This window comes from Oncorhynchus masou, chromosome 27, assembly GCF_036934945.1.
Source record: "Oncorhynchus masou masou isolate Uvic2021 chromosome 27, UVic_Omas_1.1, whole genome shotgun sequence".
Classification (NCBI taxonomy): Eukaryota; Metazoa; Chordata; class Actinopteri; order Salmoniformes; family Salmonidae; genus Oncorhynchus; species Oncorhynchus masou.
Genome location: NC_088238.1, coordinates 22,553,385 through 22,625,473, shown reverse-complemented (window position 1 = coordinate 22,625,473; position 72,089 = coordinate 22,553,385). Strand labels below are relative to the sequence as shown.

Below are 72,089 nucleotides of genomic sequence, written 5' to 3'. Positions count from 1 at the left end.
TTTCCACTGCTCCAGAGTCCAATGGTGACGAGCTGTACACCACTCCAGTCGTCGCTTGGCATTGCGCATGGTGATCTTAGGCTTGTGTGCCGCTGGTCGGCCATGGAAATGCATTTAATGAAGCTCCCGACGAACAGTTCTTGTGCTGATGTTGCTTCCATAGGTAGTTTGGAACTCGGTATTGAGATTTGCAACTGAGGACACAGCACTCAGCGGTTCCGTTCTGTGAGCTTGTGTGGCCTACCACTTCGTGGCTGAGCTGTTGTTGCTCCTTAAATGTTTCCACTTCACAATATCAACACTTACAGTTGACCAGGGAAGCACTAACAGGGCAGGAGTGTTACGAACTGACTTGTTGTAAAGGTGGCCTCCTATGACGGTGCCACATTGAAAGTCACTGAGCTCTTCGTTAAGGCCATTCTGCTGTCAATGTTTGTCTATGGAGATTGCATGGCTGTCTGCTCGATTTTATACACCTGTCAACAAATGGTTTGGCTGAAATAGCCAAATCCACTCATTTGAAGGGGTATCCACATACTTTTGTATATATAGTGTATCATTCTGAAGACGAAGGTGCTCAGTTTATGATGTCTTATTTTAAATACATTTTATATTTTCGCCTGAATTCTAACATGTTCACCCCAAATTCTCATTATCGTAACTGTTACGAATCCCTTTTGGCCCGACAGTCTAGGGGGGATGGTAATGAGACTCGTAACATAACTCATGCAAATTATTATTGTGACAAAGGAAAAGTGAGAACGAAATAAGCACGACAACTGAAATCTACCGTCAAACTCTAGGTTTATTTATAAACACACGGTAATGGGGGGAGCAGGAAAAGGGGCTGGGCTGGACCCAAGGAAAGAAACAATAAGTATTCAAAAACACCCCTAAGCTAGACTAGCCTACTTTAACAACAGCTAACTAACTAACCAAAAATACAGTGGGTGGTCCGCCCAGTTCTAACTAGTGTATTTAACAAAGTTCACCTACTGGTAGTGTATGCCCATGGGCGACTTGTCTTGGTTTCCCCCTTTTCCACCAGCAATCAAACACAAACACCATAACCAAAAACAATACTCACAGGTGATGACAAAGTGCTATGAGGTGCTTAAACAAAAGAGAGGTTACGACACAAAGCGAGAGTGAAACACAGAGACCTACAGACATGGCATTTACAGAGAGATTGAGCTGAGCTGAGCTGAGCTCTAGAACAAACAAATGGGGTTTTTAAACCATGGGGAAGGAACTGTGATAGGTCAGGAAATTGGAGGAGGTGTGTCTTCTGATTGATGATTGGTTGTTGACTGATTGGGGAGTGATGATTTTCACCTGTGAGGGGAGAAGGAGAGAAAAGAAACACACACACAGGATACACACACACAGGATAACTGTATCCGTAACACTCCCACCCTTAAAAGAGCAACCCTAGGGGTTGCGACTACAGTATTTCAATGAATAATACTCCCAACAAAGCAACAACCTTGCAAAACATGCAGAAATCATTTTCACACACGAGACAAAGCATCTGCCAACACATTATCAGAACCCTTTTTGTGGCGGATCTCCAAATTATAATTTTGTACAATCAGCGCCCAACGCATAAGGCGCTGGTTCTGGTTGTACATTCGGTGGAGAAAAACTAAGGGGTTATGGTCAGTATATACAATCACGGGTAGGGCACTGGAACCAATATATACTTCAAAGTATTGCAGAGCCAACAACAAAGCAAGAGCTTCTTGTTCTATTGTCGCATAGTTTGTTTGACATTTATTAAATTTACGTGAAAAATAACAAACGGGATGATCCACTCCACTCTTGTCCTGCTGCAGTAGAACAGCACCAGCACCTCTGGCACTAGCATCTACCTCAAGTTTGAACGGTTGTTCAAAATCAGGAGCAGCAAGTACAGGTGTACTACATAAGAGTGCTTTCGCTGATTCAAAAGCTCTCTTACAATCAGGGGACCACTCAAATGATCTAGCCGGACTAAGCAAATCGGTCAATGGAGCAACTACCGCAGAGAAATTTTTACAGAAGCTACGGTAGTAGCCAACCATCCCTAAAAAGCGGCGTAGCTCTCGTCTGGTGGTAGGTTCAGGGAATGCAGTTATAGCCAAGACCTTGGCATTAACAGGGCGCACCTGTCCATGCTTCTCAGAGGTATCACACAATCCATCCTCTTGATCAACTTCTTTGAACAGAACAGTGTTCGACAAATCTCTCTCATCACCCTCTTGTCGTGCCTGAGCATGAGTGACAGCACAAGCGGGGAACACATGTGGATAATTCTGTGCCAGCTCATTCGAGAGAGAGTGGTCACTTTTATCCAATACTTCCAATACGGGTACCACCTTTCCTCCGGCAATATCGTTACCCATTATGAAGGTCACACCTTTCACTGGCAACATAGGGCGTACCCCCACTCTGAATATTCCACTGATTAACTCAGAGTGTACTTTCACAAAGTGCAATGGCACTGGGACAAAACCCATTTCAATACCCTGCACTAACACACTGGAACCACAGTATGTATCATCAGATAAGGGCAACACATCAGACAATATAAACGACTGCGCCGCACCAGTATCTCTAAGGATTTTAACCGGACGCTGAGACGCTTCGTCATTCGTTAGGGACACAAACCCCTCGAAAATGAATGGTTCATAACTGCGGTCGGGGACTGAGACTTTCAAACTACAGTTACCCTGAGGCACCTGTTTTGTTGCAGACCTCACAACCGTACGAATTAGAGCAACACCTGTTGGTGGCTTGACACGAAGAGGCATCCCTTGTTTGCGTTTAAGCAGGAAGCAATCATTAATCATATGTCCTACTTTATGACAATAGAAACATGGACGCTCATTCTTCTGGCGTGCTTGACATACTACTGCTGGACGACTAGGACTAAAGGTAGGAAACTCAGTGGCTCTACTCTCAGTTTGAGCCGAAAACACACTCTTGTGCGTCAACACAAACTCGTCTGCCAACACAGACGCTTCTGCCAGGGTGGATACTTTCTGTTCGTTTAGGTAAACTACAATGCGTTCGGGTAAGCAATTTTTAAACTCTTCCAACAAGATTAACTCCCGGAGAGAGTTGAAATCAGTTACCTTACTAGCAGCATGCCATTTATCAAACAGATTTCCCTTGTCTCTAGCAAATTCCACATAAGTCTTACTAGAAGACTTTCTATGAGACCTAAATCTCTGTCGGTATGCCTCAGGCACAAGCTCATAGGCACGAAGAACAGTAGCTTTGACCACTTCATAATTCAAACTGTCCTCCAGAGGTAGCGCTGACAAAACCTCTTGGGCTTTACCAGTTAATTTACACTGAAGTAATAGGCACCAAACCTCTTCAGGCCATTTCAATGCTACGGCTATACGCTCAAATACACAAAAATAGGAGTCAACCTCTGACTCTCTGAACAAAGGTACTAAGGCAATCTGCCTACTAATGTCAAACGTGTTTGAGGACACAGCAGGTGAGGACGGCTCACAAACAGGCACAGTAGGACCGGAGGCTAGCCTCGCTGTCTCTGCCTCAAGTTCCATCTGGCGCATTTTGAACTCCAACTTCCTTTGTTATCTGTCTGCCTCAATTTTACACATCTCTAAATGCCGTTGTTCTCGTTCTTTTTCTGCCTCTATTTTACACATCTCCAACTGGAGAGTCTCTCGCCTAATTTGGGCTCTCTCTTCCACCTCCAGTTGGAACTGTGCTAAACAGACATCCCTCCTGGCATCACCATTTGACAGTGGGGAGAGTGGATCAAAATGGGACAATGTGGCTGGTGTTTTAGCCTCTCCCTCATTATCAGACACCAATGGTCTTACAGGAGCAGCAACATCCGCTACAGGGGTAGTAGGCTCAGGCAGCGGTAACACAAGCACCTGCTCTTCCAACAATACATTTAATACTATCCGTTTCACCTCCGCCTTAACTAAACTCTGCGGAATCGATACTGAATAATGGTCAGCCAAGGTCATTAAATCAACTCTACGACATTTGTCAAAAACCTCCCACGAAGGGTTATCCAAAAAGGATTTCAAATCAAAAGTAGTCATTTTTACACTACTTCACAAGTGCCAAAGGAAATAGCAAACACTAATGCTACTTCAGCTATGACGCTCAACACTGAACTATACCACTACAACAATCTACATGAGCGGCATGGGTGTCAGTTATGACATATCCCGGATGAGCCCCCACTTATGTTACGAATCCCTTTTGGCCCGACAGTCTAGGGGGGATGGTAATGAGACTCGTAACATAACTCATGCAAATTATTATTGTGACAAAGGAAAAGTGAGAACGAAATAAGCACGACAACTGAAATCTACCGTCAAACTCTAGGTTTATTTATAAACACACGGTAATGGGGGGAGCAGGAAAAGGGGCTGGGCTGGACCCAAGGAAAGAAACAATAAGTATTCAAAAACACCCCTAAGCTAGACTAGCCTACTTTAACAACAGCTAACTAACTAACCAAAAATACAGTGGGTGGTCCGCCCAGTTCTAACTAGTGTATTTAACAAAGTTCACCTACGGGTAGTGTATGCCCATGGGCGACTTGTCTTGGTTTCCCCCTTTTCCACCAGCAATCAAACACAAACACCATAACCAAAAACAATACTCACAGGTGATGACAAAGTGCTATGAGGTGCTTAAACAAAAGAGAGGTTACGACACAAAGCGAGAGTGAAACACAGAGACCTACAGACATGGCATTTACAGAGAGATTGAGCTGAGCTGAGCTGAGCTCTAGAACAAACAAATGGGGTTTTTAAACCATGGGGAAGGAACTGTGATAGGTCAGGAAATTGGAGGAGGTGTGTCTTCTGATTGATGATTGGTTGTTGACTGATTGGGGAGTGATGATTTTCACCTGTGAGGGGAGAAGGAGAGAAAAGAAACACACACACAGGATACACACACACACACACAGGATAACTGTATCCGTAACAGTAACGCATCCGGATTAAAAATTCTCTGGTCATTTTATACAATTTTACTTTAGAAAAACCAAACTTATTTGAATAAAACTCCAAATGTGTTGCTGTAGTTTTTCCATAAATACTAGTTGAAGTTTACATTCAACTGTAATATTTATGACCTAAAATCACAGTGTCTGTGGACTTGTTTCTCATTACCGTAAAACTTTTAAAATGCGTACCTGTTTTAGCACTTACCTATACATTTGTTTGATATCCCAAGCCAGTTTTTGGTCCTTAGCCCACATTTAGATACTTTATAGGCATATCGTGTTCTGCCATTTGCCAATACGATCCCAAATTACATAATTTGATGATGACCAAATAGAATAGAGCTCAGTACAGTTTCTCAATGTAATGGCAAACTGCAACACTCATTACCGAAATATTCATTGTTATCTCCAGAAGCTGCTTATCATTAAAGTAATGCACCAATATTTAGGAAATATTAGGAAAAATTAAACGTATTCTTTAGCAATTATGGCTTATTCTGATGCCTTCTGTTCTTTATCCAAATATGTGTACATAAAAATGACATGTATACACAAATAATTCAGAATTTCAGAAAAGGTTATGTGTTGCGGTAATGAGATAAATGACCGAATACATTTTAATAATTTGATTTGAAATACATTTGTTTTCAGTGTTATGTTTAACTCGGGCCTTTTCAGTAGGGGAGCAATGTTTGTTTATAACTTTTTTGGACATTGAAAACGGTTGTTTTTTTAACTTGGTTGTTGTGGAAATTGTGGTAACATCTGATCAATAAACATAACAATAATTGTGAAATAGATAAATACAGCTCCTAATCTTAGTCATTTTTAAGATGTATTTCTTTTTTGTCAAATGTTTTTATTTCCAAGTGCCAGTTTCATGAGAATCACCCTGCTGCATGAGGTTTTGCAATCAAAGCCACCATTCCATTCCTCGAGGCGCTCCCTGACATTAAACATGAAGGACAGTGGAGGAATTGAACTCAGCGAACTGGAATCAGACATGGTGGCACTGGCAGAGCACAGACATACTGTGTACACAGTGTACACACACGCACACGCCTACACACATGCACAAACACAACACAAATCCAGTTGCCATTACGTCTTGTTCTTCTCAAGGGAAACGTCTTATTATTTCCGCTCAATGTCTTCGACAAAGCGAGCCCAGATGGAATAAATGAAAGTGTGGTTGTCCGTTCCCGGCTTTATTTACAGGGCCCGTCAGGCAAAATCCTCTCTTGCATGACACACCATTACCACAGCATCCACATTCTTGATCTCAGAACCGGCGGTTGGGTTGAAAAATGCTCTGCGAGACATGCTCTTTCTCCTTGGGAGCTAGATAGCAGGCACCAGCCTACCTGCAGCTGCTCACAAAACGGCGGAAGGAGATTAACGCCATGGCACGCTCTAATTAAGCAATAGGGCATGAGGGGGTTTGTGGTATGTTGGCCACAATACCACAAACCACAAGGTGCCATATTGATATTGTAAACTGGTTACCAATGCAATAAATGTAAATGTTTTGTCATGCCCGTGGTATACGGTCTGATATATCACAGCTTTCAGGCAATCCGCATTTAGGGCTAAAACCAACCACCCCAGTTTATAATTTTTAATTATAATCCTGGTGCACCTGGAAGGAGTTCCATCAGTCAAACCTGATATTGACCACTGGGGTAACCATGGCGACAGCTCAATAAATTGTGAGTGTCTGCACTTGAGTCACACTTGGCTGGGGGGGGTGGGGGAGTGGACATACACACGCACATGGACAGACACAAACGCATGAGAGCACATGCATGCCTGCACACACAGAACAAGATGCACACACTGATATAGACAGCAGAAGTCCTCATTGATTATAAGCAAATAAACTGACTAATTCAATTAAAGTTGACAGACTATTCTTATCCATCCATTGTCAGAAATGCAGTAATTTTATGTTTGAGCATAATATTTGTTTAAACACCAGCAGTGATACATATTTAGGTTCTTAATTTGACCAGTTTTGTCAGAGCAAAAAAAATCCTACTGCAACAGGATTTGAACATTTAGTTCATAATGTTGCTTGATTGGTAGTTACGCTATTAGCTGGACAAAAGTAGTCTATGTGAAAAGTGCACTGATGGTAATAACTCTGTGTAAGTGTGGGTTTTAAGTGAATTTATGTATATCACAACGCTCATCTGCATTTCCTGCGGTGTAGTGGTCAAATTAAGATCCTACATCTGTAGTATTACAACACCCAAGGCTGAAATAGCTGGATAACAGCATTGTTAGAACACACCATATATTACAGCATCCATTCTATAAAGCGGTAACCAAATGACATAAATTACAGTAAGAGCTTTCTCAGTTGTCTGGCCCGGTCACTGTGGGTGTGATCGGATGAGCAGCCAGGACACAACTATTGATTGGAAGGCCTCAAGCAGAATACATTACTGCAGCAGAAACCTTTTTGTCTGGCTGTGCACTGGCTAGGGGAAGGGAAGGCCGTCTGCTTCAGGGCAGTGTGTGCTGTAATAGGCCAATTCAGACTTCAAACTTGAAGGCCTTGTAACCTGACGTTATTGCCACAGTGGAGGTGTTCACATGAACAGCTCCCATAAAGAGCCCTAACAAACAGCTAGGCCTGCATATAGCTATATACAGTATAATTATACATGCATATCTCCAAATTTGGGTCTGAGCCTGCAGCTTAAAAATTTAAGGTGGGATAATCAAAGCCCAATAAACCACATAGTAGACAAAATTGTCTCACATGAACTCATGACCCTCGCGCTTCATATCAAAAAGGTGCCATGAGACTAAATCAATCATTGGATGACTGACAGCAAAGGCTCTCATACTTTACATACTGTATCACCTATCATCTCTTGAATTACCTACCCACAGGGCCATAGAAATGATAATAGCCCTGCATGTATACTCTTTTCACCCTGTCCAGCTTGCTGACAGTGATCAAAACGAAAGCTACACATTCAGGGAGTGTCACGTCTGCTCCTGCTCTTCCCCGCCCCCGCGCTTGTGGGCGCCAGACTGCCCTGCATCACGCACTCCTATCATCCATTACGCACACCTGCCTTCCTTCGTCACGCGCATCAGCAATATTGGACTCACCTGGACTCACTCATCACCTGTTATTACCTCCCCTATATTTGTCAGTTCCCCAGCTCTGTTCCCCACTTCTGCATTAATTGTTTTTCGTCTTTGTTTTCTTGTATGCTGACGCTGTTCCTGTCTCGTTCCTCATTAAATATTGACTCCCCGTACCTGCTTCGTCTCTCCAGCATCATTCCATGTGACAGGGAGCATTGAAAATTCCAAAAGCGATGAATAGAGGACACCCCTGCTTTAAGTTATTCATACTTTTTGAACTACAACAATATTAACTTGACCTCCAATACATTTCAATGGCCATAAACTTGAATGTTTTTTGTTGTAGTTGTTTTTACAAATTCTAGACACTACTCCTCTTGAAACGTTTGAGCTATCAACAATGTTGAAATGTGCAGACTGGCTCAACTTTGATTGATATTCAGATTTTTATACTATTTATACTTTTTGAACTATAACCGTTTTAAATTTGCATAAATTGTCATGGGTTTGAATGAGAACACTTGGAATACAGCGATAGCTATTCAAAATGGTCCAACTCCTTGGCCAATTAAGCTACAAGACCAACTTTAAAATGTTCAAGCTGTTCTAACTTCAAATTCATTCTCTAGCCCCTTTATAAACTATAAACCATTATATTTGCATAAATTTATAAAACGTAACAGATTCAATGCAAATAAAACAGACATCAGTGTGCTTCTAACAGTATAGCTTCCTCTGCTAGCAAACACATAACCGTTTTAAATTTGCATAAATTGTCATGGGTTTGAATGAGAATGAAAATGAAAACAACCTCTTGAGCTATCGAAAAAGATCTAATGTGATAGCTCCACCGGCAACCTTTCAACTTAGCAATGGAGTGAGTTTACGGTATATTCTTAACTCCGTTACACTTACCCCTTCGAAACTCGCTACAGTGAGTGACACCGGCCGTTGAGCTGAGCCCAACTGCCAATCCGGGTCATGGCACCAGTGAAAAATACAGTTGAAGTCAGAAGTTTACATACACTTAGGTTGGAGTCATTAAAACTCATTTTTCAACAACTCCACAAATTTCTTGTTAACAAACTGTAGTTTTGCAAGTCGGTAAGGACATCTACTTTGTGCATGACACAAGTAATTTTTCCAACAATTGTATACAGACAGATTATTTCACTTATAAATCACTGTACAACAATTCCAGTGGGTCAGATGTTTACATACACTAAATTGTCTGTGCCTTTAAACAGCTTGGAAAAATCTAGAAAATGATGTCATGGCTTCAGAAGCTTCTGATAGGCTAATTGACATCGTTTGAGTCAATTGGAGGTGCACCTGTGGATGTATTTCAAGGCCTACCTTCAAACTCAGTGCATCTTTGCTTGACATCATGGGAAAATCCAAATAAATCAGCCAAGACTTCAAGTCTGGTTCATCCTTGGGAGCAATTTCCAAACGCCTGAAGGTACCACGTTCATCTGTACAAACAATAGTATGCAAGTATAAACACCATGGGACCACACAGCCATCATACCGCTTATGAAGGAAACGTGTTCTGTCTCCTAGAGATGAACATACTTTGGTGTGAAAAGTGCAAATCAATCCCAGAACAACAGCAAGGGACCTTGTGAAGATGCTGGTGAAACCGGTACAAAAGTATCTATATCCACAGTAAAACGAGTCCTATATCGACATAACCCGAAAGGCCACTCAGCAAGGAAGAAGCCACTGCTCCAAAACTGCCATTAAAAAGTTAGACAACAGTTTGCAACTGCACATGGGAACAAAGATCATACTTTTTGGAGAAATGTCCTCTGGTCTGATGAAACAAAAATAGAACTGTTTGGCCATAATGACCATCGTTATGTTTGGAGGAAAAAGGGGGAGGCTTGCAAGCCAAAGAACACCATCCTAACCGTGAAGCACGGGGGTGGCAGCATCATGTTTTGGGGGTGCTTTGCTTCAGGAGGGACTGGTTCACTTCACAAAATAGATGGCATCATGAGGGAGGAAAATTATGTAGATATATTGAAGAAACATCTCAAGACATCAGTCAGGAAGTTAAAGCTTGGTCGCAAATGGGTCTCCCAAGCATACTTCCAAAGTTGTGGCAAAATGGCTGAAGGACAACAAAGTCAAGGTATTGGAGTGACCATCTCAAAGCCCTGACCTCAAACCTATAGAAAATTTGTGGGCAGAACTGAAAAAGCGTGTGCGAGCAAGGAGGCCTACAAATCTGACTCAGTTACACCAGCTCTGTCAGGAGGAATGGGCCAAAATTCACCCAACTTTTTGTGGGAAGCTAGTGGAAGGCTACCCGAAACATTTGACCCAAGTTAAACCATTTAAAGGCAATGCTACCAAATAATAATTGAGTGTATGTAAACTTCTGACACACGGGGAATGTGATGAAAAAAATAATATCTGAAATAAATTACTCTCTCTATTATTATTTCACATTCTTAAAATGAAGTGGTGATCCTAACTGACCTAAGACAGGGAATTTCTATTCTAATTAAATGTCGGGAATTGTGAAAGACTGAGTTTAAATGTATTTGGCTAAGGTGTATGTAAACTTCCGACTTCAACTGTATGTCAGTGTGCAGCTAACAGTATAGCTTCACACACTGTCCCTGTCCTCATGCTGGGCTCAAACCAGTGATCCTCTGCTCGCAAACCCACATGACTTCCCTCCTTGACAACATACCAGCCGTTGATCTATGGAAAAAGATTTCATTTGATTGCTCCATCTGCGTCATTTCAAGCTAGCTGTGGAGTGAGCTTACGGTAGATCCCTACTTGAAAACGTACCAATCATTTGAGCTAACGAAAGCTAGTAACAACCCAGTGTTAGACATTTTAAATGCTACAGCTCTTTAGTACTTTCAGTTACAGACATTAAAACAACTTTTTTTTAAATGTATCCTTATAAATTATAACAATTTAAATTAGCATAAAATTATCCAGCAACAGTAATTGTAACTCTTGAACTGTTCAAGCTATCCTATCCTATCAAGCAATCAATCAATCTTTCCATTTATCTAAACTTTTTCAACTATAACTATTTACAATTGTTCTATGGCGATGACGCAGACAGATATGGCAGCTCTGGTTGTAAGCAACTTTGCAGTATTTTGTTTTTTTTGTGTGTTATTTCTTACGTTATTACCCCCAAAATGTTTGTGTTGTTCTTCATTCCATTATTTTACTTTTAGATTTGTGCGTATTGTTGTGAATCGTTTTTAGATACTACTGCACTGTTAGATACTACTGCACTGTTAGATACTACTGCACTGTTGGAGCTAGGAACACAAGCATTTCATTACACCCGCAATAACATCTGCTAAATATGTGTATGTGACCAATAAAATTGGATTTTATTTAAATAGATATAAAGACAGTTTAGTTGTTTACGCTAAGCTTTGTTGTTCTGGCCACTTATCCCCTTCTGAAAATAACAGGCAGACTGCAGACTTAGCACAACTGCATATGTTTAGTGATTCAGAAATGTTATTCTGTAGTCAGACACAAAAAATATGTTTCTCAAATAATTTCTATGAGATTTATTTAAGATACCATTTAAATAATTCGCTTTTCAGATGTTCAGAAGCTGGGCAGGTACTCTTAGCTGTCCTGACATTACGTGGGAAGCTTGTTCCACCATTGGGGTGCCATTGGAGAGAGAAGAGCTTTGGCTGGGCTGAGCTGAGCAGAGCTGAGCTGAGCTGAGCTGGAGCTGCCCTCTCGTAGAGGTGAGAGGGCAAAGAGAGCAGAGGTGGCAGAACGGATTGCCCGGGTTGGGATGTTGGGTTTAACCATAGCCTGAAGGTAGTGAGGGGCAGTTCCCCTTGCTTCTTCGTAAGGTCCGGGTCTTGAAGATGATGCAAGCCTCAACTGGAAGCCAGTGGAGTGTGTGGAGGAGGGGATAACTTAGTAAGGTTGAACACCAGGCGTGCTGCAGCATTCTAGATACATTACAGGGGTTTGATGGGTGCCCAGCCAACAGAGAGTAGCAGTAGTCTAGACAGAACATGACAAGTGCCTGGATTAGTACCTACGCCGCTTCCGGTGTGAGGAAAGGTCATATTCTACGGATGTTGTAGAGCATGAACCTTCAACATCGAGTCACTGCTTTGATGTTTGCAGAGAATGACAGTGTGTTGTTCAGGGTCACGCCAAGGTTCTTTGACCTCTGGGAGGGGACACCAAGGAGTTGTCAACCGTGATGGAGACGTCTTTGGAGCGAGCAGGCCTTTCCTGGGAGTAAGATCAGCTCTGTCTTGTAAATGCGGGTACTTACTTTCTATTCTTAGCAAGTTTTGACACAATATATCTCATCTGTCTGAACTGTCCTCTCCAGAATAAACTCAATTTGAACCCTGTGTAAAAACTAGTTATAAAAGACTGAACCAGCTGAGGCTGTCCGCTAAGGCTAGGATAAAGGCATGTGGGATAATTCTTCTCACGCGTGCATTTCAGATTTGAAAGGACGACTAATGAAGATGTCAACAAAAGATTGAATACATACTTCACTCTTGCTTGATAGATGACAAGATAAACACAACAGTGTGACCAGTGATATACTTACAGCCTCACATACATTGGCATTCTGTATCCAATTCTAACCAGTGGAATGGGTATTTAGCCTGGCCTCCATGCAGATGCTCCTGACAGCTCAGGTTCCAATATTAATGTAAATAGCTGTGACTGCAAAGAGCGGCCTCAGGTCTCCATTATGACTTCACCTGTGGGGTTGTGCATGGCAGCCGGGTGGACATAATTGTTATGAACAGCCCAGTGTGGCACTCTCAGTTCTGATCAGCTCATCCAGACAGAGAGTAAGTGTGTGTCCATCTCTGAGAGAGAGAGAGTGTGTGTGTGTCCATCTCTGAGAAAGAGTGTGTCCATCTCTGAGAAAGAGTGTGTCCATCTCTGAGTGAGAGAGTGTGTCCATCTCTGAGTGTGTCCATCTCTTAGAGAGAGTGTGTCCATCTCTGAGTGTGTCCATCTCTGAGAGAGAGTGTGTGTGCGTGTCCATCTCTGAGAGAGAGTGTGTCCATCTCTGAGTGTGTCCATCTCTGAGAAAGAGTGTGTGTGCGTGTCCATCTCTGAGAGAGAGTGTGTCCATCTCTGAGAGAGAGTGTGTCCATCTCTGAGTGTGTCCATCTTTTAGAGAGAGTGTGTCCATCTCTGAGTGTGTCCATCTCTGAGAGAGAGTGTGTCCATCTCTTAGAGAGAGTGTGTCCATCTCTGAGTGTGTCCATCTCTGAGAGAGTGTGTCCATCTCTTAGAGAGAGTGTGTCCATCTCTGAGAGAGAGAGTGTGTCCATCTCTGAGAAAGAGTGTGTGTGCGTGTCCATCTCTGAGAGAGAGTGTGTCCATCTCTGAGTGTGTCCATCTCTTAGAGAGAGTGTGTCCATCTCTGAGAGAGAGTGTGTCCATCTCTGAGTGTGTCCATCTCTGAGAGAGAGTGTGTCCATCTCTGAGTGTGTCCATCTTTTAGAGAGAGTGTGTCCATCTCTGAGTGTGTCCATCTCTGAGAGAGAGTGTGTCCATCTCTTAGAGAGAGTGTGTCCATCTCTGAGTGTGTCCATCTCTGAGAGAGTGTGTCCATCTCTTAGAGAGAGTGTGTCCATCTCTGAGAGAGAGAGTGTGTCCATCTCTGAGAAAGAGTGTGTGTGCGTGTCCATCTCTGAGAGAGAGTGTGTCCATCTCTGAGTGTGTCCATCTCTTAGAGAGAGTGTGTCCATCTCTGAGAGAGAGTGTGTCCATCTCTGAGTGTGTCCATCTCTGAGAGAGAGTGTGTCCATCTCTGAGAGAGAGTGTGTCCATCTCTGAGTGTGTCCATCTCTGAGAGAGAGTGTGTCCATCTCTGAGAGAGAGTGTGTCCATCTCTTAGAGAGAGTGTGTCCATCTCTGAGTGTGTCCATCTCAGAGAGAGAGTGTGTCCATCTCTTAGAGAGAGTGTGTCCATCTCTGAGTGTGTCCATCTCTGAGAGAGAGTGTGTCCATCTCTGAGTGTGTCCATCTCTGAGTGTGTCCATCTCTTAGAGCGAGTGTGTCCATCTCTGAGTGTGTCCATCTCTGAGAGAGGTTGTGTCCATCTCTGAGTGTGTCCATCTCTGAGAGAGGTTGTGTCCATCTCTGAGTGTGTCCATCTCTGAGAGAGAGTGTGTGTGCGTGTCCATCTCTGAGAGAGAGTGTGTCCATCTCTGAGATAGAGTGTGTCCATCTCTGAGTGAGAGAGTGTGTCCATCTCTGAGTGAGAGAGTTTGTCCATCTCTGAGTGTGTCCATCTCTGAGAAAGAGTGTGTGTGCGTGTCCATCTCTGAGAGAGAGTGTGTGTGTCCATCTCTGAGAAAGAGTGTGTCCATCTCTGAGTGAGAGAGTGTGTCCATCTCTGAGTGTGTCCATCTCTTAGAGAGGTTGTGTCCATCTCTGAGTGTGTCCATCTCTGAGAGAGGTTGTGTCCATCTCTGAGTGTGTCCATCTCTGAGAGAGAGTGTGTGTGCGTGTCCATCTCTGAGAGAGAGTGTGTCCATCTCTGAGAGAGAGTGTGTCCATCTCTGAGTGTGTCCATCTCTGAGAAAGAGTGTGTGTGCGTGTCCATCTCTGAGAGAGAGTGTGTCCATCTCTGAGTGTGTCCATCTCGGAGAGAGAGTGTGTCCATCTCTTAGAGAGAGTGTGTCCATCTCTGAGCGAGAGTGTGTCCATCTCTGAGAGAGAGTGTGTCCATCTCTGAGTGTGTCCATCTCTGAGAGAGAGTGTGTCCATCTCTGAGTGTGTCCATCTCTGAGTGTGTCCATCTCTGAGAGAGAGTGTGTGTGCGTGTCCATCTCTTAGAGAGAGTGTGTCCATCTCTGAGTGTGTCCATCTCTGAGAGAGAGTGTGTGTGCGTGTCCATCTCTTAGAGAGAGTGTGTCCATCTCTGAGTGTGTCCATCTCTGGGAGAGAGTGTGTGTGCGTGTCCATCTCTTAGAGAGAGTGTGTGTACGCTCCCACGTGTGTCCATCTCTGAGTGTGTGTCCGTCTCCTCAGGCCAGATGCTGAGAAGTAAAGGCACTTATAGGTGAAAATTGGAGAAAAAAAGGGTCTGATCTTTAAGAGGCTAAAGTGAATATGCATTATATACAGAGATGGTGTGATATCAACCTAAAGTGCATATGCATTATATACAGAGATGGTGTGATATCAACCTAAAGTGCATATGCATTATATACAGAGATGGTGTGATATCAACCTAAAGTGCATATGCATTATGTACAGAGATGGTGTGATATCAACCTTAAGTGAATATGCAGTATGTACAGAGATAGTGTGATATCAACCTAAAGTGAATATGCATTATGTACAGAGATAGTGTGATATCAACCTAAAGTTAATATGCAGTATGTACAGAGATAGTGTGATATCAACATAAAGTTAATATGCATTTGCTGTAGACGCACTACATTCTTCAATAGCTTCCCTGGACAGTCAACTACTTTGTTATACATTATTATACCAAGTCATTATATCCATAAAGCTGTAACGGTTTGAGGTCATTATTTGCTCTAAATTACTTATGGGCTTGGAGTATGAAAATGTAACTTGTTGAGAACATTGCTTTGAAGTGCTGTATCCATAGAGATACATACAATAGTGTTATATTAATTAAGTTTCTATATTAGTTTTTTTTATTGCTTTCACAAGTATGTGGTAAAATTCCACAACTCCTAGTACATAACTCAAAACAGATCATCAAAACACTTTAAGCACATCTTCAATTGACTAAGTTCAATACATAAAATCACACCGTGATCTTCCCACCAAACCTAATCAGTGTTTCATCGTGAAATACCTTTCATATAAAGTAATTGCCTTTCATAAAGAAATGTTTTTCATATGATTCTCTTCTCATTTGCTTAAATACATTTGACCATCACTTAATCCAACTGTGCTTAATGGTTAATAATTTAACCGTTTGCTTAACTGGATTGCCTACTATATATGGATTTTGAGAACTACAGAACTAAAAATGTGTTTGTATAGTGTAAACATCTAATACATACATAATGATTACTCGTTATTGCTAATTGATTTCACATAGTGGTAACCACAATTGGTCACCTTATAAAAGGGTGTGTGTGAAGACTTGCAATTTCTTTCAACATGGAGCGGGATAGACAGCAAGGGAGAGGAAGAAATCAAAGAGCTCGAGGACAAGGGGCCTGTCAGAGAGGTGGGCATGTGCCCTATCAAAAATGCTCAGCATGGGCCCCATCAAAGAGGTCAAAGAGGTGGGCACGGGCCCCGTCAAAGAGGTGGGCAAGGGCTCGTCAAAGAGGTGGGCATGGGCCCTGTCAAAGAGGTGGCGATGGGCCCGTCAAAGAGGTGGGCATGGGCCCTGTCAAAGAGGTGGGCATGGGCCCTGTCAAAGAAGTGGGCATGGGCCCGTCAAAGAGGTGGGCATGGGCTCGTCAAAGAGGTGGGCATGGGCCCTGTCAAAGAAGTGGGCATGGGCCCGTCAAAGAGGTGGGCATGGGCTCGTCAAAGAGGTGGGCATGGGCTCGTCAAAGAGGTGGGCATGGGCCCTGTCAAAGAGGTCAAAGAGGTGGGCATGGGCCCCGACAAAGAAGTGGGCATGGGCCTGTCAAAGAGGTGGGCATGGGCTCGTCAAAGAGGTGGGCATGGGCCCTGTCAAAGAGGTCAAAGAGGTGGGCATGGGCCCCGACAAAGAGGTGGGCATGGGCCTGTCAAAGAGATGGGCATGGGCCCCGTCAAAGAGGTCAAAGAGGTGGGCATGGGCCTGTCAAAGAGGTGGGCATGGGCCTGTCAAAGAGGTGGGCATGGGCCCCGTCAAAGAGGTCAAAGAGGTGGGGAGCCTCCCGGGTGGCGCAGTGGTCTAGGCCACTGCATTGCAGTGCTAGCTGTGCCACCAGAGACCCTGGGTTCAAGCCCAGGCTCTGTCGTAGCCGGCCGCAACCGGGAGGTCCATGGGGCGATGCACAATTGGCCCAGCGTCATCCGGGTTAGGGAGTGCTTGGACGGTAGGGATATCCTTGTCTCATCGCACACTAGCGACTCCTGCAGCGGGCAGGACGCAATGGACACCAACCAGGTCGCCAGGTGCACAGTGTCTCCTCCGGCCAGCCTCCGGGTTGGATGCGCGCTGCATTAAGAAGCAGTGCAGCTTGGTTGGGTTGTGTTTCAGAGGACGCATGGCTTTCGACCTTCGTCTCTCCCGGGCCCGTACAGGAGTAGTAGTGATGAGACAAGACAGTAACTACTAACAATTGCATACCACAAAATTGGGGAGAAAAGGGAGTAAAATAAAAAATTAAATAAAAAAAGAGGTGGGCATGGGCCTTGTCAGACAGGTGGACATCAGAGAGAGGGAGGCAGACGGCAGGGAACATTTGTGCCTAATGAAGTCCGGGCCATCGTCATTGACCATAAGGTAAACAGAGGCCTTACCATGGCAGAGGCTGCCAAATTAGTTCACCCCAATCTGAAAAGATCAACTACTCAAGGGTTTTTCTTTATTTTTACTATTATTCTACATTGTAGAATAATAGTGAAGACATAAAAAACTATGAAATAATACATGTAGTAACCAAAAAAAGTGTTAAGCAAATCAAAATATATTTTTATATTTGAGATTCTTCAAATAGCCACTCTTGGCATTCTCTCAACCAGTTTCACTTGGACTGCTTTTCCAACAGTCTTAAAGGAGTTCCCACATATGCTCAGTACTTGTTAGCTACTTTTCCTTCACTCTGCGGTCCGACTCATCCCAAACCATCTCATTTTGGTTAAGGTTCGGGGGATTGTGGAGGACTTGTCATCTGATGCATCACTCTCCTTTTTGGTCAGATAATCCTGACACAGCCTGGAGGTGTGTTGGGTCATTGTCCTGTTGAAAAACAAATGATAGTCCCACTAAGCCCAAACCAGATGGAATGGCGTATTGCTGTGGTAGCCATGCTGGTTAAGTGTGCCTTGAATTATAAATAAATCACTGACAGTGTCAAAATCAAAGCACCCCCACACCATAACACCTCCTCCTCCATGCTTCATGGTGGGGAAAACACATATGGAGATTCATCCATTCACGCACACCACGTCTCACAAAGACACGGCAGTTGGAACCAAAAATCTAAAATTTGAACTCCAGACCAAAGGACAGATTTCCACCGGTCTAATGTCCATTGCTCTTATGTCTTGGCCCAAGCAAGTCTTTTCTTCTCATTGGTGTCCTTTAGTAGTGGTTTCTTTGCAGCAATTCAACCATGAAGGCCTGATTCACACAGTCTCCTCTGAACAGTGTATGTTGAGATGTGTCCGTTACCTGAAATCTGAAGTATTTATTTGGCCTGCAATTTCTGAGGCTGGTAACTCTAATGAACTTATCCCCTGCAGCAGAGGTGACTCTGGGTCTTCCATTCCTGTGGCGGTCCTCATGAGAGCCAGTTTCATCATGGCGCTTGATGGTTTTTGCGACTGCAATTGAAGTTCTTGAAATTTTCCGTATTGACTGACCTTCATGTCTTAAAGTCTCTTTGCTTATTTGAGCTGTTCTTGACATAATATGAACTTGATCTTTTACCAAATAGGGCTATCTTCTGTATACCACCCTTCCTTGTCATTGCACAACTGATTGGGTCAAATGCATTAAGAAGGAAAGTAATTCCACAAATGAACTTTTAAGAAGGCACACCTGTTAATTGAAATGCATTCCAGGTGACTACTTGTGACGAGTGGGCTGAGAGTCGGGAAGCAAGTTCAGGGAGTGTGTGTTTTAATAAATAAAAGAAACAATGAACACAAAACAAACAGCGCACCGACATTAAACAGAGTCAATAACACCTGAGGGGAAAAAACAAAGGGAGTGACAGATATAGGGAAGATAATCAAGGAGGTGATGAAGTCCAGGTGAGTGTCATATAGCGCAGGTGCGTGAGACGATGGTGACAGGTGTGTGGGATAATCAGCAGCCTGATGACCTAGAGGCCGGAGAGGGAGTATACGTGACAGTGTCCCCTCATCGACACACGGCTCCAGCCGCAGGACGCTGTCAAAGGGGACGAATCTGGGGATCAGGAGCGGACCGGTCACCCCTGCTGATGCTCAAGAACCTGTCACTTCAGCTGAGGCACGGGAACCTGTCGAGTCAACTGTGGCGTGGGAACCTGACAGGTCGGTTGAGGCCGGGGAGCCTGGTGATCCGGCTGAGGCAGGGGAGCCTGGTGATCCGGCTGAGGCAGGGGAGCCTGGTGATCCGGCTGAAGCAGGGGAGCCTGGTGATCCGGCTGAGGCAGGGGAGCCTGGTGATCTGGCTGAGGCATGAAAGTCCGATGAGCCAGCTGAGGCAGGGGAGCCTGGTGATCCGGCTGAGGCAGGGGAGCCTGGTGATCCGGCTGAGGCATGAAAGTCCGATGAGCCGGCTGAGGCAGGGGAGCCTGGTGATCCGGCTGAGGCAGGGGAGCCTGGTAATCCGGCTGAGGCAGGGGAGCCTGGTGATCCGGCTGAGGCAGGGGAGCCGGGTGATCCGGCTGAGGCAGGGGAGCCGGGTGATCCGGCTGAGGCAGGGGAGCCTGGTGATCCGGCTGAGGCAGGGGAGCCTGGTGAACACTTTTTTGGTTACTACATGATTCCATATGTGTTATTTCATAGTTTTGATGTCTACAATATAGAAAGAGTATAAATAAATAAAAACCCTGGAATGAGGAGTTGTTCTAAAACAATTGACCGGTAGTGTGCATATTATAAATGCGTGTAAATTCACAAAACATGTTACAGTATTCTTACAGTATGATCAATTGACAGTATACTCTGTTCTACCTTCAGAATCGACAGAAGACCCCATGGTGGTGGCCGTGTGCTGACCAACCAACAGGATTTGGCAGTGGTGGAAATGGTGAGGACCAGGAATGATATACAGCTGTCCAAAACAAAGGAGGCCATTGAGGAGAACTATGACACCTTTGCCAATGTGGCATCCATCAGCCTACCAAACATCGTCCGCTTTTTGAAGAGCCACCAGGTATCTATGCAACACATTTACCTTGTGCCTTTTGAGAGAAATCAGGTGAAAAAACTGGGGGCAGAGTATGTTCAGGTACAGCACTATATACTGTATTACTGTTACTATTTGATGCACATGCAACTTCACAATATCATATTGTAACTATAGTGTAAAAAATAACTAACCCAAATATATTTTTAGAGGGTGATGGTGCTTGATTGAACCATCCCAAGTACACAGTTTCTTTGTTGATGAAGTGGGCTTCAACCTGGCCAAAACTCAGTGCCATGGGCAGAACCTCATCGGCCAACTGGCGACCGTCTTAGTGCCTGGACAACGTGGAGGAAACACATTGCAGCTGTCACGGAAGATGGTGTGGTAGGACGTAGGCCATTACTTGGATCCTATAACGTTGCACACCACATTGTGTTTCTCAATTAAATTGAGCAGGCCTGTTAAGGGGAAGGGGTTACCCATTTCAATGTTTGGGACAGTGTCAGGCTCAACGATGCAGAGGTGGTTCAGGCATGGCTTCGGGCCCATCCCCGTTTGGTGACCCTATACCTGCCCCCATACTCTCCTTTCTTCAACCCTACTGAGGAATTATTTTCAGCATGGAGGTGGAAGGTGTACGATCGATTGTCCCCATGTGTGCCACCCTCCTTCTGGCCATGGATGAGGCATGAGACGACATCAATGCAGACCAATGTCAAGCTTGGAATTGCCTTGCCAAAAGGTTTCCCCCACTGTACATTAACAATGAGTAGATATACTGAGATGTGGATTAGAATTTATACCCAAATGCTTAAGATAGGCTTGATGAAAATGAATTAGTGCTAAACTTGTTTGATTTTTACTCATTTCATTTGTTTCATTTAATTTCTTACATTTGATTACAGACGGTACAACCATGTTGCAATCATATCTGAAAAATGTAACGTTCTTCTGCATGATTAATTGTAGAGGATGTCTTCATTGATCACACCTTCGATTACACATTTATTTATTTTATTTTACCTTTATTTAACTAGGCAAGTCAGTTAAAAACAAATTCTTATTTTCAATGATGGCCTAGGAACAATGGGTTAACTGCCTGTTCAGGGGCAGAACGACAGATTTGCACCTTGTCAGCTCGGTGATTTGAACTTGCAACCTTCCGGTTACTAGTCCAACGCTCTAACCACTAGGCTACATTGCATAGATATGATGGAAATCATAGATTTTCTGTTTCACCTGTCCTTGTGATTGTCTCCACCCCCTCCAGGTGTCGCTTATTTCCCCTGGTGTATATATCCCTGTGTTTCCTGTCGCTCGGTGCCAGTTCGTCTTGTCTGTTTTTCAAGTCAACCAGAGTGTTTTTCCGTACTCCTGCTTCTATTCTCTTTTTGCTAGTCCTCCCGGTTTTGACCCTTGCCTGTTTTCTGGACTCCGTACCTGCCTACCTGACCATTCTGCCTGTACCTCGAGCCTGCCACTCTGTACCTCCTGGACTCTGTACCTGCCTGACCATTCTGCCTGCCTGGACCTCGAGCCTGCCACTCTGTACCTCCTGGACTCTGTACCTGCCTGACCATTCTGCCTGCCTGGACCTCGAGCCTGCCACTCTGTACCTCCTGGACTCTGTACCTGCCTTACCATTCTGCCTGCCTGGACCTCGAGCCTGCCACTCTGTACCTCCTGGACTCTGTACCTGCCTGACCATTCTGCCTGCCTGGACCTCGAGCCTGCCACTCTGTACCTCCTGGACTCTGTACCTGCCTGCCTGACCATTCTGCCTGCCTGACCATTCTGCCTGCCTGGACCTCGAGCCTGCCACTCTGTACCTCCTGGACTCTGTACCTGCCTGCCTGACCATTCTGCCTGCCTGGACCTCGAGCCTGCCACTCTGTACCTCCTGGACTCTGTACCTGCCTGCCTGACCATTCTGCCTGCCTGGACCTCGAGCCTGCCACTCTGTACCTCCTGGACTCTGTACCTGCCTGCCTGACCATTCTGCCTGGACCTCGAGCCTGCCACTCTGTACCTCCTGGACACTGAACTTGTTTTGACATTTTGCCTGTCCGTGACCATTCTCTTGCCTACCCTTTTGGATTGTTTAATAAATAACAAAGAGTCAGACCATCTGCCTCCCGTGTCTGCATCTGGGTCTCGCCTTGTGCCCTTATACTTTCTGTCATTTTTGTTAGGCAATACACTTACATTACCCAACGTAAAGACGTTGTAATTTCCAGTATTGTAGCATATTAGTTTAAGCACTTCTAAGGGTGACTTGAAACGCATATCTTGCATTGTTTTCTATTGGATTAACTGGTAGTTAAAAAGACCACATTGAAAAGCTATCATTATGTTGTCTTTCGGTGTTTAAACTAATGTTCTCATTACATTTCAAATCAATGGTTGTGTGGTGATATATTTACAATCAAAATGAATGCACAATGACAGGTTCTGAATGAAAGACTGGCTCTGTGACCAGTTCTGTACTAAGTGTTGTGAAAATGTACCACATACTTGTGAAAATAGTACCAAAGCGATAACTGTAATGCCAAACCTTGTTTATTTTCATTCATTTCATTTGTTTGATTTTCTTACATTAGATTACAGACATTACACCTGTTGCAATTATATACAAATTACCAAAGCGATTAAAAAAAATAAAAAAACGAATCTTCATGCAGACTGGTCACTCAAGTTGAAATGACGGGTGAGACTTGCCAGTGAAGGAGGCCTCAACTAGTTGATTAAGTTTCATTGACAATGTGAACAGACGTTTCAGTCAAAGCAACATCCATTGGCAATGCACAACCAGATAAGACTGGGCTTTAATCTCATTTGTTCTGATGAATACCAGATTAGCAAGATTTCACTTCTGCAACACCTGAAGAATCTTACTTACAGTATCTTTCATTGCATTGCAAATGCTGTAAGTGTACAATATTACATGTCTACTTTTTCACATGAACAAAGAACCTTTTCGGTCAGAACCATGTTCTCTTTGCCATGACCGAGAAGTTCTGCTTCATCAGTGGTATGTATCAGTATTATTAAAGGCAATGAGCCAGTTCAGTGAGTTGTCTGACTGCAGTGGACTTGGGAGCAGACCTGGCAATTAAACTTTCAGTGGCCTAATTACTGTAAATCACTGCCAAGGCCATTACATAACCCTATATTAATTAGGACTGTTGCTGAGATGAGAAGGAACATTGGGAAGCTGTGTTACCTGGGGTGCAAGTATTATTTTCTTATAAAGAGATGTGTCACAACAGGCAAAGTATGAAGACTTGCTTTTATACAGTAGTGAGTTTAGGGTGTGTGGGAGTATGCAAGGGTGTGTGTATGCGCACGTGCGTGAGCGTGACACGAGCCTACCAGATGAGCTAAACTACTTCTATGCTCACTTCGAGGCAAATAACACTGAAACATGCATGAGAGCACCAGCTGTTCCGGAAGACTGTGTGATCACGCTCTCCGCAGCTGATGCGAGTAAGACCTTTAAACAGGTTAACATTCACAAGGCTGCAGGGCCAGATGGATTACCAGGATGTGTACTGCGAGCATGCGCTGACCAACCAGCTGTCTTCACTGACATTTTCAACCTCTCCCTGTCCGAGTCTATAATACCAACATGTTTTAAGCAGACCACCATAGTCCCAGTGCCAAAGAAAACTATGGTAACCTGACTAAATTACTACAGACCCGTAGCACTCACATCTGTAGCCATGCGTATTAGTCACCTGCGCATGTGACTAATACAATTTGATTTGATTTGATGTTAGTGCACATGTGTGTGTTTGTACTTGAATCATGAGATGGAGAGGATTTCAGATGAATCTATATGAGTCATTAACACAGCCGTTGATTAACAACCAATGCTAGGAGCGATGGCTCTGTTGTGTCATCTGTCACCTAGTATGTCACCAAATCTCTAAACATTCTACCATCTTCATCAGGGAAGGCAGTGACTTCAATAAAGAGTGAATAACAAAGAAAACGAATAAGACAGAAATAGACACGGAAAAAAACGGAGGTTGATTGACATGACAAGGAACACAGGGAACCTTTGAAGTACAGTAAGGCTTGACATTAAATAATGACCGAGGACATAGTCTATTAGGATCATTGCCTTTCAACAACAGAACAGTGTTATTGGTCTTCGGAAGTCTGCTGGGACTCTGATGGCAGAAGCAATAGGTTTGTGACTCGGCATCCCCTCATATCTCAGTAACACAGGCGTGCTGGAGAAAACTCATTTGTCCAGCTAAATGTCAGAAGACGTCAATGTTTTGTTAAAATAAAATAGTCCCTTACCAAAGGGAATTAGATTTTTATAGAGCTCTAATCACATCGATTGTAGCTTGTTGACGCATACCTCTATGCCTAGCCTATCCTGTCGATTTCATACTTCAGCTGTCGCCAATATTTGGGTAGAAGGTGTACAATACGCTCCAAATCAACTACTTCAACATGTTTGTCTCACGATAACAGTGCCCTACGCCAGCAAACACAGCTGTTCACTGAAACAGAAGCTGGAGTTCAGAAGTGTTTACTTCTAAAAATTACATTAATACAGCAGGTTAATTCTCTCCGGTGAGCAAATATTGAGAAATAATCCTCAGCACATTGTTCAGGATTTTAAATATGCAAAAAGGCCCTCACTGAAATGTCAACAAATCCCAGATTTAATGGCTTTTAGTGTTTAGAGAAAATATATAAATTCTCTCTCCAAATGAATAGTTTTGCTGTGCAATTTCAGAAGAGAGCAATTTTGGCTTCTCTGTGCGAGACTCTCTCCATGTTCCTCAAATTGGCCCTTTTAAGAGTGTGCTGTCAATGGAGCTAAAGCACAATTATACTGTTTAGCAAACAAATTGATCTAACCTCACTGCTGAACTTAACATTGTGGCGATGTGGCAGCGGCCGGGGGCCATAATGACACAAATTGAAAACGGCTGAAAATGAGAACATTCATTATACTCCGCCAGTGGCAGTCCGGCACAACTTCTTTCTATAGTCATTAAGGGGCTGTGCCTAAAACTCCTCACGCCTCCCAGGAAGCTGGCGAACACCATGTTCTGGATTGTCTCTATACAACCATTTCTAAAAGTGAAGTGAAGTCTATTTGGTATTCATGCCTGTTCGTTCTTGCATAAGCCAGAGCTCTTCCCGAAATGTGTTTTGCACCAGATTTCTGATTTTGTCATCGTCTCCCAAATAATCAATTACAGCTGTAATTTGACTGGCACACACGGGCTGTGATTCTGTTTCAGTGTTTAACACAGAGAGATGGAGGCCTCTCTGTTTCTGGTCATGAATGATAATGATTAAATCGTTCCTCAGCCTCAGTTAATGTCAACGGATGCAATTCCACGGCATCAATTCAAGACCCAGAGGGAGGCTGGCTTTCACTACTAAGGTTCGGTGTTTAAAAAGTTACTCTTTCTCATGACAATTACTGTTGGTTTATACAGAAATGACACACCACTCCTTTACTAAAGCATTTTTTCGGCTCATGGAGAAACAAGTAAATGTCATTGAGCATGTCCTTGAATACATTTAGGAACCGGAACACCTCTCTTACTCTTAGTTAGTTCACTGACAAATCCATTGATATTTCACTTGACACTTGACATTCACATAACCCTTTAGTCCTCCAAGCTAACAGACCTGTTTTCCCCCATCCTCCTTCAATGTCCGTAAGCTGGGCTGTCTCACTCCTGTATTTATGCAGCATAAAAGCCTGCCTCCATCATTTAATAGTCATCACAGGTCTCTCTCTGCCTTACAAACAATGGTGTTTAACAGGGATCTTCTCAACTCGCAGCTGCCAGAAAATCTCAGATGATTTATGACTCTAAGTGCTGTTTTCCTGCCTCATTCTAAGTAGCAATTTCAGCCTTTTTCAATCTCTGTTGGTCTAGCTGGCTCTGCCCCAAAATAGACATATTTTAATGCAAAACTCTTGTTTTTTTTCCATCAACAACCTCAATACCCACTGGGGAGAAACTGGTTGAAGCAACATTGTTTCAATGTAATTTTTCAACATATTGTGACGATGAATCTATGTTTGAATCACATTTAGCTTTTCAAAAAAGTAATCAACCAGTAGTTTTCATACCATTTCAACCAGCGTTGCAAACATTGGAATTATGCTAAAACTTCAACTTTAAAACAATGACTAACAGGTTGTTACATCAATCTAATTTCAACATAATCATAAAAACGATGTATATGTTGAAATTGCATTAAAAATTCCACTTAGAATGGTTGAAAATGTCATGTAGAATCTATGTGGAAATTACAACACAATTCATGTTATGTGGTGTTGTAAATGCAATAAACATGCAACATCAGATCAACATCACATTTTCATCATATTTGAGAAATTTCTGCATATTCTCACTGTTTAATCATTGTCAGATTTTCATCCTATATTCAATATACACTGAGTATACAAAACATATTTCCATGACAGACTGACCACGTGAATCCAGGTGAAAGCTATGATCCCTTATTTATGTCACTTGTTTAATCCACTTCAAATCAATCATATGTATTTATAAAGCCCTTTTTACATCCGCAGATGATACAAAGTGCTATACAGAAACCCAGCCTAAAACCCCAAACAGCAAGCAATGCAGATGTAGAAGCACTGTGGCTAGGAAAAACTCCCTAGAAAGGCAGAAACCTAGGTAGAAACCTAGAGAGGAACCAGGCTCTTAGGGGTGGCCAGTCCTCTTCTGGCTGTGTCGGGTGGAGATTATAAGAATACATGGCAATTGAGACAATTGTCTCAAGGCTTTAACCTGAGATATGGATTGTGTATCTGTGCCATTCAGAGGGAGAATGGGCAAGACAAAAGATTTACTGACTTTGAACTGGGTATGGTAGTAGGTACCAGGCGCACCGGTTTGTGTCAAGAACTGCAATGCTGCTGGGTTTTTCACACTCAACATTTTACTATGTTCATCAAGAATGGCCCACCACCCAAAGGACATCCAGCCAATTCGACACAACGGTGGGAAGCATTGGAGTCAACATGGGCCAGCATCCCTGTGGAATGCTTTCGACACCTTGTAGAGTCCCTGCCCCAAGAAATTAAGGCTGTTCTGAAGGCAAAAGGGTGGGGTGCAACTCAATATTAGGGTATTCCTAATGTTTGGTAATCTCAGTGAACATAGCACTACACTTACATTACAATTTAGCCATTCAGCAACCTCTCCCATCCAGAATGACCCACAGCTAGTGCATTTATCTTAAGATAGCCAGGCGAGACAACCACATATCACAGCCATATCCCAACCACGTATCACATGCATAATACAATACATAATAGTCACGCCCTGATCTGTTTCACCTGTCCCTATGATTGTCACCACCCCGTCCAGGTGTCGCTTGTTTCCCCCAGTCTATTTATCCCTGTGTTTCCTGTCTCTCTGTACCAGTTCGTCTTGTATGTTTAGTCAAGTAAACCAGCGTGTTTTCCCCGTACTCCCTTTTTATTCTCTATTGATTGTCTTCCCGGTTTTGACCCCTGCCTGACTCTGGACAACTTTCCCGCCTGCCTGATCATCCTGCCTGATCGTCCTGCATGCCCTGACCTTGATTCTGCCTGCCCTTCGGTACCTGTTGGACTCTGAAATGGTTTTGACATTTTGCCTGCACACGACCAGTCTCTTGCCTACCCCTTTTGGATTAATAAACATTGTAAGACTCCAACCATCTGCCTCCTGTGTCTGCATCTGGGTCTCGCCTTGTGCCTCGATAATAATGCAATGCAGAATACAACACAACATGCATAAAAATGTCTGTGTGTCTCTTCACAGTCCCTGCCGTGCCGTAAAGTGTCCTTTCATAGTTTTTCTTATCTGGTTTAATTGCTAGCTTGAGTTACCGGAGGTGGCAGAGTTCCATTTAGTTGTGGCTCTATTTAATACTGTGCATTTCTCAGCCTCTGTTCTGGACCTGGGGACTGTGGAGAGATATACATCTCCATTGATAGATGCTGAAATTTCTTGTATTTCAGGGTTTCCATTGGATTCTATGCATATGAGGTGCTTGGGTGTTGTGAGGAGGATGTTGATTTTCCTTGAACGACGCCCTAGAACATACAGACTGTCTCCATCTCAGAAAACCAAAAACAATTTGCCCGACAACCTCGGTCACTGGCATAATCCATTGGTATAAGTAACTGTCTGAATCAAGCAAAGTGAAACATTCTGCCAAGAACTTCCAACCTTGCATCAAGAAAAACATATGAGATGGTTGCTTCCTCCTCCAGGACCAATATGTATTTGTCAAAGAAATAAGGGACGATGGAAACCTTGTCTGTGATGTCATTGACCATACTCAAACTGAGAGCTACTTCCATGTGCCTCCAAAGACTCCAAAGACAACATTGCAAGTATCTCAATTATCTGCAAATGCAAGATCAATTATTTATCCCCAGGGCCTTATCACAACAAGGCAGTGTCTGCCCCATCATAGGCAATACACAGTGATCTCTCTGTTGCACAGTTTTGCCAAGGAAGATCACATCTATTGGAATAGTTGGGTTTGCAATTAGGCCACATATTATATTGACTGTCTATTTCCCCAGGTTGTCATCTCAGAGGATGTGGGCCAGAGCAGAGTGGATGGAAAATGAGAAGGAAGGTGTAATTTCAGAGTACTGGATCAAAGACCAAACTGTGTGGTGGCCCCCAAATCAATAGGACAAAGCAATAAAGGATTGGTCCACACCCTCTCTGAAATGGAAGACATTTCATACTTCTGAGGATAAAACTGACATTAGATAAATAGCAGATACATTATACTTGAAAATGCAATAAGTAAAAAGTACCAAAAAAAAGTAGAAAATGACTTAAATTGTTCACCCCCCACCCCCACCCCACCAACCCACCCACCCACCACCTTTCAGATTCAAAACAGCAATGTGAAGTCATAGAAATCCCTGAAGCCAGTGAAGTGTAATAACCGGTATGTTTAAACACGCATTGGCAGTTTGCGTACATTCAATTTACTTGTATATTACTTGTATATAGTCTGTATATTCACATGAGGAATGTAATCTCTCACCTCCAGCCACTACTGCCAAATTATGTAAGTATGGTAGTCTGCAATGCTGATTACCAACCACTTGTCCCTAAACCCTAGCCACTGAACAACCACCTTGCCTTTTGATTGACCGGAAGGACATTGTACTGTATTACTTAAACTGACCCTTTCAAATCGAGTGTGTGGCTAGTGGGAAGGTAGCCTCAAACCAGATGGAATCACTCCATGTTTCACCATTGTAAGTGTAGTGAACCAAACGTCTGGATTTCCAGGCTCGGGGGTAGGAGCTTGGTATGTTAACTTTGGCATGTTGTAAAATCTTGGTTTAAAGTTTGGTAATATGTTTAGGTTTACTTTTTTTTAAGTCTTCTTCCACTTCAATAAAATGTAAAGACATAACACAGAAGAGGGCTGGATGTTATTTTACACCTGCATGTTTATTTTCAGGCAAAGGTTTACCCAAGCCCCCCAAAAATATGTCCCAACGCACCAGAAAAACTCTGCCACTGCTGCCAAGAAGCAAAAGGCTAAAACGCAGCACAAGCAACCAAGTAATGACGGTGAGGACGACCCTTCACAACATAAGCAACTCCTTGTTCTTGATCATGGGTATTTGAGAAAGGTATTCTAATTGTATAAACAATTGGCATTATGTTGTCCAATCTTTTATTGCAGAGAATCATCTTGTTCTCTCACATGGATTAATTCTGGAGAATGAGGGTTCGGTCGCCTTCTTAATTGAGGGATCTCCTCACCAAATCGCTGTAAAGGATCAGACCTTTTTCCAGTGACAGACGCAAGTATGAAACTCTCCATTTATCATTTTGGTTTAAAGTTTGGTTGAAATTAGATTGTGTTTAGGTTGCCTTTTACATTGCCTTACAAATGTGTGTACATTTTTTGGGCCTACCCAAGTCCCCACTAAAATCTGTTCTGAAGCGCCAGAAAACCAGTGCCATTAAAACCTTGTTCACACTGTAGGCGTAAATGCTCAAATCAGGCTTGTTTTTCAAATCCGTTCTGGAATACTGACTGTCCAAACTGTAAGTTACATGTGACCACATAGGATTTGTGTGTTCAGACAGCAGTCATTTGCTGACATGCCTAAGCTAGTTGTCATAGTAACGATGGGTGTGTGCACAGTGGTGTAGGCTGATCGGTGGTACTCTAGCATCCTATCACTTAGAAGTTACAGAATGTAGCAAGCTAAGGTGACAAAAATGCTTTCCATGGACGTTTTCATACTGTCAGGAGACTTTTATAGCCTCAAAGGATAAGATGTGACATGTGCTTGTCAAACTGTCAACAGACTAGACGAGCTAGCAAGCAACAATATATGAAGGTGGTTTGAAATGTGGCTTGAAATAGCCAATTCCATGTGCTTTTCGGCTATCCAGACTGCAGGACAAAGAACGGATACAAATAAGATACAATATAGGATCGAGTCACTTCAAACTGCCAATGTGAACAAGACTTAAGAAGCAAAAGGCTACAACGCCATGCAAGCCACCACGGAAAAAACAAGCCAGTCTGGCGCGTCAACAATACACATGTAACAACAAACAATCTTACACAGACATGATGGGGAACAGAGGAGTAAATACATGTAGATTGATTGGGGAATGAAAACCAGGTTTACAGGGAACAAGACAAAACAAATGGATACATGAAAAATGGAGCGGCGATGGCTAGAAAGCCAGTGACGTTGACCGCAGAAGTCGTAACACCATCAAAATAAACTATTTTAAAGTGGTACTCTAGTCTCCTCTTCACCTCATTTAACACCTGGTTTACTTAACAAAAGTAACATCACAATAGGTGGTCCAGGTATGTCATGACAGCACAAGTGGGGGGGTGGGCCTTTCTTCTTTTGTCCTCTATATTTACTCAATCAAGGGGGAAGGCTGATGACGTCATGGATTCCCATCAGACCAGATCCTTGAATGCCCTCCCGGCCTCCTTGAAGTTTGCAGGTGTCTAAAAAACAACATTTACCTGAAAAATATTTATTTTGTACCCTTTAGTGTGGTACTTCACTGTATTTATACTTGGGATAAAAAAAAGTCAACATATTCATTCAACATATAGTTCAAAAATCACTGGAGGACGTCTTTAAAGAATATAGTTGTGTCACGACTTCCGCCGTTGTTAGTCCCTCTCCTTGTTCGGGCAGCGTTCGGCCGTCGACGTCACCGGCTTTCTCATCACCACTGATCCATGTTTCATTTTCGTTTTGTTTTATCTTCATTGTACTCACCTGGTTTTCATTCGATAATCAGTGTTCCTTATTTAACCCTCTGGCTTCCCCTGTTGTTTTGTGCGTGATTGTTTTTGTCAAGATGTTCCGTATACGTGATCTGGATTGTTCATGTTTATCCTAGTTGGATTATTGTTGAATTTTAGTAAATATCGTGGATTTACTCATACTTGTGTCCTGCGCCTGACTCCGCCTTATTCCATTCACCTAGACTACTTGACAAGTTGTTAGAATATGCCTGTAGAATGTAAATGTGACTGTAGAATATGGCTACAGTGGACGTTGTGATGAATGCAGCTATCAGTGGGACAGACCATACAGAGAAAGACATAAGATAGAGACAGACAAAATAGTCTCACAAATAGAAGTCAGTGTTGTCCTTACACAACCCTTTGGGCACAGTCAAGGACATGTTCAGAGAATGTTCCAGTGGAAATCTGTCAGAGAGTGGTACCCTGTGACTGCTAGTAAAAATATATTAGATTACACTATTAGTATTCAAGCCCTTAGTCCCTGACAGTTGCCTTATCACCCATATTTAAATATTTGCCCCTTTGCCTACCAAGACTGCAAGAGACGGTGTGTGTGTGTTTGTGTGTGTGTGCGTGTGTGTGTGCGTGCGTGTGTGTGTGTGTGTGTGTGTGTGTGTGTGTGTGTGTGTGTGTGTGTGTGTGTGTGTGTGTGTGTGTGTGTGTGTGTGTGTGTGTGTGAGAGAGAGAGAGAGAGAGAGAGAGATGAACGAACAATGTGGGGGCCAGTTCTGCCCATACACCATCGCTCTCAACAGTTTCAGCAAACACTGATAAGGGAAGTTAATTTTTCCCAAGGAAGCTGCTCGTTATTACTGTCCTGTTGTCTAGGAGACTGTCTGCCTCTGCCGTTGCCTGAGTGGCACCTTACCTCCTCCTGGTCATGAGCTGTCATTGTGTTGCATTATAGATTCTTGGCAAAGAATCCTACTTTAGCAATTGCATAAATTCATTTATAAGTGAAAACTGCCCCATGCATGTTCCCAAAATATATTAATATTCATGAAAAAAACCGACCTTTTCATGGCTCTGTGGCTGGGAAACTGATTGCGTTGTTGCATATGTAATTCACATATTTAAAATTTTGAATTGTACTGGTACTGTAATATTCGATTTCAAGCTGTTGTCCCCTGTGACTATTTTGTTGATACTGTTCTTACTTTGCCCTTTCAATATCTGTGGGCTCTTTTGGTAATTCAGTTGGCTAATTAAGATTCTGGTATTAGGTTGATATTAACATGACTATGTGTTTCTGAAAGGAATATTTGTCCTCTCAAAAAAAGAGTAGTATAATGTAGGTTGAGGAACCTAATCTTTATTATTCAACCAAGGTTAATAATTTAAAATAGTATTTGTAGATGTCATTATAGTAAACTTTAGGCACCGGGAATAATATTTGGAAGACTATTCAGGCTTCTGCTTGAAATTGTGGGCATTCACAGAAGTAATGTCAAGCTTCACTGGTATTAGTCCAAATCTAATGATTTTAAATAGGCTATTTGTCAGCGCAATAGCGTGTAATTCCAACACTAGGGTCTTGCTTAACCGGTGCTTCATTCCTATTGGACAGTGGCTGGTGGACACTAAGTGCTGAAGAATCTTTTGTTCAAACACAAGAAGCGCGCTGTAAATCAGTCCCGGCATTGCGCAGTGGATATGGATGTGGACGCCTCGTGCGCTCTGATCTTTGGCGCGGAGAGGCTGCACTCAGCGGCGCGCAAGGTGGCCAAATGAATCACCGCCCACCCGGCTCCTCCAGCGTGCAATGGCTTAACAGAAGAGACATGAGTGTCCGAACGGAGGACAACTTCAGCTTGTGCCAAAGGGCCCTTCAGATCGTCACGGAGCTCTGTCTAGCGGGGCATGTAGATGGGGAGAAATGCTCGGCTATATTTCCCTTGGAGAGCAACATACAAGGTAAAGGGAGCGCAGGTAAATAGGTCAAAAGCAACGTTTTCTTCCTATCCCTCTCCTTAAAGCTTGCATCCCTCTTGTGTCATGGTTTGGTTCCTCTGGCGTCAACCTGGTGCACAAGGTTGTGTGAGAATGATGAGTTGAACAGTAAAATGCGTGTTAAGTTCAACTTCAGCCTACTCAACTTTCCCCTTGAAGCGCTGCAATATAATCATATAAAATGCGCGACTAAGTATAGGACTAGAATAACTTCTATGGGAAAACATGTTTAAAATGCTTAATAATCCTGGAGGTTGTGCTGTGTCCTCATGTCGCTTTGAGCTACGCTCAACAGGTGAAACATCTGTGTCTGCAAAGGGAAAAGACTGCACCCGTTGCAGCATCAGTGTATGCTCGTTTTCCCATGTCATTGTGCTTGGTTCTGGCGTGTGCAATCTGATGGTGTGATAGTCTGATTGTGTGTGTGACTGATAGCTTGTTGAAAGAGGAGATGTGTTCTCAGTGATCTTGCCTTCATTCACTCCACCATGCGCCAACTGACCGGCATGTCTGAAATTAGTCATACTGTTGGCTACCAGTTCGTGCTCTAAACATAGATTCCCTTCTGTCAAATAAACCCATTTATTTGCTTAATAATGTCTCTCTCATTGATTTGGCGAAAGTAATGTTGTAGCCTTTTCATTTTATGGTAAGGCTTGGATAAGATGTTGAAACAGTTCTAAATTCTACATATGTTTTTTGTAGAGTTTACCATAAATAATAAGCTATATCGTAACATGTCATTATTCCCTCTGGGTTGATGTGAGGTAGCAGTGTTGTTTCTGATGCAATAATGTCTCTGATTTTGAGTAAAAGCCTAACAGATGGAAATTCAATTGGTCTGTCAGTCAGTCTGTCAGTCAATCAATCAGCTAGATTGCATTTATTGCAGTAGATTGTTGCTCTTCTAAACTAAATTGAGTTAAATCCGTGATAATTACAACACAGTTACATAATGTCTTATATTACTTGAAGTGATAACTGCCTAGGCCTACAGAGCTTGTGTAATTTCCATAACTACACTTACATTTGCAAACAAATTCAAATGAACTGTAAATCTCAGCAGTCTAGCATGCCTGTTAAAGTTATTAGCCTGAAAAAGAAATACATGTTTTTAGTGTCACGTCATATAAAGTGGACTGATTGTTGCCTATAGATCTGGATTCTTGTTTTCATGTAGGCTTTGGCTTTGAGATGGTGCACCACAAAGCATAAGTGTCCTTGTGAGAGTGAATGAGCAACAGGAGAGGGAATAACACGGAGACAGAACACAGCAAAGAACATGACATCATGCAGTAATATCAGTGAGAAAGGACATATCTCCTGTACATTGCAATCCACACACAGGCGTATACTGTCCAACTTTATTTATAAGAAACCATACAATTGTGTAACATGCACACAATGGAATGCATAATGCATTTTGTAATAGCCCGAGGTAAATCTTAGTTTGTGCATAAAGCCTTGAACCAATATATATAGTTGTAGAAGAAGGGGTTGTGGTTTCTGAAAGTTGATTTGTCAACTTGATCAAATATGGCCATGAAGAGCTATTTGTCTTTCCTGTCCATGTGAATGTCTTGCAATGACGCTGTATGACTTTCTAACTTCCTCTGATCTTTACCAAACTAGGGCATTTGCAGCCTCCTCTTTTACAGCTTGCTTTCTCTCTTCTCTTTTTTCTCTTCCATGTTTGTCTGTCACGCTCCGTCCATCGCTTGCCCGTCCTCTCTCTCCCTCTATCTGTCACTGTTGATCTCTATGGTCGCTCGTAGACATCTCTATCAGTCTCCTTGCTGTTGTCGTGGGTTTCTGTGGACTCGCCCTGTTGGTAGTCTCTCTCTTTGTCTTTTGGAAGCTGTGTTGGCCCATCTGGAGGAGCAAGGCCCTCTCGTCCCACGTCGACAATGGCCCCCGTGTCGGGCTCCCTGAGGCCCCTCCGCCAGCCCCCCTGCCCGTCACACCCCTCCACAAGGTGGCACCGATGGAGGAGGAGATGAAGCCTGTGCCAGTGGTGAAGGTGAACGGGCGTTGCAGCTCTGTGAAGCTGCTAGAGGCGGCCATGAAGATCAGCCAGACATCCCCAGACATCCCTGCTGAGGTGCAGACGGCTCTCAGGGAGAGGCTGGGCCAGCAGGCCAAGATTCAGAGGCAGACCACCGACCCCACCTCGTCCTCCAGGTAACATTATTGGACTTCTCCCAGAGTAGTGTCCCTGTCACTTTCCTGTCTCTTGGTCTTAACATTCTGTTGGTGTACATTTTTGGTTGCACTGGGTCCAAGGATTTCTGTGTTATGTTGTGTCATATGCATGCACAGAGCTGTGCACACCTATAGTGAAGGCAGTGGAGGCTGCTCAGGGGAGGACGGCTCATAATAATGGCTGGAACTGAGCAAATGTAATGGCATCAAACACATGGAAAACAATTTGTTTGATATATTTGATACCATTCCACTTATCCCGCTCCTGCCATTACCACAAACCCGTCCTCCCCAATTAAGGTGCCACCAACCTCCTGTGAGTGAAGGTTATGTACATGATGCTTTCAAGCAAGTGACAGGTGGCATAAAGTGGCAAATGATGACACTTGATCTGTACACATCAAGTATGGCCATGACAAATGTCAAGACATTTCAGGAGAATTTGTGACGAATTACCTTAAAATGGCACAACACGTGCGAACTGGACGCTCAGTAGCGTCCAGTTCTCCTATGGTGCTCATCAACGGGGCGACAGCACGCCCCCTTGCTCCTCACACACACAAAAACCCTGTAATCACCCCAGGCCACGTCTTGTGTTGGGCGGGCGTGAGTCACGCTGCCATGGCAACAGCGGTAAGCGACCCCGGTAATGAAACAATCAGCTCCTCGTCTCTTTGTTTTCGGGGACTGTGTTTAAACGAGCACGTCTGTAATTAGCGCCACCGCAGGTTGAGAACTGATGTGCTGCGAGGCACTCGTCCTACTGAGACTCACTGAGCAGCTGCACTCCATCTCCTGCAGGAAGCCATTATTGACACTTGCTTTAGTTTGTCATTAGGAAAGTTGATGCAATTTATCGAGCCTGGCACTTTTCATGAATTACACACTGACGAAGGGGGCAGACAGAGCTAATTAAATACAGTGGGGCAAAAAAAGTATTTAGTCAGCCACCAATTGTGCAAGTTCTCCCACTTAAAAATATGAGAGAGGCCTGTAATTTTCATCATACGTACACTTCAACTATGACAGACAAAATGAGAAAAAAAATCCAGAAAATCACATTGTAGGATTTTTAATGAATTTATTTGCAAATTATGGTGGAAAATAACTATTTGGTCAATAACAAAAGTTTATCTCAATACTTTGTTATATACCCTTTGTTGGCAATGACAGAGGTCAAACGTTTTCTGTAAGTCTTCACAAGGTTTTCACACACTGTTGCTGGTATTTTGGCCCATTCCTCCATGCAAATCTCCTCTAGAGCAGTGATGTTTTGGGGCTGTTGCTGGGCAACACAGACTTTCAACTCCCTCCAAAGGTTTTCTATGGGGTTGAGATCTGGAGACTGGCTAGGCCACTCCAGGACCTTGAAATGCTAATTACGAAGCCACTCCTTCGTTGCCCGGGCGGTGTGTTTGGGATCATTGTCATGCTGAAAACCCAGCCACATTTCATCTTCAATGCCCTTGCTGATGGAAGGAGGTTTTCACTCAAAATCTCACGATACGTGGCCCCATTCATTCTTTCCTTTACACGGATCAGTAGTCCTGGTCCCTTTGCAGAAAAACAGCCCCAAAGCATGATGTTTCCACCCCCATGCTTCACAGTAGGTATGGTGTTCTTTGGATGCAACTCAGCATTCTTTGTCCTCCAAACACAACGAGTTGAGTTTTTACCAAAAAGTTCTATTTTGGTTTCATCTGACCATATGACATTCTCCCAATCTTCTTCTGGATCATCCAAATGCTCTCTAGCAAACTTCAGATGGGCCTGGACATGTACTGGCTTAAGCAGGGGGACACGTCTGGCACTGCAGGATTTGAGTCCCTGGCGGCGTAGTGTGTTACTGATGGTAGGCTTTGTTACTTTGGTCCCAGCTCTCTGCAGGTCATTCACTAGGTCCCCCCGTGTGGTTCTGGGATTTTTGCTCACCGTTCTTGTGATTATTTTGACCCCACGGGGTGAGATCTTGCATGGAACCCCAGATCGAGGGAGATTATCAGTGGTCTTGTATGTCTTCCATTTCCTAATAATTGCTCCCACAGTTGATTTCTTCAAACCAAGCTGCTTACCTATTGCAGATTCAGTCTTCCCAGCCTGGTGCAGGTCTACAATTTTGTTTCTGGTGTCATTTGACAGCTCTTTGGTCTTGGCCATAGTGGAGTGTGAATGTTTGAGGTTGTGGACAGGTTTCTTTTATACTGATAACAAGTTCAAACAGGTGCCATTAATACAGGTAACGAGTGGAGGACAGAGGAGCCTCTTAAAGAATAAGTTACAGGTCGGTCTGTGAGAGCCAGAAATCTTGCTTGTTTATAGGTGACCAAATACTTATTTTCCACCATAATTTGCAAATAAATTCATAAAAAATCCTACAATGTGATTTTCTGGATATTTTTCTCTCATTTTGTCTGTCATAGTTGAAGTGTACCTATGACGAAATCTTTTTAAGTGGGAGAACTTGCACAATTGGTGGCTGACGAAATACTTTTTTGCCCCACCGTAGTGTCTCATCACTTTTAGGATTGAATCTCCCTCAGATGTTTTTGCAAGCTTTTCATCTAGGGGAAAAAATAACATAAGGAAAGATTCAAAGAAGGGGAGGACTTGTTGTACAGTGCCATGCGAAAGTATTCACCCCCATTGGCATCTTTCCCATTTTGTTGCCTTACAACCTGGAATTAAAATGTATTTTTTGGGGAAATGGAATCATTTGATGTACACAGCATGCCTACCACTTTGAAGATGCAACATATTTTTTTATTGTGAAGCAAACAAGAAATAACACAAAAAAAACTGAAAACTTGAGTGTGCATAATTATTCACCCCCCCCCCCCCAAAGTCAATACTTTGTAGAGACACCTTTTGCAGAAATTACAGCTGCAAGTCTCTTGGGGTATGTCTCTGTAAGCTTGGCTCATCTAGCCACTTGGATTTTTGCCCATTTTTCAATGCAAAACTGCTCCTTCAAGATGGATGAGTTCCCCTGTTGTACAGCAATCTTTAAGTCATACAACAGATTCTCGATTGGATTCTGGTCAGGGCTTTGGCTAGGCCATTCCAATACATTTAAATGTTTCTCGAGTGTTGCTTTAGCAGTATGCTCAGGGCCATTGTCCTGCTGGAAGGTGAACCGCCATCTCAGTCTCAAATCTCTGGAAGACTGAAACAGGTTTCCCTCAAGAATTTCCCTGTATTTAGCGCCATCCATCATTCCTTCAATTACATTTACATTACATTTAAGTCATTTGGCAGACGCTCTTATCCAGAGCGACTTACAAATTGGTGAATTCACCTTATGACATCCATTCTGACCAGTTTTGAAAAACATCCCCGCAGCATGATGCTGCCACCACCATGCTTCACTGTGGGGATGGTGTTCTCACGGTGATGATAGGTGTTGGGTTTGTGCCAGACATAGCAATTTCCTTGATGGCCAAAAAGCTACATTTTATTCTCATCTGACCAGTGTTCCTACTATATGTTTGGGGAGCCTCCCACATGCCTTTAGGCGAACACCAAACGTGTTTACTTGTTTTTATTTTAAGCAATGGCTTTTTTCTGACCACTCTTCCATAAAGCCCAGCTCTGTGGAGTGTACGGCTTAAAGTGGTCCTTTGGACAGATACTTCAATCTCCGCTGTGGTGCTTTGCAGCTCCTTCAGGGTTATCTTTGGTCTCTTTGTTGCCTCTCTGTTTAATGCCCTCCTTGCTTGGTCCGTGACTTTTGCTGGGTGGCCCTCTCTTGGCAGGTTTGTTGTAGTGCCATATTCTTTCCATTTTTAATAATGGATTTAAATGGTGCTCAAGGTTTCAAATATTTTTTATAACTCAACCCTAATCTGTACTTCTCCACAACTTGGTCCCCTCTACTTGGTCTTCATGGTGTCGCTTTCTTGGTGGTGCCCCTTGCTTAGTGGTGTTGCAGATTCTGGGGCCTTTCAGAACAGGTGTATATATAGAGGTCATGTGACAGATCATGTGACAGATTGCACACAGGTGGACTTTATTTAACTAATTATGTGACTTCTGAAGGTAATTGGTTGCACCAGATCTTATTTTGGGGCTTCATAGCAAAGGGGGTGAATACATATGGACACACCACTTTTCAGGTTTTTATAATTTTTTGAAACAAGTATTTTTTTTATTTCACTTCAAAAATGTGTACTCTTTTGTGTATGTCCATTACATGAAATCCAAATAAAAATCTACTTAAATTACAGGTTGTAATGCAACAAAATAGGAAAAACGCCAAGAGGGATGAATACTTTTGCAAGGCACTGTATATGATTGAAACGTATGATCAGTAGAGCTGATGGCAGGTCTATCATCATGTTACTGTTTATATCTCTTGAAAGTATGTTTCCCAGTGCTCTGAGTAAGACACTTAAAAACATTTTACTGCAGTGGGCTAAATCGGGGACACAGTGTTTTTTGGTAGTCTTATACAAATCTACTTTGAAACAAAAGTGTACACCTCACACACATGGTTATAGGCTTAAAAAAAGACAACTGTACCATGTCAGATATAGAGTTGAAATGAATACAATTTGGAGTTGCATCCCAATATTACACTAAATATATACACATTGTTGAAGACTGAAATATAACAAAACTGTTTGACAAAGAAACACCATATTTTCAGCTGTTCTTTTAATAATGTTTATTAATTATGAAATTATGAAAAATAGTAATAACATTCCACCCATGAGGCCACTAGGTCATTTGACTACAGGAAAGGGCTACGAATATCTAAATATGTATGCATCAGTTCGGCTGAATCTGAAGCACAAATTTTCAATACAAATCATCATAATCACAACACAAGTAAGGACTGCATCTATAGTACACCCAAGTAATTAGGAATAATTTGATGATGATACACTGCATGAAGCATCCATTTTAGGAGACGTGGACAACATATTAATGTGAGATGAGGTGGGAGGAGATGCTTGTTGTCACTCTGGCCTTCAGGGCAAATCTATGAGGCTTTGCAAACATGTGACTTGCAGAGCAGGTGATTACCATGGAGAAGAGCAACAGATACATTCTGTTAACATCGATCCTCTCCAACAGCTACATCAGTATTCACTGCTCATGCATTGTGCAGACACACTCTAAACAAAGGCAAGGGCAAATTCAGAGAGAGAGAGAGAGAGTCTTGTACAGAATGTACTAGTCTACTCTAATTGTGATTTTCAGACATACCTCCACCAATCATCTCTGATGAAATGTTACAGAACAGTGTATATCAGTACATCACATTATCATATGTTACATCCATGCACAGCGCCAGGTGGTATGAGATTAGAGATTTGTCATGCTGTTTTATTACTGTACAACATTCTTCCCTATGAGAGATTTTGATTGGTTCCTTTTTTACGGGCGGAAACAGAAATCTCTGAGACATGCGAGAAGTACCATTTTTGGGGGGGCTCCCGAGTGGTGCAGCGGTCTCAGGCACTCTATCTCAGCACTAGAGGCGTCACTACAGACACTTCATTGTAAATAAGAACATGTTCCTAACTGTCTTATCCAGAGCAACTTAAAGTAGTGAATGGATACATTCTTGTACTTTTTCCTCATACTAGTCCCCCCTGGGAATCAAACCCACAACCCTGTCATTGCAAGCACCATGCTCTACCAACTGAGCCACACAGGCTCAATGTGAGTATTGAGACTGAGAGCCAATCCCTGATCCTGTAAGATTGAGAAAGTGGAGGATATAAAATTGGTTATCTTATGGAAAAAAATAATGAATGTGGCTCTGGAGAAGAAGTGTATGTAGGGAGAGGTAGAGAAAGAGAGAATGCTTTTACTGGAGTTGGGATGGCAGGCCTGCTAAAACTGATTCTGGGTCAGGGCTGACACAACAGAGAGGAATCTGTGGGCAAATGTGGATGAAATCCGCCAGCCTCCTCCATTATCAACACTTCCAGTGTATACTATTCATCCTCTTGGATGCCGTTCACTGAATGCTGTAGGAATCATGGGAGGTTGTAAATTGATGTCCCTTGTCTGAAATAATAGGACTCACAAAGTGTCCTTCACAAAGAACATTGTGTCTTATTATGTCCCAGAAAATGTGTTAGAACATGCAAGCACGTCTTCATATGAGGTTTGAATATAACGTGATGTTTTTTTCATATCCCATATGTGTTGTGTTTCCCAGATTTGTATATTTTGTACCAATACTAACTGCGTCAGATTACTGTGATCTTCTTATTGGCGTCAGTAGGGGGGAGGGGGGGGGGGTTGGTTATCAGTTGCTAGGTGACAACCAGGAGAAGTACAGAGCAGTGGTTTGCTCAAAAGTATGTAAGTTATTATCAGTAGATGGACCTGGGCTCAAGGTATCTCAGGTAATGTTATTTTCCAAAAGAGGTCCTGTGAAAAACTCCCTCAGTCACGTAGCTCCGTAAGAGTTCAATCATAAAGTAACTCCCATCACTTTAAACCCAAAGCCGGTAACATCTTTCTCGTTAATGCTGAGAGAATAGCTTAACAACATTAAAGTATTAAAAAAAATGTACAACAAACATTTTCCTATCAACAGTAATGCTAGAATTACAAGAAGAAACAAGGAATTGTAAAAACACTTCTGAAGAATAGTAAACTAGTATCATCAACATGAAAAAATAATTGCAGCCGCACACACAACCATGCATCTTTTGTCTTATGGATGCTGTTGGTTTCCAACATTTCAATAAGAGTAAGATCAAATAACTTCTCTCTCCTGAATCACTAGCTATGCTTCCTTTAACTGTTTCCTTAGATTTTTGTTGTCTACATTTAGAAAGTTTGCATAGAAAATAGAGAAGACAATTGCCTGCTACAGTACGTTTCCATTGAAATGTTTTGTGTTTAGAAAAAAGCTGGACTTAATGACATCTGCCCCCCCCCCCCCCCCCCAGAATGGCGAATAAAAATGAAGTGGTTGAAGTGTTCAAATTATCCATTTAGGAAAATTGGTGACAGCTTGTATGCCCTCCCACCTATCTGTTTCATGTCTCAGGTAGCCCGCAAAAGCAAGCATGAATAGAATGTAGGAAATTACTAATATTTGCTGTATTCTCTGTATTCTCATTTGCCAATGTATCGCCAAAGTCCATGCCATGGTGAAATTTGCACTCGTAGACAATTGGATGGTGATACTTCCATCCAGCCAACCAGAAAAACAAGGCAACGCAATTCAGGAATTCTTGAAAATCAGAACAATCCTTGTCCTTGCAAAGAAACATTTGAATATATGAAGGTAGATTTAGCCAGCAGTATGCATTTACAATCAAATTTGGAGTGGAGTTTTAAAGTTCTGTGATGTCATCACGTGTCGCACATACCTTAATTTATTCAAAAAACACAGTTTCCATTATTATTTGTCGCAATAAAGTTAAGAAAAATCCACCCTGTCAAACAGATAAAAATGTTGCCGATCTTTAGTACATTTCCATAGCTGTTGTTTCCATTACACGTATCAATGTTGTTGTTTTTGTTGCAACATTGCTTTTGTCTAATAACCCTGGGTCAATGGAAACCTCCAGATTGAAAGGTACCAGAAACCATAGATGACTGATGTCCTTTTTCAACAGGCACAATTCATTCCGCCGCCATCTGCCTCGCCAGATGAACGTGACAAGTGTGGATTTCAGCATGGATACGATCCCCATCCGCCAGTCGTCCACCGTAAGCATCGGCCGCATCAAGCCTGAGCTCTACAAGCAGAAGTCTGTGGACTCCGAGGACGGGACCCAGGAGCCGGTGGAGACGTGCGGTAAGCTGAGCTTCTCCCTGCTCTACGACTACGAGGAACAGGCGCTGGTGGTCACGATCCTCAAGGCCCTGGAACTGCCGGCCAAGGACTTCACTGGCACCTCCGACCCTTACGTCAAGATCTACCTGCTGCCAGAGAGGCAGAAGAAGTTCCAGACGCGGGTCCACCGCAAGACGCTCAACCCCACGTTCGACGAAGCCTTCTGCTTCCCCGTGGAGTACGACCAGTTGTGCAACCGCAAACTGCACTTCAGTGTCTACGACTTTGACCGCTTCACCAGCCACGACATGATCGGCGAGGTGGTGGTGGACAACCTCTTTGAGCTCTCCGACCTCTCGAGGGAGGCAGTGGTGTGGAAGGACATTCACGCTGCGACCACGGTGAGTGGGCTGGGCCTCAGCTAGTTGAGATAGGTGTAGTACATGGAGGATATCAGTATGTGTGGAGATCACTGGATCAGTGATCTCCACAATTGATTGCTCTGTAAGTCGTAACTGTTAGTCGCTCTAGATAAAAGCACCCGCTAAATGACTAAAAAATGATAGTGCAGTTTAATCTGAGCCCACACACTTCTTACTCCTCGGTATCGTTATCACAGTTTGTTTACTCAACAGCTTCTGTTTATGAATATTATTGTGTGTTTTGGTGGTATTTATTGTGTCTGATGGTCATGGAGATGGATTAATGGTTAATTAATCAGTTGATCTCTGAACGGTGTACTGTGGAAAACAGAACAAGAGTGGATTAACTGGAAAGGCAGGTTTAGGTGGGTTTAAAGACTGGGTTCTTAGCCATTGGAGGGGGACAGTCTGGGCATTAATGCAGTTAGCCCATGTCAACAGTCATGGTGTTTACTTCAACGTGTAGTTTGTCTCCAGGAAGTTTATACTGTTTGTGTTACATAATGTTTACTGTGTGCTGTGAGGAAATTACACGTTCAAAAGCTTGAGCATCCATACAGACATCAAGTTCACTGCTACTTTGACTGTTGTTGATAGTGTTGAACATGAGAGCTACAATTGAACTCGGCTATTGAATATAATGTGAGACTTCTTTTAAGCTTGCCGACAGGATAGAAGAAAAATTAAGCAATTATTGTAAATATTCAAGGATCTATTTTGTCTCCCAACATTGTTGTTGATTGTTAGACGTATCTTTTGTCTGGTATTCGGTTGTTATTTATGTCCATCTTGGGATAATTTTCTCTCACCTTCCAGCATTGATTTTGTTGATACTGTCTCTAGACAATTAAATTGCCTGAATTGCCGTCCAGAGGGGAATGAGGATAAGGATGATTGAATGGATATTGACTCATAGCAAATGCAGTTTGCCATACATTTTATTTTGACAGTGTTTCATTCCACCTTTTTTAATTTAGATTAATGAGAGTCCTTTTAAAAGTGTCTTCCTTTATGAAATGTATTTGGAGTACAGTACAAAGTACTGTGTACTTTGTGTTGCCTCCTTCCTTGAATTCTCTCTAAAAAAAAGTATGCAACTACATATGAACAGAAAAAACACAAGAAATTAGCCTAATTCGAAAAACCCTCTGTATTTACACTTCAAGCAATTTTCTATTTAATGTGGAAGCAAAATTGCAGGAAAGTAATTTGCCACAACAAATGACATTACATTCAGCTGAAGATTAGTATGTATTGTATTTCAGAACCTAATTTCCCTGGGCTAGATTAATGTCTTTTTATGCATGTGACCTTTTGTGTCAATAGCATGGGTAGAAACATGGCAGGGAAATGAGAGGGGTGTCAATGCCTAAAACAACCTGTGACCTGCCTATGAGGGTCACGGTTTGATAAGACGTTGAGTTTTTCCCGCCTTGCAGCTTTTTGTGTGGGTGTCCATGCTGAGATTGACAGTAGGGGACACAAAGGCAGTTGGACCCCACAATGGTTAGGTGGGTGGGGGTGGTGCTTTGGAACACACCATGGATGGAGGGCTGGGGGGGTATTGACGCTCTGTTATGACGTGCAGAACATCTGCTGAATGGCCAGAGGAGCTGGGTTTGGGAAGTCCTATTGCCTGTATGTGAGAGCTTCTAGGACTGGGAAGACATCCTCTGTTTCACATGTTACATTGTTATTGTGAAACTCCTGCATGTCAATACATTGATGACACTGGAAGACTTTGCGCAAACATATCTCAAGTAAGGATTCTTTCCATGGAGAGCAACTCTTATGCCACCCTTATTCTAAGTGTATTTTTATATGGTGACATTCTGCAGTCTTAGCACTAACTACAGTCTTAGCACCTTTTTTTCTATCTAGAACCTAAAACAGTTATTTGGCTGTCCCCATAGGATAACCCCTTTGAAGAACCTTTTTTGGTACCAGGTAGAACCCTTTTTGTTCCAGGTCAAACCCTACTGGGTTATATGTAGAACCCTTTCCCCGGAGAGTTTTACATGGAACCAAATAGGGTTCAACCAGGAACCGATTAGGGGACAGCCAAAGAACCCTTTTGGAACCCTTTTTTGTAAGAGTGTATGTAAACACACATCTGTGCACGAGTGAGATGCCTCCCAGTCAGTCCTCCTTTGTTCACTGGTTGGCCAATCAAATCTTATCTCTGGAGTGCCACCTTAAGGGACTTTTTATTGACTCCGATTCGGTATCAGTACAATCACGCCACGTCAGTACATCGAGTAATGTTCTTCTCTTTCAAGTCAGACCATCTGAGGCTCTTTGCTCAGACTACAGTAGTGCTCCAGTCTAAACTGATCCATAAACACATTGTATTGAGGTGGATGCCTCGTCCGGACCCGCAGAAGGCAACTAGGAAAGCTGCCGTTACCGTCAATATTAATCGCCAACGTGCGATCATTGGACAACAAACTAGACAAGGTACGATCACAAATATCCTACCAACGGGACATTAAAAACTGTAATATCCTATGCTTCACGGAATCGTGGCTGAATGACGACATGGATATTCAGCTAGCGGGATACACGCTGCACCGGCAGGATAGAACAGCACACTCCGGTAAGACGAGGGGGGCGGTCTGTGCATATTTGTAAACAACAGCTGGTGCACGAAATCTAAGGAAGTCTCTAGATTTTGCTCGCCTGAAGTAGAGTATATTGTGATAAATTGCAGGCCACACTACTTGCCTAGAGAGTTCTCAGCTATACTTTTCGTGACTGTTTATTTACCACCACAGACAGATGCTGGCACTAAGACCACACTCAGTCAGCTGTATAAGGAAATAAGCAAACAGGAAACCACTCACCCAGAGGCAGCTCTCCTAGTAGCCGGAGACTTTAATGCAGGGAAACTTAAATCAGTTCTACCAAATCTCTATCAACATGTTAAATGTGCAACCAGAGGGAAAAAAATCTAGATCACCTGTACTCCACACACAGAGATGAGTACAAAGCTCTCCCTCGCCCTCCATTTGGTAAATCCGACCACAGCTCTATCCTCCTGATTCATGCTTACAAGCAAAAATTAAAGCAGGAAGCACCAGTGACTCGGTCTATAAAAAAATGGTCAGATGAAGCAGATGCTAAACTACAGGACTGCTTTGCTATCACTGACTGGAACATGTTCCGGGATTCTTCCGATGACATGGAGGAATACACCACATCAATCACTGGCTTTATCAATAAGTGCATTGAGGACGTCGTCCACACAGTGACTGTACGTACATACCCCAATCAGAAGCCATGGATTACAGGCAACATTCGCACTGAGCTAAAGGGTAGAGCTGTATGGGAGTATGCCTTATGATTAACGAGACGTGGTGTGATCATAACATACAGGAATTCAAGTTCCTTCTGTTCACCTGACTTAGAATTCCTCACAATCAAATGTCAACCGCATTATCTACCAAGGGAATTCTCTTCGATTATAATCACAGCCGTATATATTCCCCCCCAAGCAGACACATCGATGGCCCTGAACGAACTTTATTTGACTCTGTGTAAACTGGAAACCACATATCCTGAGGCTGAATTCATTGTAGCTTGGGATTTTAACAAGACTAATCTGAAAACAAGACTCCCTAAATTCTATCAGCATATTGATTGTGCAACCAGGGCTGGTAAAACCCTGGATCATTGTTATTCTAACTTCAGTGACGCATATAAGGCCCTCCCCCACCCTCCTTTCGGAAAAGCTGACCACGACTCCCTTTTGTTGCTTCCAACCTACAGACAGAAACTAAAACAAGAAGCTCCCGTGCTCAGGTCTGTTCAACGCTGGTCAGACCAATCTGATTCCATGCTTAAAGACTGCTTCGATCACGTGGATTGGGATATGTTCCGCATTTTGTTCAACAACAACATTGACGAATACGCTGATTCGGTGAGCGAGTTCATTAGAAAGTGCATCGGCGACGTCGTAACCACAGCAACTATTAAAACATTCCCAAACCAGAAACCGTGGATTGATGGCAGCATTTGCGGGAAACTGAAAGCGCGAACCACTGCTTTTAACCAGGGCAAGGTGACCGGAAACATGACCAAATACAAACAGTGTAGTTATTCCCTCCACAAGGCAATCAAACAACCTAAGCGTCAGTATAGAGACAAAATAGAGTTTCAATTCAACGGCTCAGACACAAGAGTTATGTGGCAGGGTTGACAGTCAATCACGGATTACTAAAGAAAAACCAACCCCGTCGATGTCTTGCTCCCAGACAAACTAAATAACTTATTTGCTTTGAAGACAATACAGTGCCAACTTATTTGCTTTGAGGACATTACAGTGCCACTGACACGACCCGCTACCAAAATCTGCGGACTCTCCTTCACTGCAGCCGACGTGAGTAAAACATTTAAACGTGTTAACCCTCGCAAGGCTGCAGGCCCAGACGGCATCCCCAGCCGCATCCTCAGAGCATGCGCAGACCAGCTGGCTGGTGTGTTTACGGACATATTCAATCAATCCTTATCCCAGTCTGCTGTCCCCACATGCTTCAAGAGGGCCACCCAATGGTTCCCAAGAGGCTGAAGAAATTTGGCTTGTCGCCAAAAGCACTCAAACTTTTACAGATGCACAATCGAGAGCATCCTGTCGGGCTGTATCACCGCCTGGTACGGCAACTGCTCCACCCACAACCGTAAGGCTCTCCAGAGGGTAGTGAGGTCTGCACAACGCATCACCGGGGGCAAACTATCTGCCCTCCAGGACACCTACACCACCCAATGTCACAGGAAGGCCATAAAGATCATCAAGGACAACACCCACCCGAGCCACTGCCTGTTCAAACCGCTATCATGCAGAAGGCGATGTCAGTACAGGTGCATTAAAGCAGGGACCGAGAGACTGAAAAACAGCTTCTATCTCAAGGCCATCAGACTGTTAAACAGCCACCACTAACATTGAGTGGCTGCTGCCAACATACTGACTCAACTCCAGCTCACTTTGATAATGGAAATTGATGTAAAAAAATCTATCACTAGCCACTTTAAACTATGATCACACAGTCCAGACGACTGTGTGATCATGCTCTCCGTAGCCGACGTGAGTAAGACCTTTAAACAGGTCAACATACACAAGGCTGCGGGGCCAGACAGATTACCAGGACGTGTGCTCCAGGCATGTGCTGAACAACTGGCAACATGTCCCGGATTGAGTCTGTAATACCAACATGCTTTAAGCAGACCACCATAGTCCCTGTGCCCAAGAACACAAAGGCAACCTGCATAAATGACTACAGACCTGTAGCACTCACGTCCGTAGCCATGAAGTGCTTTGAAAGGCTGGTAATGGCTCACATCAACACCATTATCCCAGAAACCCTAGACCCACTCCAATTTGCATTCCACCCAAACAGATCCACAGATGATGCAATCTCTATTGCACTCCACACTGTCCTTTCCCACCTGGACAAATGAACACCTATGTGAGAATGCTGTTCATTGACTACAGCTCAGCGTTCAACACCATAGTACCATCACAGCTCATCACCAACCTGGGACTAAACACCTCCCTCTGCAACTGGATCCTGGACTTCTTGACAGGCCGCCCCCAGGCGGTGAGGGTAGGTAGCAACACATCTGCCGCGCTGATCCTCAACACTGGAGCTCTCCATGGGTGCGTGTTCAGTCCCCTCCTGTACTCCCTGTTTACACACGACTGCATGGCCAGGCATCACTCCAACACCATCATTAAGTTTGCTGACGACACAACAGTGGTAGGCCTGATCACCGACAACGACGAGATAGCCTATAGGGAGGAGGTCAGAGACCTTGGTGCCAGAATAACAACCTATCCCTCAACATAACCAAGACTAAGGAGATGATTGTGGACTACAGGAAAAGGAGCACCGAGCACGTCCCCATTCTCATCGACGGGGCTGTAGTGGAGCAGGTTGAGATCTTCAAATTCCTTGGTGTCCACATCAACAACAAACTAGATTGGTCCAAACACACCAAGGCAGTTGTGAAGAGGGCACGACAAAGCCTATTCCCAAACAGGAAAATAAAAAGATTTGGCATAGGTCCTGAGATCCTCAAAAGGTTCTACAGCTGTAACATCGAGAGCATCCTGACCGGTTGCATCACTGCCTGGTACGGCAATTGCTCTGCCTCCGAAAGCAAGGCACTTCAGAGGGTAGTACGTACGGCCCAGTACATCACTGGGGCAAAGCTGCTTGCCATCCAGGACCTCTACACCAGGCGGTGTCAGAGAAAGGCCCTAAAAATTCTCAAAGACCCAGCCACAGACTGCTCTCTCTACTACCGCATGGCAAGCGGTACCGGAGTGCCAAGTCTAGGACAAAAAGGATTCTCAACAGTTTTTACCTCCAAGCCATAAGACTCCTGAACAGGTAACCAAATGGTTACCCGCACTATTTGCATTGTGTGCCTCCCCCCAACGCCTCTTTTACGCTGCTGCTACTCTCTGTTTATCTTATATGCATAGTCACTTTAACTATACATTCATGTACATACTACCTAAATTGGCCTGACCAACCAGTCCTCCGCACATTGGCTAACCACCCGCCAACCCCTCCTTTTACACTTCTGCTACTCTCTGTTCATCATATATGCATAGTCACTTTAACGATTCCTACATGTACATACTACCTCAATACGCTTTTTTCCGCCCTATTGGTTAGAGCCTGTAAGTAAGCATTTACGTCTCCACCTGTTGTATTCGGCGCACATGACAAATAAACTTTGATGTGATTCCTCACGACACTAAAACCAAAAAAGACCATTACTTTGGGGATTTTCACTAAATGTAATCCATAGAATTGGTCCTTTGAAGGAAGAATTGTTGACATATTTGACATTTGTATCAGGTTGTTAGCTAGCTAGCTAATGAGGTAACATGACTGAGCAAGGTGTTTACAGTAGTTTAAGAATGGCCCACAACTTGGGGCCCTTTCATCTGCTCCGGTGTTGCCGACGCATGCCAGATCATTGCCTGTAGCGCCGGTAATATGGGTATGGCAGATTTTTTCTAGGCGCTCTGGTGCTCCCAAATTAAAATTAGCACAGCAGAATATTTAGAAGTGGTAGCGCTTTAAAACCCTTAATGTGACCAATCACAGTCCTCATTTTACTCATATTTTTGTACATCCTGCAAAATCACTAGACAAGGGCGACCATTTTGAATACACATTCACTCTGCTGGTAATGCTTACAAATTCGATTTGTTCTAGTTTTGTGATGAATTACCCATTGTAAGAAAATCTATATGTTCTCTCTCAGTTGAGGACACCTCTGGGTGTTCATACTTTGTCTAAAGCAATCTGGGCTAATTGCTTTCCTAAAAGAGTTATTCTACAGCAACAGTGCCCTTTCCTTGATGCAGTGTTCCCCTTGTCCTTTCTCCAGGAGAGTGTGGATCTGGGGGAGATCATGTACTCTCTATGCTACCTGCCCACAGCAGGTCGGATGACACTGACTGTCATCAAGTGCCGGAACCTCAAAGCCATGGACATCACTGGATCCTCAGGTAACAACCACAAAAACAATACAAAACTCGCAGCCATTTAGGCTGGGCTTTAAAACACGATGGTTCTCTGACTAACAATGAGGGATGACTGTAAAGCTCTAAAGGAGCAAGTAGCGAATCAGAAGGCATAGTTGCGTGAGGCAACATGCTGTGCCTTAGATAAGAGTAGGCAGGGAGATACTTCTTCCATGTGTTGTCATTGTTTGTGGTGAAATTGTAATAGAAGATACCTTGTCAAAAAAAGAACACTGAATTTAGCCAAACTCAATAATTGAATGTTGCCATCAGTAGCTGTGCATGGATAAAATCGCTGAGCAAGCCAAGCCAGTAAAAAAAGCCATATTACAACCTGTTGTGATAATGGCATTGTTTGCTCTATAACCCAATCATTCATGCGCCGCCATGATATTCAAGAAGGCCGTGACAACAGTCACACAAAAAATTAAACTACACATATGTTAGTGTCGTCATAAAACCGGAGAGCAACATCTGTCCGGTGAAGTCCACAAAGCAAATGTTGCATGTAACAAACAGTTATCACCTACAGCATGATCAAGCAATTTAATGTTTTCGACAGTTAAGAAACAACTACTGATTTAGAACCACGGAGTTACCGCAAGTCAGCACAAAGACAACGGGAGCACTGGCTCCGATATTCCAGCACCATTTCAACTGAAACATGTAAACATCATCCAATCAACAAGGCTATATATGCTTAGTTTAATATACTGAAAACAAACTTAAAGGAACCAAAAACAATTTAGTCCAATCAATGTTTCTAAATATCACGTGGCAGTCCATGGTATGTATTTCTGTCTGTGTGTGTGTACGTGCATGTGCGAGCAAGTTAAACAAAACAGTTTGACTCACCCTAGTTGTAGACTAGTTGTAGACTAGTTGAACGCCAATTAGGGTTGATTGGCAGGAACCCAGTTACCGAGATTTACCCCCGAAGGATGGAACATTTGAAAAATACAGCAAAAATATGCAACCCTAACTCCAATGCCATCCTCCTCTCTTTCGTGTTGGCAAAATGGTCTATGGATCTGTCATAAAGTACACTTTTAATTTTTGTTTTCATAGGCTACCTAGCTAAAATGTTTGCTAGCCTAACTTCCTAGCATTGGCAGCAATGAACCAGCTATGTTAGCTAGCTAGTTAACCGGAGCCTACTAGGCTACATATTGAACTTCAATAGTATCAGGTTAGTGGCACAACATACTCATTTATAGTTCGATCAAAATCGCCTTCATAATCAGTGGCCTGTACAGAGTCCAAATCCCCATCTCCCCAACATATTATAGTCTTTTGGTCCAGACAGCATCAGAAACATGGGCTACACATACTGAGACAGAGAGGTGCTGCTTTCCTATCTCGGATGATTTCTCCAGTGAGATTCAGCCACTTGTGAATTGACAGAAAAATATGAAAACACAGAGAGAGAGAGACGGAAGAAGAAAATATATATATACACTGCTCAAAAAAATAAAGGGAACACTTAAACAACACAATGTAACTCCAAGTCTATCACACTTCTGTGAAATCAAACTGTCCACTTAGGAAGCAACACTGATTGACAATAAATTTCACATGCTGTTATGCAAATGGAATAAACAACAGGTGGAAATTATAGACAATTAGCAAGACACCCCCAATAAAGGAGTGGTTCTGCAGGTGGTGACCACAGACCACTTCTCAGTTCCTATGCTTCCTGGCTGATGTTTTGGTCACTTTTGAATGCTGGCAGTGCTTTCACTCTAGTGGTAGCATGAGACGGAGTCTACAACCCACACAAGTGGCTCAGGTAGTGCAGCTTATCCAGGATGGCACATCAATGCGAGCTGTGGCAAGAAGGTTTGCTGTGTCTGTCAGCGTAGTGTCCAGAGCATGGAGGCGCTACCAGGAGACAGGCCAGTACATAAGGAGACGTGGAGGAGGCCGTAGGAGGGCAACAACACAGCAGCAGGACTGCTACCTCCGCCTTTGTGCAAGGAGGAGCAGGAGGAGCACTGCCAGAGCCCTGCAAAATGACCTCCAGCAGGCCAAAAATGTGCATGTGTCTGCTCAAATGGTCAGAAACAGACTCCATGAGGGTGGTATGAGGGCCTGACGTCCACAGGTGGGGGTTGTGCTTTACAGCCCAACACCGTGCAGGACGTTTGGCATTTGCCAGAGAACACCAAGATTGGCAAATTCGCCACTGGCGCCCTGTGCTCTTCACAGATGAAAGCAGGTTCACACTGAGCACATGTGACAGACGTGACAGATTCTGGAGACGCCGTGGAGAACGTTCTGCTGCCTGCAACATCCTCCAGCATGACCGGTTTGGCGGTGGGTCAGTCATGGTGTGGGGTGGCATTTCTTTGGGGGGCCGCACAGCCCTCCATGTGCTCGCCAGAGGTAGCCTGACTGCCATTAGGTACCAAGATGAGATCCTCAGGCGGTTGGCCCTGGGTTCCTCCTAATGCAAGACAATGCTAGACCTCATGTGGCTGGAGTGTGTCAGCAGTTCCTGCAAGAGGAAGGCATTGATGCTATGGACTGGCCCGCCTGTTCCCCAGACCTGAATCCAATTAAGCACATCTGGGACATCATGTCTCGCTCCATCCACCAACGCCACGTTGCACCACAGACTGTCCAGGAGTTGGCGGATGCTTTAGTCCAGGTCTGGGAGGAGATCCCTCATGATACCATCTGCCACCTCATCAGGAGCATGCCCAGGCGTTGTAGGGAGGTCATACAGGCACGTGGAGGCTACACACACTACTGAGCCTCATTTTGACTTGTTTTAAGGACATTACATCAAAGTTGGATCAGCCTGTAGTGTGGTTTTCCACTTTAATTTTGAGTGTGACTCCAAATCCAGACCTCCATGGGTTGATAAATTTGATTTCCATTGATAATTTGTGTGTGATTTTGTTGTCAGCACATTCAACTATGTAAAGAAAAAAGTATTTAATAAGAATATTTCATTCATTCAGATCTAGGATGTGTTATTTTAGTGTTCCCTTTATTTTTTTGAGCAGTGTATATATATATTGTAATGAAACAGGCAGGGAGCAGGTCTCGAACCCTCGACCTCCTAGCCCGAGGTCCGGCGCACTATCGACTGTGCCGCAAAAGCATGCTCGTGCGGCAGGGTCGATTTCTGCACTTACAAACCCATGGTCGTTATATATATATAGAATTTATTGGTCAAATATTTGGGGAAGCCTGGCTTCCCTTGGCATCCATGAATACACCCCACTGGTTGCCATTACCTGCAATCTACACGACTGACTTCATGGAGATGCTATTTGTGGCACACAGATCCCTATGTAAAGGTTTCCCTGCTCTGTGACGGACGGAGGCTGAAGAAGCGGAAAACTACCACCAAGAAAAGCACACTGAACCCGGTGTACAACGAGGCCATCATCTTTGACATCCCCCCAGAGAACGTGGAACAGGTCAGCCTGTCCATCATGGTGATGGACTACGACCGGTGAGTGAAACCATACAACGCAACACCCACAATTCAACACATATGGTGTTCATAAGCATGCTTGTACAGTACACATGTACACTGAGTATATAGAACATTAACACCACCTGTTCTTTCCATCACATAGATTGATCAGGTGAATCCAGGTGAAATATATGATATCTTATTGATGTCACTTGTTAAATCCACTTCAATCAGTGTAGATGAAGGGGAGGAGACAGGTTAAAGAAGGATTTTTAAGCCTTGAGACAATTGAGACATAGATTGTGTATGTGTGCCATTCAGAGGCTGAATGGGCAAGACAAAATATTTAAGTGCATTTGAACAGGGTATGGTAGTAGGTGCAAGGCGCACCGGTTTGTGTTAAGAACTGCAATGCTGCTGGTTTTGTCACACTCAACAGTTTCCTGTGTGTATTAAGAATGGTCAACCACCCAAAGGACATCCAGCCAACTTGACACAACTGTGAGAAACATTGAAGTGAACATGGGCTTCCCTGTGGAACGCTTTTGACACCTTGTCGAGTCCATGCTCTGACGAATTGAGGCTGTTCTGAGTGCAAACGAGGGGGGTTGCGACTCAATATGAAGGTGTTCTTAATGTTTGGTATACTCAGTGTATATAGTCAACAAACAATAGCATTTTTTAAAACATTTGCATCAAAGGAGGAAGGAGTAAGGTTCTAACTTTGAGTTGAACTTGAACTTCATCAACAGAACTTTTCACTCAAATCCTGCAAGCGTCTCGAGACAATATAATCATGACCACTTACCAGAATGCTCAGGAGCCACATAATTCACTGTAATTACCAAACCTAGGTTTAGAATTATTTCATCAAACTAGCACTCAGCTTTTAGGTGTCATATATTTTTTGTGCACTCAAAATATTGTGTGTGTGTGTGTGTGTGTGTGTGTGTGTGTGTGTGTGTGTGTGTGTGTGTGTGTGTGTGTGTGTGTGTGTGTGTGTGTGTGTGTGTGTGTGTGTGTGTGTGTAATGTCCACAGGGTGGGCCACAACGAGGTGATAGGTGTGTGTCGGACGGGGCCAGATGCTGAGGGCCTGGGGAGGTACCACTGGAACGAGATGCTGGCCTACCCACGCAAGCCCATTACGCACTGGCATGCCCTGGGAGAGGTAGAGGACTGTTCGTTTTTTTCCTTCAAAGTAAGAGGTGCAAGTCAATTGCAGGACTTTCCAGAGCTCCCACAATGCTTCGCTGCATCACTCTGGTTTTCTGAGAGAGCAGATAAAGCCAGAGGTTTTGCAGCCAATCATAGAGCTTGTGGAAATAACCCTGTCAATTTCAACAGAAATGTGTAATAGTGCAGCATGACAAAGACGCAAGGATGTTGTCTGTACTAGAACAAAGACCAATTTGATTCTAGAAACTTAAGGGCTAGTTTGAACTAGAATTATTTAAAGTAATTGGAGAGTTGGTGCCTTGATATCCACCAAGGATGTTTGGATGGGGTCACTAGCTTAATTATTTACGTTGTGTTCCCATAACTGGGGACCGCATATTATTGTGGTGGGCCATCCCTTTTCATTGCTCTTCAGAAGTAGTAAAGAATGTGAGTTTTAATAGCACAATCTATAAACAGTCTATGAACACAAGACGATATCCTTGAAAAATGCATGAATCATTCCAATCTTTATTTTCCGGAGAAATCCTTATTGACAGACGAGTAGTTGAATTTAGACCCATTGGTTGCATAGGGGAAAGACTTCCCCTTGTGGTTGTGCATTAAACAAAGAGCCTTGTCGTTCTATTTAGCTTGAACAAAGAAACAAGAATTGGAGGAGTACTCACCCTATAACATGGCGTTCCTCTAAATCTAAAATACTTGTAGGATAAAAATCTATTGTTAATGCTTTCTTCAATCCAGGTACTTTAGAACATTGATATTAAAACCCAAACCAATAGCATCTTTGGAGACCTAGCCAACTCTTGTTGAACTAACCCTTGTTAATTGTCTGTTTTGTCCACAGTGGCCAGGAAGAGCGACAAGCTTTGAGAGCCAGGGGTCCTGTCCTTCCCCCAAACCTCCACAAACTCCATAGGAAATACGAATAGAATCATATGATCTGATAGCAGATTAAGTAGATGTGTACAGCTGTAGTAACCACAATTCTGTCACTTAAATATAGAAATGTCCAGTGCCAATGTCCGACTCATCCAGATGACAGCATTATACATTACCATTCAAGTTTGAGGTCACTTAGAAATGTCCTTGTTTATAAAGAAAAGCACATTTTTTTGTCCATTAAAATGACATCAAATTGATCATAAATACAGTGTAGACATTGTTAATGTTGTAAATGACCATTGTAGCTGGAAACGGATGATTTTTAATGGAAGATCTACATAGGCGTACAGAGGCCCAGTATCAACAACCACCACTGTGTTAGCTAATCTAAGTTTATCATTTAAAAAAGGCTTCATTAAATAGTGCCTGAAAAACACCAGTCTCAACATCAACAGTGAAGAGGTGACTCCGGGATGCTGGCCTTCTAGGCAGAGTTCCTCTGTCCAGTGTCTGTGTCCTTTTGCCCATCTTTAATGTGTTATTTTTATTGGCCAGTCTGAGATATGGCTTTTTCTTTGCAACTCTTCCTAGAAGGCCAGCATCACGAAGTCGCCTCTTCACTGTTGAAGTTGAGACTGGTGTTTTGCGGGTTCTATTTAATGAAGCTGCCAGTTGAGGACTTATGAGGTGTCGGTTTCTCAAACTAGACACTCTAATGTAATTGTCCTCTTGCTCAGTTGTGCACCGGGTCCTCCCACTCCTCTTTCTCCTCTTTCTTTATTCTGACTAATGATCAATTATTCTTTTAAAATAATACATTTGGATTACCTAACACAACTTGCCATTGGAACACAGGAGTGATGGTTGCTGATAGATATTCCATAAAAAAATCTGCCGTTTCCAGCTACAATAGTCATTTACAACATGAACAATGTCTGCATTGTATTTCGGATCAATTTTATGTCATTTTAATGGACAAAAAAATAGCTTTTCTTTCAAAAACAAGGACATTTCTTAGTGACCCCAAACTTTTGAAAGGTAGTGTAGGTTGTGTTTAATTGTATAGGTCTATTGCATTAATCATCATCAGGACTCTACATTACAGAGTTGTGACACAAACAACATTGGCAATGAAATTATGTCTTGCAGGAAGGGTTATTCTACTTTTCAGGTAAAGGCCCAGTGCAGTCAAAATTTGATTTTTCCTGTGTTTTGTATCATTGTACAACAGCTGATGAAACGAACACTGTTAAAATATGAACACATTTCCTAAGAGTAGCTGGTTGAAAATACAATAAATGTGGTATTTTATTAGGATCCCCATTAGCTGTTGCAAAAGCAGCATCTACTCTTCCTGGGGTCCACACAAAACATGAAACATAATACAGAATGCCATAATACAGAACATCATTAGGCAAGAACAGCTCAAGGACAGAGCTACATACATAACCATTAATACATTTGATTAATAGAATCAATAACAAAGAGAGTTCCAAACCTCTCTGCCCATAACAGCTAGTTTTCAGTTTCCCCCTCCCCACTCAGACCTCTCCTAGAGAGTACTCGCAAAACTATTTGCTTCAGAAATAGTACTTAGCTAAAAAGTCATTTTTATCCATTTTAATGGAAATCTATTACAGTCAGGCACTTATTTCTTAACCAGAAATGATTTGATATTGATATAAAACGACTGCATTTGGCCTTTAAAAACATTCTACAATATGGCCTGATTTTGAAATGCAGTTATGGACCACACATGAGAATGCCTTATTCGTGGGATCACGACATTTTACATTTAAATGTGAATTTACATATTTCCAAAGTTTGTGTCTTGAGTAGTGTTATCCATGATAAATTCTCTCATTTCTTTCATTGCTTCAGTAACCTTTATCACATACCATTTACAGTATTATATTGCTTGACTGGAGTGGAAAATTAATCTTGGTTCTTACCGTGGCATTAATCAGCCAATGGTGGTACTCAGAGTAAATAGTTTCAATTATCAAAATTCTGTTTCCTGTCCTGTGCAAGCTATTCAGTATAGAGCTGTGGGAAAAAATATTTTACCTCAAGAGTTTTATTTCCATTGTACATTGTGAGAGGCACTTGGGTTCGAAAGGCATCGTATCAGATAATAGCTTTTCAAAATGGAGATGTCATCCTCCTCTCATTCCAATAGCATTGTTGCTGTTGTTGCTGAACAGCAAGTTATTACCACAGTACTACCAGTGGGCATTAAGAGAAGTAAACATTGAAATAATCTTTGTAACATACTTCAACACTTTTTGGTTGATTCATTTGCCCAAGGCATTCTGCTCCGCTCAGTTATTTAGTAAGTTGCCATTTTCATTTGGGATGATGTGATACTAAAGGGCTAGGCTTGGTTCTAAGACCACATGTCAACATAGACATACAGTAGACAAGCCAATCAGATGTGCCCTGGGCGTAGCCACAGGGAACACAGATAACCTATCAACTCAAAGGGCTAGGTGAATCTCCAATCCCAGAGCATACAGTAGTTTGCCAGTGGCACATCACTAATGAATGCCAATTGATCCCATTTAATGAAAGAACATGGTGCATCTCTCTCCATATCACAAGTGGGTTGCAGATGCACTTGTCATAGGATCAACGAGAGTGCAATACGTGGTAAGAGCAGCAGTATTCTCTCATGGACAGACTACGTAACATAAATGCTGTTAGGGACTATGGGGTGTGTCAGCAAAAAAGCAGAGTAGTTTAGGTTCTTGGGTTTTTCCATCACTGGTTATTTGGATGCATCAGGATTGGGCGAAGATGGTGAGAGTTTCTGTTTACGAGGGTGTACTGTAGACTTCACAAGTTGCGTGAGTACAATTTCGTCTCCCCAAGAACTTCATCTAGCATCTGGATTAACTGAGATTAGAGCAATAGTAGCCACACAATGTAGCATAGTGTTTTCAACTCTCTTGTGGGAGATGAAAGTAAGACAAGCTTTGAAATAACAAACTGTTGAATAGTACAGTGCCTTCAGAATGTATTCACACCCCTTAACTTTTTCCACATTTTGTTGTGTTACAAACTGGGATTAAGATGGATTTAATTGTCTTTTTTGTCAATGATCTTAATAAAATACTCTCATGTCAAAGTGGAAGAAAAATTCAAAGATTTGTAAAAAAAATAAATTAAAAAAATATATATATTTTTTTGTAAAACACTAATATCTTGATTAGGTAATTATTTACCACCCTAAATCAATACATGTTAGCACATTTGGCAGAAATTTACAGCTGTGAGTTTTTCTGGATAAGTCTCTTTGGGCCCGATTCTTTCATACACACAGCTTTCCTATGCACATCTCAGTAGTTTATATTCAGACATACCTTATGAAGGTGCGTAAAGGGCTTTGCAGGCATGGTTCCCTTGCGCGTGCTGAATAAATGTAATTTGACTGCTGAAAACCCTCCTACTTGCTGGCCAACAGTTTTTCATTCAAGTCTGTATCTTTGTATTGATTGGGTGTAAATTTGCAAAACATTTCAAATGTTTTCACTTGGTCATTATGGGGTATTGTGTGTAGATGGGTGAAAAAATATATATTTAATCCATTTTGAATTCAGGTTGTAACACAACAAAATGTGGAATGTCAAAGGGTCTGAATGCCTTCTGTAGGCACTGTGGAAACAAAAAGTTTTTATTTATTGGTACAAATTTGAATTGCAACCTTTCCCACCGCTGCTACACAAAAGATTAGAAGCATTTAAATCTGGCTCGACGTAATTTGCTTCCTCAAGAACTCAATACATTCAGAAAAGCATGTCTGACCTCGTCCTCAAGTTACTTCGTAAGTACATTTCAGTGTCCAAGAATATTTTTCTCTGAGCCTTGCCCAACATTTTATCTGTGACTGTAACGGATAGGGATCTTTATAAGATTGCTGAAATGAATTCTACTAATTCATCGGGGAAAGTAAAACCATGCAAATGAGGTCAAACTCCTTCATGATGGGTTTGAAGCGAGGTAATTCATTTTTTTTTAAAGCTAATGGCTTTCCTTTTTTCTGAAAAATATTGTCTTTGTGTTATGTCACGTGCCAAATATGATTTCAAATAGCAACAAGAAAAAATTAATATTAAAATTGTCTCTGACAAATGAATATTTATAAGAGTAATTTGTTCTAGTTGTGGAGACAAAAAGCATTACAGGGAGAAAGAAAACAAACTTCCATCAATCACTATGAGGTTCTATATGCAAAAAGATGATTCTGAGATAATTGGTTTTAAAGTTCTGAAACCTCATTGGTTTGAATGGTATCAGCAATTTGATCTTGAATTCTTTTGAACTTAACATGAATTGGGGTGTTTAGTACTATAAAGGAATTGAACAGAACAAGGTTAAGTCAATAAATACATTTTGACAAAAATGCAGATAGAACCTGATAGTCCGAATCTAGATTAGTTTAATATGAGTACATTTTTCTTTACAAATAGGCCATTGTAAATGCATATGGCCTAGCCCCAGATTCCAATTTGTGTCTTCTGCAATCACTTTATGTAATGCATTATGACATAAAGCCTTATGATATCGAGTTTAGTACTCAATCTGAAAACATTACTAGAATGAATTTCAGTTGCACATGTGAGTAATAATATGAAATAGTGATGGACATAGTCTTTTCGGTGAGCCGAAACTCTTGGCTCCGTTCACCTTGCGGATCCGTTTGGCTCCTCAATGGCTCTTTGTTCAGTAGTGCTTAAAAATCTAATGTAAAGGCTAAATCTGTCATCTCAGATTGTGAAATGTGAGTAAACAATTATAATTCCTGACCAAATTAAATCGTTGCAAAAACAGAATTGAGCAGGGACCAGAACAAGGCTTTATCCTAACTATTTGTTACTGAAGCTCATAAAGCAGTAGTAGCAGTATGCAAATCAGGGAGCCAAATGAACAGCTCTTTCACACATGTGATTTGGTTCCTGACGTTCCCAAAAAGAGCCGTTCAGAAAGAGCCACTAGTTCGCGAACGACCCAAATACTAAGGCTGTGTACTGTTAACTTTATTTTGCGCATTAATTTAAATAATAATGCTTCTGTTCCCAGGCTGGCCCCAATATAAAAACCATAAGTATTTGTATTTGTAGCACGCGAGTCAATATATTGAAGTAGTATGAGAATATCAAAGATCAAAGTCTCATGAATATATTATATAGTATTTTATATTGCTAATATTTTACGTTTACATTTGTACATAGACCTCACAATGCGAATTCTTGTATATATCTAAAGTTTACTTCTAAGAACATTTGTTGTTGAAAACTTGTTAAAATGAAAATGTTACTGTGTATTTATATGGATCGTTTGGTGATCATTTGTACAGCTCAAGCTTGTGTTTTTGAGTGACTTTATACACATTCCGTATCGAATTGTGGAATGATTTGTCATATTGTAAGCATATCTAAGGCAACCCTCTACTTTTTCGGGACACTCCATGCTTAGGAATTTTATGCTTTTTTGCTGAGATTGTGTGCATAATGCTAACATCAATAGTATATTAAACAAGAACAGCAATTGCAACTATTTGTCATGAAGTGTACAGTTTGTGATAACTTTTGTAACAATTTGCAGTAAACATTTGAAATATAATTTTACTGTATCTGTTTCCTATGTATTTTAAATAAATAAACAAAGAACATTACTGCTGTCAGACATTTTCTGTGCTGAAAAATGTGTGGGTGTATTTGATTGAATGTGTGGTGGATGCATGAATCACTCAGTAGCCTCCTTTGGGAAATTAATCAGCCAAGCACAAAGTTCCCCATAAGTATAGTGAGACTGCCCTTACAGAAAACAATGGATACGTACTGTAGTGACCAAACACTTGGCAATCTTATATAGAGATTCAGACCACTTGGTGTAATGGTTAAGGTGTAGACTTGACAGTTGCTGGACCTGGGTTAGAGTCCAGGTTGGAGCTACCCCCCCCCCCCAATTCACTATAGCCCTTAAATTTAACTCTGGACCTCGGAGTCAGTTCCACTGCTTGTTTTCATTGTTCCCCTCTAATCAGGGACTGATTTAGATTTGGTGGGGCAATTCATTATCAGGTAGAACAGAAAACCAGCAGGTTCCAGACCTTGTAGGGAAAATGTAATATCCCTGTGCTACAGTATGAAAGATAAGTGCATTTTTTTGTGTCTGTTTAAGAATAATTGCTTCAATCCCCCTGTAATACATTTCCCCATTATGTAACCCTGCAGAGTGGATATCTCTGCAGCTGTCTGTGTGTCCCAATAATATCTTACGCCACCAATCCAATACTTTTAGGTTTGTGGGCAGTAGTGAACGAGTGCACACTGCAGGAATAAGGAGTGGTCATTGGGACGTACAATATAACATTATCTAGGTATGGTATTGTGAAGAGGTCCCAGCATTACACACAACCTCTGAATGATGACTCCTTGCTGTCCCCAGTCCACCTGGCCGTGCTGCTGCTCCAGTTTCAACTACCTGAGCCCTAGGACCATGCCCCAGGACTACCTGACATGATGACTCCTTGCTGTCCCCAGTCCATCTGACTGTGCTGCTGCTCCAGTTTCAACTGTTCTGCCTTATTATTATTCGACCATGCTGGTCATTTATGAACATTTGAACATCTTGGCCATGTTCTGTTATAATCTCCACCCGGCACAGCCAGAAGAGGACTGGCCACCCCACATAGCCTGGTTCCTCTCTAGGTTTCTTCCTAGGTTTTGGCCTTTCTAGGGAGTTTTTCCTAGCCACCGTGCTTCTACACCTGCATTGCTAGCTGTTTGGGGTTTTAGGCTGGGTTTCTGTACAGCACTTTGAGATATCAGCTGATGTACGAAGGGCTATATAAATAAATTTGATTTGATTTGAATGGTAGACAGTAAATGTTCAACATATATTCGCTAGTCACAACATATCCGGTTTATACAACCCATACTATGCACTGGATACCGAATTGAGTGCCAGATAAAAATTGACAACCAAGACAGCACTGATAATAAGCCCATTTACTCAGCAGCTTCACACTCCAAATGACCTGCAGGCTAACCAATGTATCAGTACGATGTGTAAAGCAATGTACAAAAACATTTCAGAGTTGAACAGAGTGTCAGGGACAGAGACCTTTTGTCTGGGGATGTTTACTTTGGAATTTTTTGCAGTGTTCCTTCTTGCAACGGTGGCAGATGTCCTCGTTTCAGTGATTGATGGTGTTGTCTGTGTGTGGCAGACAGTGCTGTTGTGCTCACCATGGGCAAGAGGTAGATTTCAGCCCTCCTTTATGGAGCCGCTTCAGTAATGGGCCTCTCGGTGCTCAAACATGTAATTTGCCTCCCTTTGGATATTCAATTATTACAGATGGAGGGATGAGTGAAGGAGCCATGGCGCAATTACAGGTGTGATGATGGGAGATGGAGAACAAGATTGGCTGAGGTGAGGTGGGCGGAGGTCAGGCTCTGTTAAACAGCTCTCATATTTAAGGGCTCATTAGGTTTGCTCTGTGATGAGGGAATCATTGTATTTTGTACACGTACCTTGCCTCTCTTTTCTTCTGTCTATGGAAGTCTGTCTTTCCGTCAGTCACCAGATTTGATGGCTTCAATGACAACAACGGTTTCATTTCATTGCTACAGCATGTTCATTGTTGTACGCAACAGGTTCAATTTTGACACCAAGTTCCAGTAAGGATGAGAATGTCATAATATTCACGTGTTCAGCACCTCAGTCTCTGTCTTCAGACAGAACAGCACACTGCAAGCTCAAAGGACAAGGAGCTCTGAATGTGTCTCAGATGCGTCCCGCCCCTCGGCTCCCCTTGACTCCCCTCGACTAAAAAAAAGAAACCTCATCAAAGTGCGACAAAGCATGTTGGGTATTTAAGTGCACTTTGATCTGCTGTTCCCTTTATCACTAGGTGGATATAAAAAGAGCCATCTGGAAGGGCTGAGACAGCCAGGAAATAAATAAAGACCTGTCGGTATAGAGGTACATCAGACATGCTAGGGATACACACCTGGACACGTGTAGAGCAGCAGAGTAAGAGACAAACTAGAGCAGGAAATAAGGATCTGGTCACACAATGAACCTTTTATTGCGGTGGGCTAAATGAGGCTCACACAGTCATTCTTGGTAGTCTTAAACAAATCTAACTTGAAACAAAAGTATACACATCACACACATGGTTATGGCTTAAAAGAAAGACCCCTGTACCATGTCAGATATAGAGTTGAAATGTATTCAATGTTGAGTTTGCATCCCAATAATACACTTTATATACATCACAGAAAACTGAAATTTAACAAAACTGTTTGACACCTTATTTTACATTTTTTAAATAATCTGTATTAATGATGAATTTATGAAAATATTAATAACATTCCACCCATGAGGCCAAAGAGAGCACGTTTGGTCAAATCAAATCACATTTTATTTGTCACATACACCTGGTTAGCAGATGTTAATGCGAGTGTAGCGAAATGCTTGTGCTTCTAGTTCCGACAATGCAGTAATAACCAACAAGTAATCTAACTAACAATTCCAAAACTAATTTCTTATACACAGTGTAAGGGGATAAAGAATATGTACATAAAGATATGAATGAGTGATGGTGCAGAGCAGCATAGGCAAGATACAGTAGATGGTATTGAGTACAGTATATACACATGAGATGAGTATGTAAACAAAGTGGCATAGTTAAAGTGGCTAGTGATACATGTATTACATAAGGATGCAGTAGATGATATAGAGTACAGTATATACGTATACATATGAGATGAATCATGTAGGGTATTTAAACATTATATTAGGTAGCATTGTTTAAAGTGGCTAGTGATATATTTTACATCATTTCCCATCAATTCCCATTATTAAAGTGGCTGGAGTTGAGTCAGTGTGTTGGCAGCAGCCACTCAATGTTAGTGGTTGCTGTTTAACAGTCTGATGGCCTTGAGATAGAAGCTGTTTTTCAGTCTCTCGGTCCCAGCTTTGATGCACCTGTACTGACCTCGCCTTCTGGATGATAGCGGGGTGAACAGGCAGTGGCTCGGGCGGGTGTTGTCCCTGATGATCTTTATGGCCTTCCTGTAACATTGGGTGGTTTAGGTGTCCTGGAGGGCAGGTAGTTTGCCCCAGGTGATGCGTTGTGCAGACCTCACTACCCTCTGGAGAGCCTTACGGTTGTGGGCGGAGCAGTTGCCGTACCAGGCGGTGATACAGCCCGCCAGGATGCTCTCGATTGTGCATCTGTAGAAGTTTGTGAGTGCTTTTGGTGACAGGCCGAATTTCTTCAGCCTCCTGAGGTTGAAGAGGTGCTGCTGCGCCTTCTTCACAATGCTGTCTGTGTGAGTGGACCAATTCAGTTTGTCTGTGATGTGTATGCCGAGGAACTTAAAACTTACTACCCTCTCCACTACTGTTCCATCGATGTGGATAGGGGGGTGTTCCCTCTGCTGTTTCCTGAAGTCCACAATCATCTCCTTAGTTTTGTTGACGTTGAGTGTGAGGTTATTGTCCTGACACCACACTCCGAGGGCCCTCACCTCCTCCCTGTAGGCCGTCTCGTCGTTGTTGGTATTCAAGCCTACCACTGTTGTGTCGTCCGCAAACTTGATGATTGAGTTGGAGGCGTGCGTGGCCGCGCAGTCGTGGGTGAACAGGGAGTACAGGAGAGGGCTCAAAACGCACCCTTGTGGGGCCCCAGCGTTGAGGATCAACGGGGTGGAGATGTTGTTGCCTACCCTCACCACCTGGGGGCGGCCCGTCAGGAAGTCCAGTACCCAGTTGCACAGGGCGGGGTCGAGACCCAGGGTCATTGACTGCAGGAAAGGGCTACACACATTCACTTATCAACAAGGAAACTATTTTGTTTGTGTAAAAAAACACAGTTAGCTTAAAATACAATTTCACATTGCCTCTACTTTTATGAGCTGGAAAATAAATACTCTGAACCTGAAACGTAACAATGTATTAAACTTTTAAACAAACAGAGGCACAGACAAATCCCTGCATCAAAACCTCTAATCGTTCAGTTGGATATGGAGCCCATGCTATTCACAACTGCATTGATCCGTTTGTCATTTGTTCAATTTCTTTTTGCTCCTTTCATTTGAGAGAAGAGTGTAATCAGCCTTGAGAAGAGAACATTGCAAGAAACTGCGCATTGGAATGATCACGCTAACAATGCAGAGAGTCCGTGCAGAAATCAAAGTGACACGGCTTCCGGAATGGAATGTCACATCATGTTAAAAACATGAATTATCCGTTCTTTTTGCCACGTTTTTTCGCTCCACTTGAAATGAGTGGACATCATTGTCAGTTCAGCAGAGATGGTTGTTCTGATGGATCATTTGCCATGTTTGAGGATAGATAACATTTAGTGCAATCCACACACGAGTGAGTGGATGAAAAATATAAAAAGACAAATGGATTCCATTATAGAGCTAGTTTTGAATGTCATTATGTAGCATGTTCTATGTGCTGTATATCTATGATTAACTTGGATCTTTTTGGAAACTTCACCTCCGACAACATTACCTCCTACTACCTTGGTGTAGTGGAGGGTAAACGCAGCTTACCCACTTTTCTTTTGTGGAAAAATGTATTGGAAGTATAGGTAGAGTTACTTTCTTCACTGCCACTGGTGAATCAGTTTACCCACATATTTTTGTAGTACTATATCACTGTTAGCATATCCTCTATACCATTACAAACAACTTACTGCCCAGGGGTACGACTTCGGGAAGTACAAAAGACCTTCCGTTACCCTATTACAACATGCAGCAGCTTGATTCGCTCCCGAGGCCAAATGCCTGGCATAGCCAGTTCCATTAGCTAGAGACTACTCAAGACAAGAATAGACTGTTTACCAGCCTCTCTAAAAGTCGGATGCATCTCACCCCTGGAGTCAGCCAGCCTTGACAAATGAGAACAAATAAATGTGTGTTGTGTCTCCTCAGTCCTATTTTGAGGGATGTTTACACCAAGTTCCCACAGCGTTTGTAAGAAAAAATGCATTATCAGAGCTATGCAGACAAATGAGACTACCCTTTTTTTATTTCTAAGGTGTGAACAAACATCAGATGTACAGTATCTGCCAAGTAATCCCAACAAATTACAGTGCAGTAACAGATGCTCATTAGCCCTAGTCAATAGTACAGGCTTTCCCATACAAACAGGTCAAAAATACAATGTATAGCTCGCCGTGAGTCACACCTAATGAGAGTGTAACTTTCTTTTGATTCGCCACAGAACTTCAAGCCTTGAGCTCATAATTGTGGCAGTAGTCAGTCACACATTGCGGTGGCACCACCAATGAAAGGCACCTTGTTGCAGGACTCTTGGCCTGTGGGGTGGGCCCCGGCCAGTACGATGACCTGTCACTTTAATTGCAGCGCTGTCACTCAGGCCAAGTGCAGAGATTCCTTTTATTCTCCCATAGCCCCCTTGCTCCTAAAGTGGAGTCTGACACGCGCCACAATGTAAGCATTTCGTCGCGCTCCGACAAGACGATAATAAGAATGACTTACCCCCTCCCCTGGACTGGAAGGCATTATGTGTTCTTCTAAGTTTAGAGGGCATCATTTATGATAATTACAGTGCTTAGAACCAAACAGCTCCAAAAGGATCTTGCAGTGAGCACAACTATGCCAGAAAAAAATAACAAATGAACAGAAATAGAGAAAATGTTGGATTTGAATTATTCTTCTCTGCTGCTATTTGTTTTATATCAAATGTGTGTTTATAGCTCAATAAAGTTGCTATCCGTAAAGTGAGTGCTACTAGCGGGGGGAAAAATGAGGGATTATTTATGACTCTTTGAAGAGGTAGGGTTTCAGATGTTTTCGGAAAATGGGCAGGGACTCTGCTGTCCTAGTTTCAGGGGGAAGCTGGTTCCACCATTAGGGTGCCAGGACAAAGAAGAACTTTGACTGGGCTGAGTGGGAGCTGCCCTCCCCTTAGGGGTGGGAGGGACAATAGACCAGAAGTGGTAGAACAGAGTATTCAGATTGGGGGGTAGAGTTTGAGCATAGCTTGAAAGTAAGGAGGGGCAGTTCATCTTGCTGCTCAGTGGGAAAGTGCAATGGTCTTGTAGTGGAGGAATAAGGAGGGAGGAGAAGGTGAAAAAGGGTTTAATAGCGTTAGAGTGATAGAAATTTAGAGTGATAGAAAGTGGCTTTAGCAGCGGGTACAGAGGAAGAGACGGTAGAGAGGCGGGTGTGAAAGGATGGTAGGACTTCCGGAAGTTTCATTTTCCTCAATTTTCACTCAGCTGCCCTGTTCTGTAAGCTCACAATGAGTCACTCGGCCTCTGAGCAGAAGGGGAGGGCTGAGACAACCAGGAAGAAAGGGGACAGAGCGAGTCATAGGATGCGTAAAGGGAGGAAAGTAGGGTCGAGGGAAGCAGAATGAGGAGACAGGAGGGAGAAGGATTTAGCAGAAGGGAGAGATGATAGAATAGAAGAGGAGAGAGTAGTGGGAGAGAGAGAGAGCGAAGATTGCGATGACACATGACCATCTGGGCAGGGGCTGAGTGGGTGGGGTTGGAGGAGAGAGAGACAGAAAAGTAGTGATCATTAATAGTGAACTGGAGAGGGGGTTGCGATGAGATTAGTAGGTGAACAGCCTCTAGTAAAGACGAAGTCAAGGATATTGCCCGCTCTGTGAGTGGGAGGGGACTTAGAAAGGGTGAGGTCAAAAGAGGCAAGGAGGAGAAAGTAAGACGTTGAAAGAAATGAATCGAAGGCAGATGTTGGGAGACTGAAGTGGCCCAGTGCGATGAGCGGTGAGCCATCGTCAGGAAATGAGCTTATCAAGGTGTCAAGCTCATTGAGGAACTCTCTAAGGGCACCTGGTGGGCGATAGATGACATAAAAAATCACACTTGATTGGACAAGTGAGTGACAGCATGGAATTCAAATGAGGAGATGGACAGGTGGGTCAGGGAGAGAAGAGGAAATCTCAACCTAGGACAAATGAGTAGCCCTGTGCCATCACCGCGATGACCAGTTGCTTTCGGACTAAGAGAGAACACGTAGTCAAATGAAAAGAGAGCAGCTGTGTGATCCATGTCTCCGTCCAGGGGCAAAAAAGTCTAGGGACTGAAGGGCAACATAGGCTGAGATGAACTCGGAGTTCTTGACCGCAGATCGGCAGTTCCAAACATTGCAAAACACCAGGAATTCCACATAGGGTACACCAAATTAGAAGGGTTGTAGCCAAGGGGTGGGGAGCATGTGTAAAGCCTACAGGAAGAGGAGTGGACAGGTATTGAAAACACACACAGTTTACAAAAGCTACAAAAGAGCAAAATTAGATCTGTAAATAGCTAGGTAAACTATTTACCATGTATTACAGATAAGTCGCTTGAAAGGAAGAAAAGCTGCAGTAATTTCACTTCCCACTAGTGCCTAAAATGCACTAGCGGGAAGTCTGAAGTAAAATATAGTTTTATATTTTGAATGCTTCAATGTAATGTGAATAGCATAAACAAACACACAAAAAATGTAGGTTATGTCAATGTGTAAATCACGACAAACTACAACCTCCCTTGGTCAGTCTGACCAGACACAGTATTGAAGCTTTCTCATCTCTTTCTGATGAGGATAATATGTACACTGGGCAGAGATGTTTAGATCTCTCAGTAAAGGTACCAGATAGCTCAACTTCCTTTGATCGACAACATGGATAAAAACAGGCTAAAGAGGGGTGGTTCCATTAGTCTCCTTGGTAATGAAAGCTACCAAGTAGCAGTGTTCTCTGGGGTGAGGTCCTTTACTAAACCCCTTTTGGCATTTTGATGCATCTTTAGTCAGCGTTGGCTAATAGCTCCACATTGGCCTATTGATGCAACACGTCATTAAAGCTTTGTCATTTCCTGAGCGTCTGATGGTTCCTGGCATTCACTCAGCAGGACTGCTGTTAGAAGAGGACTTGGAGGAGAGAGGACTGGAATTACGACAACAAACCACCTGCTACATCAGCTACAATTTAGGGGAAATTGCCAAGAATCAACTCATTGTGCCCTCAGATTGTTAATATTGACGAGGTAGACGCCGGGGGAAAGGAGTGTTTTATCTAAATGATGAAGATACGATAGGGGCGTGGCACACTATGACACGTGATGCTGTTCTCTCTAATAGGATGAGAAACAATCCAACAAGCGCCCGATTTCCGGTCTGGTGACTTCAATAAATTATTTCATAAAATATCATTCCAAATGCATCCATAGATAAACATTGCTGTTTGAATACAGTAAATCTGTGTTATGTCAAAACAGAAATTAAAATGAAATGCACACTGATTAAGTTAAGTCCAGGACCTATTACTGATTACCTGTCTCACTCTTACTGACAGTTGTGGCTGCTTTGCATGATGTATTGTTGTCTCTACCTTCTTGCCCTTTGTGCTATTGTCTGTGCCCAATTATGTTTGTACCTTGTTTTGTGCTTCTACCATGTTGTGCTGCTGCCATGTTGTGTTGCTACCATGCTGTGTTGTCATGTGTTGCTGCCATGCTATATTGTTGTCTTCGGTCTCTCTTTATGTAGTGTTGTCTCTCGTCGTGATGTGTGTTTTGTACTATATTTTTATAGGCCGTCATTGTAAATAAGAATTTGTTCTTAACTGACTTTCCTAGTTAAAGGTTAAATAAATCAAATAAAAATGATATACATTTACTTGGTGGCAGCACTATTATATAAGATAACTATTATGTATGACTGTATATAAGAGGCAAAAGCTAGCAATGACAACACAAAGCTCTCTATATTGTGACAAAAATAAGTATTATTCTGGATGCACTCTGTGGTGGACGGCTGTTTGACCAGTGAAACAGAGGTACAGAGGGTGAAAGGTGAACTGATAAATGACATTGGAGCAGTGACAGACACCTGGCAGCCTGCCCTCATTTCTCAATTAGAAGAACCATTGTCAAAAAAGGACTCTACAGTGACATTATAAATGTGTCTTTTCTAACTTGTTTTATTACTGGAAGACAAGGACATCACTTTATTTTTGTCCCCCACGATGAGGGGAGGGGACTGTGTATCTGTCTGTCTTTATTTATTTTTGTCCCCCACGATGAGGAGGGGACTGTATCTGTCTGTCTGTCTTTATTTATTTTTTCCTCCACGATGACGAGGGGACTGTGTATCTGTCTGTCTTTATTTATGTTTGTCCCCCACGATGAGGGGAGGGGACTGTGTATCTGTCTACTTCTTTATTTATTTTTGTCCCCCACGATGAGGAGGGGACTGTGTATCTGTCTACGTCTTTATTTATTTTTGTCC

General features: G+C 42.8%; 1 protein-coding gene across 3 annotated transcripts; it reads left to right on the top strand.

Annotated features, from left to right (window-relative positions):
* Nucleotides 1–33,112: 33,112 nt before the first annotated feature.
* On the top strand, nucleotides 33,113–56,855 carry LOC135515795 (synaptotagmin-10-like). Of its 3 annotated transcripts, none has more exons than XM_064939534.1 (7): nucleotides 33,113–33,356; nucleotides 35,168–35,573; nucleotides 43,184–43,745; nucleotides 51,171–51,291; nucleotides 54,601–54,772; nucleotides 55,777–55,906; nucleotides 56,762–56,855. In XM_064939534.1, exons 1-7 carry the CDS (start codon nucleotides 33,170–33,172, stop codon nucleotides 56,831–56,833), a joined length of 1,650 nt encoding a protein of 549 aa, XP_064795606.1. In that variant the 5' UTR covers nucleotides 33,113–33,169; the 3' UTR covers nucleotides 56,834–56,855. The 3 variants fall into 3 exon arrangements, with proteins under 3 accessions (XP_064795606.1, XP_064795605.1, XP_064795604.1); XM_064939533.1 differs by having other exon boundaries at nucleotides 33,170–33,371; XM_064939532.1 differs by having other exon boundaries at nucleotides 33,170–33,371; nucleotides 55,777–55,936.
* The last annotated feature ends 15,234 nt before the right edge of the window (nucleotides 56,856–72,089 follow it).

Excerpts from the sequence above, each read along its gene's own strand:
- LOC135515795 (XM_064939532.1), top strand. The coding sequence starts at position 33,170 with ATGAATCACCGCCCACCCGGCTCCTCCAGCGTGCAATGGCTTAACAGA. Across the intron at positions 33,372-35,167 it reads ACAAGGTAAAGGGAGCGCAG|ACATCTCTATCAGTCTCCTT; the intron begins GTAAATAGGTCA and ends GGTCGCTCGTAG. Across the intron at positions 55,937-56,761 it reads GTTCGTTTTTTTCCTTCAAA|TGGCCAGGAAGAGCGACAAG; the intron begins GTAAGAGGTGCA and ends TTTTGTCCACAG.